The following is a 72089-nucleotide window of genomic DNA, read 5'->3' as shown; positions in this document are numbered from 1 at the left end:
ACTCGATCCGGGACCCCCAAAAACAGGTGTCTCAACTTGGCACTCGACTGCTGTCCTTCCATGGTCCAGCTTCCCTGGGTGGGACACACCTGATTCAGACAATCAGCTCATCAGCCAGCATTTGAATGATCCTGATTGTTTGAATCAGATGTGTTCATCCTGGGACAGCAAGAAAACAGACAGGACAGTGGCCATTGAGGGGCAAGCTTTGACATTCCCTGGTTTCGCGGATTACGAGATCGGTGGCGTTACTACCCACCTATTTAAAATTGCATTCTGTGTAGCTCTCTTGTTACCATTTATAATTGTATTTTACGTATTGATTTATTATAGAACCTATGCTTGTCTGTGACTGTAGTGTCCTTGAGAGCTTTGAAAGCCGCTTAAAATAAAATCTATTACTACTCATTCATCAGAAAGAGGTGCACACCACCAACCAAGTACACTTTCTGTCGCCGGCAGGCATGTTGTTCAGCATTCCGTCAATCTCAAAGCTGCCCATCTGAACACCTGCGCTGGGGGAGGCATAAACAAACATTCATGATGATTGAATGCACAATGAATTATACTGACCTGCGCTGAATATTGGGAGCTCACATCACCCCAGCAATGGGTCAAACGTGCCGTATGCCTGCAGCCAGCATTAATGTGCTCCTGGAACATCAAGAAAACAAAAAGGACGGCGGTCATTGAGGATCAGGTTTGGACATGGAACCCCTGGTTTCAGGGGTTCACAGATTAAGAGTTAGGTGGCGTTACACATTCATCAGGAAGAGTTCCACACCGCCAACTACGTTCACTTTCTGTCGCCGGCAGGAATCTTGTTCAGCATTCTGTCAGTCTTGATGAAGCTGCCCATCTGACCACTAGCGCTGGAGGAGGCATATACAGACGTGTTCATGATGATTGAATGAAAAATGAATTATTTATTCTTGGGTTATACAGACCTGCATTGAATATTGGGAACTCCCCTCACCCCAGCAATGGGTCAAACGTGCCATATGGATTAGGCAGCCGGTGTGTGTCAACAAATCAGAGAGGTGCCTTCCAAGTGGTGAAGCTCCGCGGCAAAAAAAGGACCTTCAGGGTGGAGAGGCTGCTGCGCTTCAATGCACAGACAGCCTGGTAACAAAATATATGTATGTATATAAATATACATACATGTTTCCAAAACTACTTTTAAGAGTAGAGAGAAAATAAGAGAGGAGTTACTTGCGTTTGACATCCCCAGGAAACCGCTGATACCTGAGCGAAGAAGCATCAGCCATGTTCTCGCCTCACATTGAAAAAGACAAAGGAGTAAAGCAAGAAAACAAAGAGACGTCATTTGAACATCATTGAGTCGTCTGACAATGTGAATGCAGCGCCTTGAGACAGGCCCGCCTATAGGAAACGCCGGTGCTTTGACACGCACACCGAACCAGTGATAACTAATATCCAAGCATATAACCAGACGGGACTTACTTTAGTTTGACGTCCCAAGAAAATCACAAATAATCAAAGTCACCTGAAAAGAAGAGTACAAAGTGTCACGCAAACCATAAGTACAAATCTGCATGCAAGATGAAACGTACCTAACGGGGTGCGGCAAGCCCAACAAGCCGACGTCGACCAGTGTGCTAGGAGCCCTTTTAACTGCCACTGATTGAAACGACCTACACCTGTGCAGCTGCAGACGGGGTGGACAGCGTCACCCATTGGTCGCCAACCACAGCGTGACAGTCTGCCACTGATTGAAATGACCTCCACCTGTGCAGCAGCAGGCAGGGACGACGGCGTCACCCATTGGTCGCCAACCACAATGTGACAACTGGCCGTATAGTTAGAACTCGTCTTAATTTGACTGCAATATGATGTTTTGTTCATTGTAAAAGAATAGTTTAATGATTAATTTAATAATAAAGAACTGTGACAAAAGTAGCCTTTTATTTAGGTTCAAGAGCCTTGAGTCATAAATTCGGACCTAAATATTCAGGATTGAGTATAATCAGAATCAGAATCATCTTTATTGCCAAGTACGTAGAATACACAACAACTTTGTTTCTGGTAGAACACACTGTACTAGTCTCATCATCAAAAAAATTGCAAAGAGGCACTGTACACTTCTATTTGGGTTACTGTTGAAAGAGTTAGTGGCTTGGGGAAATAACAATAATGCATCATAATTTAAAAATTAAAAATAACACCAATGGGGCGAAAATGTTTTGTAAAAACTCTGCCGTCGCAATTGTGCACAGCTGCAGATGATGTTCATGGCCCAGTTTGCATGCCGTTATGTTGTCTTGTGAATAATGTGGTTGAGTGTTACCTCTAATCTGGTTCTGTCCAGCATTTCGTACAGGTAGACCTTGGCGCAAGAACAAGTCGTTTTGATCAGTAGGATGCAAAATATAGACATCAACATTTGGAGTGAAAGTGATCACCCCCAAAAAAGTACAATCAAATAAAATGTAACACACGAGTGCACGCTTTGTGTTTGCAAACAAGACCAGTCTCTGTCCATTGGTGCAAACGGATGCAGGCTGTCGTGGAGGAGCTAGGCCAGGGGTGGGCCAACTTTTTGACTCGCGGACCTCAATGGGTTCAAACATTTGACAGAGGGGCCGGGCCAGGAGCATTTGGAGAGAGTGTTTGGGCCAGAAATACTAAACCTAAAGAATTAAAGGACAACCGACACCTCTGGACAAGTTATGTCCATAATTTATAAAATCACTTCAAATGATTTAGACTGAGCGTATTTTACAAAGATTCCACAGCATATAGCTATAGTTTCCGTTTTAAGACTTGCGCTGAATATTCATGAAGTCTTGTTTTCGAGTTGATGACGATCCCCATGTGACGTCACGTTTGGACCGCCCCTGACCGAGAAAGCGACACACAATGCATTTTGGGTACTTTGTTTGGTCTGAAAACTCCGTGTTGATCCGTGTTGGTGGCAAAATTAGAAGGAAAACACATAAATAACGCCATGGTGAATCGTTGTGTGTTGCACCAAGACAACTATTTCATATTCGCTGACACAAATTCCCAGCGGACAAATCAGCCCATTTCCAACGGAGCTTGGGCGCAATCTTCTGCATTTTCTGGGTGCTACATTGCTGTCATTGATGGCTCGAATTGATATGGGAGGACTCCTTGAATCATTTGTAAACATTTATGCTTTCCTCTTCAGAACTATTTGAATCATATTCATAACTGGATGAGTAACAAGAAAACATCTTCTCCGAATCTGAAGCCATTGTTTTGATTCTCGAACAAGGCAAGACGTCTTGGCGTGACGTCACGAACAAGGGGGTGGGACCTTCTGAAACTGGCTATTTCCAGATTCATTTTAAAGTCATTTTTATTTGTGTTTTTCATTTAACTAAAAATATCAGCCTGCCTGATTTGGGTATTTTAGATGCTATAAAACGTTTTTCTGATGTCAGTGGGAAACACAAAAAAATGGTGCCGGTTGTCCTTTAAATGTAGTGTGTACAAACCTCATAGCACAGTAAGAACACTACAACCCAATTTATTAAAAGTCTTTCAAATGTGAAAAATATCCCTGATCAGTTAATAAACTTGTCTCAAGGAATATGGCGTTTACATACTATTTCGCAGATACTTGGAGGAGGAAATGGAAATAGATTAAAATAACATATGCACTGTGATTTTCAAGATTGCATCTGTTTTTAAAAAGTTTTCATTGAAGGGGCAAAGTTAAAGAAATCAACATTTATTGAAAAATGGAATCACTTTCAACATTCAAAACATATTATTACACAACGAAATATTCAAGCTCAATAATACCTACTTGTGTTAAATTCCGCCAAATCATAGATGGTTTGTCCTGACCGCAAACTCTCCACTGACGCCCTCACCTTCACGCGCAAACAATACACGTGTACATCGGCTACCTGCAGTTGAAATTTGCATACTCGGCACGGCAACCAGTCAGGAGCCTGCTTCTCTCTTCCGGACTTTCGCAAGCGTTATAAAGTCGTGCAATTGCATGTCATTTTCCAAAATCGATGCACAGAACCTCAGCCCAGAAGAAAGATTCAAAAGAAGCTAACAACATATGTGACGCTACAAAACGTAAATTTACATTAAACCGTGACTGTAAAGTGTACGTGAGACTTATGAAAGGGGCTTAGTGGCTCGTAGGAAGCAATACTAACGTTGCATTGTGCGCCACAATGACAATCGACTACTGCAGCAAACTCTACAGCCATGCACATTTATTGTAAATTAAGCAAGGTAGCATTTGTAGTAGGTACAGTTTTGATTTAAAAAGAACTTTATACTTTGTGACAATTTTTTTAATGTGATTAGTTGTCTCATTGTGCTTCAAGTTGTGAAAAATGGGGCAGTCAACTTTTCAGTTATCTGCCCTGTTGTCCGCTAACTTTTTGTCGTGAGTTTCAGACACTGTTTTTACTATAATTTAGGCAAATTCGGCGGGCCGGATTAAAAAGCCTAACGGGCCGTAGTTTGCCCATGACTGGTCTAGAGTTATATAAGCTTGAAATGAGGGCCAAAATATAACGCAATACATCCATATTGATTTATATAGCACTTTAACAGCTGCTGAGGCTGGAACAAAGCGCTAACATGGCAAAAAGGGAAATGCTGCCCCCTTGTGGAAAGGAAAAAAACCCGTTGCCAGAGGCCATGGCTGTATCGGCACCCAATCATGAAAAAACAAAACCCCAACAAATTCGGGAATGGCGCTCGACGTCATATTTTCAATTTGGAAAGCCAGTGAATGAGTTCATCACAATTATTGTTTGTTGATGACATGTATTTTCTTTTACCCGATCAATTGGTGATGTCAGGATCTTGCAGTGGGACACAGACCCCTCCACGTTGGAGCTTCAGTCAGATTCCGAGCTCGGCTATGTCCCTTAAAAACGAAACAAAAAAAAGACTCGCATGCAATTCGATTTGCCGGTCATGAAATCTGTTTTGAGTGTCTCGGTAATTTGAAGAAAGGCAACTCTTATGGTGATCCAGGAGGAGGATGCAGACGTCGGGGGCCTCCAAGATCACACAAGTTGACTTCCAAGCCAAAGAGTTGGTCTTGTACAGCAAGGAGAGCCAAACGCCGCACACCGCCCATCTATCTGAAGGTGAACGTGCTTCACGCTAAACAATTTTTTTTTCTCACAGACTTACAAGTTTTAGGTTCATTTTTTTCATGGGTGCAAGTTTCACGTTGCAATAAACTGTCGAATTTTGGGCGGTTGAATTCGATACTTCTATTGGTTAGCCAAGTTTATAGATGGTAAACCTGGAGTGACTTAAAGATCTTACAAAAAAACAGAGAGGACAATGTCTGCCTGTCAATTGTTGTGTCTTCAAACATAGCATGGAATGGGTCTGACTCCTGGTCCTAAGTAGAACCAGAATGATCGGTTAAAAACAGACCCAAAAAAGGATTCCCGATGGAATTTCAGAGCGCTTTAGTGTTATGTGTGTGTTGCAGGCAAAACGACAAAGTACATTTCTATAACAGTGTTTACATTTTCATCGAGGCGTGCAAGGTTTAATGTGTGCCGGCACGCCAGAAACGTGTGCACAGTGCAGTCTAAACATCCATGTGGTCAATACCACGGATTGATGTTGCACAAGATTTTGCAAAGTGAGCGCAGGAGAAGTCCATTAACTTATTTTACAACCAGATTTTTGAAAACTTCAATAATATAATGAAGTGATGGGACAAAATACATATACAATACATGACCCTACGCCTTATATGCGCCTCATATGTGAAGTCATATTGAGCCACAACAGGTCTGGCAATGATTGACGGCAGCCACTGACTCCATATCCCCCAGTAGCAGAAGTAGTGTGTCACGCCAGCTTCTGCTGTAGCGCCTCATGACGTGGTGTGCCTTATACTGTATTTGGAAAACGTTTATATATTTATATCGATTATATTTGAAAAACTATTTTCATTCATTAAAAGTGCACCTTATATATGGAAAAAGTTTGAAAAGACACCATTCATTGGGGCGTGCGCCTTATACTCCGATGCACCTTATACACCAGAAAATACGGGACTGCCCAAGTACGGTTCAGTTGTGTTGAACTTTCCAGAATCTCATTTGTTAGTTTAGCTCCAATTTTTATTTAAGTGCGAACAAAACATTCACTGCAGACGACATGAAAAAATAAATAATACATTTAATTTCAAGCGCCTTTCAAAACACCCAAGGACACTTTACAATAAAAACAATAAAACAAAGCACATAACAATAGAACCATAAGTAAAATGATACATAATAAAATAGCAGATTGAACTAGACAAAATGTGTCCAATCCAGTGCCAGGGTTTTTGTCATTTTTACTTGAATTGCAGGACCCACAGAAGATTGAGTTTTAAGCACGTTGTATTCACGTTATTTAGTGCCTCTGCATGTGGCGATGATCTATTCCTAGATCTATCAAGGAAATGGGAGGGGCAAAAGCGTGAGGTTGATGAGGACGGACCTGCATGTGTGTGTGTGTGTGTGTGTGTGTGTGTGTGTGTGTGTGTGTGTGTGTGTGTGTGTGTGTGTGTGCGTGTGCTTGGTGGTTGCTGATAGTGGGTGGTAGGGGGGGCACTGGAATCCCCACCAAACCATCTATTATAATGACAGGAAGCAGGAAGTACAACCCCTACAGTCACATGGCCGCCAGCTGCTTAGCAACTCGAGGGAGGAAGATAGAGATGATATGGAGTGACCGTGTGTGTGTGTGAACATCTGGGAGCCAGAGCTGGGCCGTGCTGGTCTACGGTGTTTTGACCCCGGCCTTAGAAGACCTTCCTTTGCAGATTATAACAAAGGGGGTGTGTTTGTGTGTGTGTGTGTGTGTGTGTGTGTGTGTGTGTGTGTGTGTGTGTGTGTGTGTGTGTGTGTGTGTGTGTGTGTGTGTGTGTGTGTTGTGCGGAGAAAAGATGAAAAACCAATGTTGCCACCTGGCTGTATGTTTGTTGTAGTTGATTACACTGTAGTGACCTCATATCACAAAACGATACAGTCAGACAACACAATACCCCCCTCACTCCCCTATATTGCATATGATGCCAGTTGGATGTAGAGATTTTGATAATGCCAGACTTAGGTCAGTAGCGGCACTCATCTGTCCTTTAAAATATGGCGGAATGATAATGTTGGAGAGTGTATGTATGTATTGCATTATATTTTGAACAGCTGCCCTCATTTCAAGCTCATATAACTCCAGACCCATATAATTTAGGAATTTACTCTTTTGAATGTTTATATAGTCCTAAAAGTCAATATTCTGTGGGTCCTGCAATTTGCGTGACAATGACAAAAACCCCGGCACTGGAACGGACACATTTTTGCACGTCTGGCAGTGAATAAGAGTCTCATGAACTTTTGACCTCTTCCACAAGTCCCCTGTGTCTGTTTGAGTGGTGCAAGTTTACGTTTGCGCTTAAATGCCTCAATGCATGTTCATGTACGGCAACAATATGTATCGGGAATTTGTCAAGTGTGCGCACGAGACTTTCTCTGAAGCCATTGAGACATGACTTCCGAGACTAATTCTCTATAATCATGATGATTGGCCGCCTATGTGCGGTCCTTTCCCCAAGAGCCGCTTAGCCATCGGTCTGTCCCGAGTGTCCATTGTGTTGGTCAATAGGATTAGCCCCAGTCACGGTTAGCTACGCTTATTTACAGTTTTCTTAATGGATTTCAATGGGCAGTCTTGTCGTCAAGGAAGGGCAATCGCCTCGGGCCAGGCAGGAAAATCAAGCGGGCGTGATCGTAACCTAATATAGTGAGTGAGGTCGAACAAAGTGTGAGTGAATGGCCGCCTGTCCGTCCTGAAAGTGTTTTTTTTGAATTGGTATGCTTTTCCCCCATAAGCACACAATGTGTTTGATATGGTCTTGTTCATTGTGTCATGGCTGTATTTGAATTCCAAACACAATATATGACAGGGTCATACCTTATGACTCCTCCTCATGAAGGACAAAAAGGCAAATGACACTTCCAAAGTGGAAATCCCCAGAATCTGGAAAGCTGGAAAAAAGATGTCAAGTTTGTTTGTTATTTTTGTCTCACGCAAAAGAGTTACCAGAATAATAAGCCATGATTCTTACGTTGTTACCAGCAGGTTGTTGGCATCTTCTTATTGTCACACCTCAAACAGAGCGCAGAAAATAAAGACCACCACCTGAATTTAAAAAAAGTGCCGTCATTAACTCATTCACTGCCAAACGTGTAAAAATATGTCCACTCCATTGCCAGGGTTTTTGTCATTGTCACTTGAATTCCAGGATCCTCAGAATATTGAGTTGTAGGACTACATACATTTACATTCAATACAGAGTTAGAAACCTTAGATTCTCTTCTTTCATCAGACAAAAACGAGTTAATTCCTAAATGACATGGGTCTGGAGTTATATGAGCTTGAAATGAGGGCAGCTGTTCAAAATATAATGCAATACATACTTATTTGTGTCGAGAGCGCTTTAACAACAGCTGAAGCTGTAACAAAGCGCTAACGTGGAAAAAAGGGAAATGTTGCCCCATTGTGGAAAAGAAAAAAAACATTGCCAGAGGCCATGGCTAGCGCTTTATCGGCACCTAAGCATGAAAAAATAAAACCCGAACAAATTCTGGAATGGCACTCTACATCATATTTTTAATTCCCGAATAAATTCGTGAATGGCAGTGAAGGAGTTAAAACACAACGTGGCCAACTTTTCAATCTAACCAAAACTTGTCCCCCACCCCCTAAATCCTTCTTTGGACCAGCCAGCCCCCACTTGGCCATAACCACGGTTTCATGCCACAACCTCAAATGAAGCGATCCCACTATCTTGCTCGGGTGCTCCGAGTTGGGGAAGTTGGCAGCATGATGGAAAGGTCAAGGAAATTGAAGGCTGCTTGCCAATGCAGTCGCGCACGTATCCGCGTGGGTGGGGTGTGAACATAGCCGATGGGAATTGCTTGTGCTCAGTGGTGCAAAAAAAGACCCGCAGGTAGCCACATTGGTGGCCACGAAAAGAAGGAGAACAAGCAAATGTTCAAGTCTGGGGGGAAAAAAATGGCTGATGAACATTCTATGAACAATACAAAAGCAGTTCTAGGTGAAACAGGACAGGATCAAAGCGTCCTTTTCACCAGTGGATCAGGGACGTCATGGTGAAATGTGCACATCTGCTACAAGCTAAATGATAAAAGCAAAAATGAAGCTGTAGCATCCGTTAACGAAAAGAGACTGTCTAGCATCTCCTGTCCCAAGTAAATCCGATTCAATTCCAAGCCGCGACAGTTCCACATACGCATGCGCAATACAATACATATGGATATCTACAGCTGAAGCTGTAGCAAAGTGCTGAACTTTGACAACTATTCTATACAGGAAGAGATAAGAGAAACCTGGACTGATAATGTCGTCCCACTATCGTTGCAACTGCCGTATTTTCCAGGATATAAGGCACACTCAAAAGCCTTGACTTTCTACGCATGTGAGCCTTACTGTCAAGTCATGTTGGGCCACAACAGGTCTTTCAAAGCCTTGACTTTCTACGCATGTGAGCCTTATATGTCAAGTCACGTTGAGCCACAACAGGTCTTGCAAAGCCTTGACTTTCTAGGCAGATGGGCCTTATATATCAAGTCATGTTGGGCCACATCATGTCTTGTAAAGACTGTCAGCAGCCATCGACTCCATTTCCCCCTGTAGAAGAAGTGATGCATAACCCAAGCCTCTACTATAGCGCTTTATAACTGAGATATTTGTCAAACTTTTTTTATTCATTGAAGGTGCGCCTTATAGTCCAGTGCGCCTCTTATATGGAACAAGTTCTAAAAGACACCATTCATCGGGGGCGCGCCTTATACACGGGAAAATACGGTAGATGGAAGAAAATTGCAACATGGACTCCCTGAAAGGCAAACAAACAGCTGGGCCGAGCTCGGACGACCAGCGTCCTTTTCAATACAGTGGCGGAAAGCCCGACTTCTGATTCCATCAGTAATTGTTTGCAGTGAAGCACGGGCGAGCCCATCAGCAAAATGGCTCTCTGTGTGTGCTCTAATGCGATATTGCACATTTGGAAAATCCCTCGTTGGGTTAAAAGTTCACAGGGTCTGCAGACATGTTTTTGGATCTGTCTATGCGACTCTCTCTTATCGTGTTTTTTTCTGGACCATTACTTTTCACGGTCTGTACAACTTGGGTGTATAGTTGGTGGGTCATTCCCTCCTTAATGTACATTCGGTGGAAATGGCCATTTTCCCCAACAAGGCGGGCAAAGAGTGTTTCTGATACCAAGCCTGTATGGACACGCGTTTGACTTTGAACTCATTCACTGCCATCCCTCAATTTATTTGGGAATTGACATGGCGCGCTATTTCCGAATTTTTCCGTATTTTTTCTTCATGCTTGGGTGCTAGTAAAGCGTTGGCCATGGCCTCTGGATTTGTTTCCCTTTCTGCAAGGGGGCAGCATTTGCTTTTTTCCATGTGAGCGCTTTGTTCCAGGTTCAGCTGTTGTTAAAGTGTCATATAAACCAATATGTATGTCTTGCATTGTATTTTGGACAGCTGACCTCATTTCAAGCTCAGATAACTCCAGATCCATATAATTTGGGAATTAACTCTTTTTTTACGATGAAAGAAGATAGGTTTCTAATGTTGCACTGATGTTGATGTTGTCCTAAAACTCAATATTTTGTGGGTCCTGGAATTTCAGTGAAAATCACAAAAACCGTGGCACTGGAGTGGACACATTCTTGTCTGGCAGTAAATGAGTTAAGAGTGATTCCAAACATTGGCAGCTGATGACAATGTCTTCCCTTGTTTGTTTGTTTTTTTGGAACAGTTTACCACCATTTACAGTGAAACTGCATGTAAGTATTGGTAGTTTGGAACATTTTTCACCCCTCGAAAGTGAACTGCTACTTTATGTTGACAGTTGCAAACGGCGTTGTTGACATCACATCAATTCTTTTCATGGACTTGCATCTCCTTCTATCATCCAAGACACGATCTATCGGGAAAGTCTGATTTATGCCAAACCTTCACAAGACTGCCGCGCTGTATACACCCACCGTGTCCGGTGAAACCGACGATGCGTTGAAATCAAAGTGAATGTAACACATGCGCTCCCCTTCAATATGAAACAGACGTGTGCTTTTGCGGCCACTTTTCAAGGTTGTGCAAAGACGAGTGCGGTTTCATGACTTTTTGTGTATGGTTAGGTCGTTACTGTAGATGTTTCGGTATCTGGGTGTATGCAGCCACATATGGAAGCAGTTCTCCCTTACATTGTTGTTTTTCCAGCCAGGCGGCTACAACAGGCCGCCTGCTTGTACGTGCGTGCGTGTACTTGTGTGTGTGTGTGTGTGTGTGTGTGTGTGTGTGTGTGTGTGTGTGTGTGTGTGTGTGTGTGTGTGTGTGTGTGTGTGTGTGTGTGTGTGTGTGTGTGTGTGTGTGTGTGTGTGGTTTTTTTAGGCAAAATTCACATCGAGGGTAACCGCAGTGAGCGTACCCAGAGGAAACTGAACAAAATGTCCTCTGTTGTTTGACTACAAATTCACTCAATGGAGGAAAGCACATGTAGCCAATGTCACATTTGGATTGCCGGATTTTCGGGGGACTGCGTCCTAGAGCAGTGTTTCTTCCTCCACAACAAATTACCTTGAATTTAACTCATTCACTTCCAGACATGTCGAGTGTTAAGTGGAAAAAGACTTATTTATCAAACCCATTGGAGCTCTGCTGGAAATATGTGCTTTGTAGATTGGCCAAGAACATCTTTGTCCTTTTAAAATGACATTTTGCAATTTACTTCAGAGAGAACAGTAGCAATTATCATTTTCACGAGTTCACATCAACATGATACTTCCAGGTTGAGTGAACGCGGGTGCGTGTGGCTCCGCTGCTCACCCGCAGGAAAAATATGCTGTGACTGTAAAGTGACCTTGAAAGTTTTGAAAGGCGTTTAGAAATGAAATGTATTATTATTATTATTATTATTATTATTATTATTATTATTATTATTAATTATTAAAAAAGTGTCTACTCAAGTGCCAGGGTTTTTGTCATTGTCACTTGAATTCCAGGACCCGAAGAATATTGAGTTTTAGTACTACATCAACATTCAATGCAGCGTAAGAAACCTGAGACTCATGCTTTCATGACAAAAAAAAAGTTAATTCCTAAATTATATGGGTCTGGAGTTATATGAGCTTGAAATGTGGGCATGTGTACAACATACAATACGATACATATGTATTGGTTGATATAGCGCTTTAACAACAGCTGAAGCTGTAACAAAGCGCTAACATGGACAAAAGGCAAATACTGCCCCCTCGTGGAAAAGAAAAAACATGGCCAGAGGCCATGACCAGCGCTTTATCGGCACCCAAGTACGAAAAAACAAAAACGAAACAAATTTGGGAACGGCGCTCTACGTCATATTTTCAATTCCCGAATAAATGTGTGAATGGCAGTGAATAAGTTCATTGTTCATATCTATTTGTGTGTAGAACAATAGTGGGCCCAGGATATGTCCCTGGGTGGTCGAAATTGCTCTACAAGTTCTCCAGAGGTTTATTTGGATACTTTTTTTGCTGAGGAAATGGATTAGGGAATTGTTTATAATTGATCATGCTAATCATAATAAAATAATAGCTTTTAAGCACCAATGCTGGCAGCCATAAACAACATGCCTGTGGTTTCCTTTGAAAAAAAACATGAGGAATCTCATATGCACTGAAATGAAGTGTTCTGCCTCCGACGGATCAACGGGATTCATTTCTAAATCTTCCTCATGGTTTCTAGCCTTGCCACTTGAGTGCAAAGAATTGTGATGACGATGCTTCAGGACAAGAACAGAACCTACCTAAAGTATCCAGTAGGGGACACTCTAGTCTTATAACTCCAAAATCCCCATTGCATAGTCAAGTGTCCAAGGTTTTGACAAACACGATTACATCTAACCACTCGTTTATAATTAAAAATGTGGTTTGACACTCAATTGTTAGAAGGTATAAACACATTCATACAGAATGTTTTGACTGTTTATGTGATGAGATTGTAAATTGCACACCAAGTATGCCATCTTTGGCTCAGCTTGCAGATCGGTCGCTCGGCATGAAGATCTCACCCGAGATGCACAAAGATGCAAATGAGTGTATTTCTGGGTCACACAAAGTGCCTACCTGGCATTGAGTCAATGCCAGGGCTGTAAGGCATTTTTCTTGCTTGCGCCTTCTCTGCCGTTCTCTGGTTCTCGCCCTATTTTGACAGTTTGGAAAGTTTGAAGTCATGGCTTTTCATAAAGACCTTGCGGCGGGGCTCTGTGCACGCCGTCGTGTGATGGCTCAGTTTGGAAATGTGGGTCTGGGTCCGGGCCAAGCTTGGGCGCCCCTGCTTGGGAGAGAGAGAGGGGGGCATCATGGGGCAGACAAAGAAAGAAGAAAAAGATATGAGAAAAAAATCAGTGGGCTCCCACAGCAGCGTCATCCGCATACCACCAAGGGGCTGAATCGACTGCTTTCATGGAACTTGATGTGCGAGCGTGCACGTACGCACGCCACGTCGAGACGCACAAACTTTTTCAATCAGGTTCAATTGCTCATGACTGGATGTTAGGAAACACATTTTTCGATGATGCTCTTGCAAGACTGACTTGATCTGCACCACTCAGCCAAGCACTACTCTCCACATACGCAATACGTAATTGAGAGTAAACACAACCTTAGTGATTAAGTGCGCGGACAATATACAGTATGGAGAGAGAGAGAGAGAGAGAGAGAGAGAGAGAGAGAGAGAGAGAGAGAGAGAGAGAGAGAGAGAGAGAGAGAGAGAGAGAGAGAGAGAGAGAGAGAGAGAGAGAGAGAGAGAGAGAGAGAGAGAGAGAGAGAGAGAGAGAGAGAGAGAGAGAGAGAGAGATAGCCTCTCTATTTCTTCAATTATTTCTATTTCTGTGTCAGATCACATTGCCATATCTCACAATGGTTCTTGAAGATAGGAAAACCCAATTGACATTACTTAAAATCTCCACATTTGGGAAATCTGTGTGGACGACATTTGAGTGATGGCATCATGAATTTCGTGTAACATTTGTGGAGTCGGTACTTGTGGTACAAGGATTAAATTGAACGAATAAAAAAATCTAACAATCACCCTGTTGCAAAGGGTTTGGAAGTAACACGTGCTCCGCTGCATGTGTGTCTCTTCAACAATAAGACTTGTTCTGGTTGAGGTTCTTGTGTGTGCGTTTGTGGTGCCGCGGCCACATGACACAAAGCCTTTCAAGTGGCAGTGGCTACCTCCGACTCCTCCGCGTACTGCTTGTGTTGTGGTCTGTTGAGCAGCCAACTGGTGATGTGAACGTGCCTTGATCAATGCATTTATGATCTTCTTAAGATCTCCTCAAAAATCCATCTGCCCTATTTGTGCCATCCCATGAAGGCATTTGAGGGGTCTGCAGAATCCCAGTTAGTCCAATTGTCGCCTCGGCGGTGACACACCGTTGCTTCTGTTACACTGACTTCACGAGCACTTAGTGGACTTTAGCTCATTCACTGCCAGACGGTGTGCAAAAATGTGTCCACTCCAGTACCAGGGTTTTTGTCATTGTCACTCAAATTTCAAGAGCCACAGAATATTGAGTTTGAGGACTATAACAACAGTCAATACAGAGTTAGAAACCTTAGACTCTCTTTTTTTCATCAGGAAAAAACAATGTATTCCAAGGTTATATGGGTCTGGAGTTATGTGAGCTTGAAATGAGGGTGGCTGTCCAAAAAAACAATGCGATACATACAGTATTGGATTATATAGCGCTTTAACAACAGCTGAAGCTGGAACAAAGCATTAACATGGAAAAAAGGCAAATGATGCCCCCTTGTGGAAAGAAGAAACATTGCCAGAGGCCATGGCCAGCGCTTCATCGGCAGCCAAGAACGGGAGAAAAAAAAAAACGAACAAATTGGGGAATGGCGCTCCACGTCATGCTTTTCAATTCCCGAGTAATTTGGGAATAGAAGTGAATGAGTTCAAGTATTTGCTCTGCATCCATCTTTCAAATATCCATCCATACAATTGTAGAGACTGATCACTAACCTGAGTGTCTTTGTCCATGATTTCCATTTGACAGAAGGCTGGCTGGTCTTAGATCATCCATAACATGTGGTATGAGAAGTTACCTTCAAAATAAAAGGATAGGAGTGAATTTCACATCTAGAAATTTTTGAAAATGCCCGTACACTACAGTGTATGAGTAAATATGACCAGAAATCGAGTAGACGGTGGTGGGCGTCTTGCTTGTGGAGGAAGTTTTTTGAAGTTGATCGATCTAACACGATTCCGTCAAAGCCTAAATGTCGTTCCTACTCCCCTGACTTTCATCAGCAACAAGGACGTGCAGTATTTCTCAGGGTCACTCGTCACACTTGGGCACGCATGAACGTATGTTTCCATCCAAACGAAATAGCTGAGCTATTTTGGGTGCATGGTTGTCACTTGATGGATGGCCAATGGCAGCAACGTCAACAATTCCTTCATGGGAGAACTGGAGCATCCGCGAGGCCATGAATCACGCCGCCTTGCACACGAGGCCTGTGGTTCCTGAGCTTTGACGCTTTGATCGCCCCTCAATGTGGTCGCTCGCTCTCTCTTCTCTTTTCGCTCCTCCCCATCTTGCACATTACAAACCACTGGCCTGGACATGACAGGATCAAGAATATAGGCCAGACAGAACACAAGAAGGAGCGGGGATACCACAAAAGGGACTTTGCTTCCATGACTTTCCACAGCCGGTGAAACTCGTGAAGCTTGCAACTTAGTCACTGACCAATGCAAAGTCGCTCATTGGCAGTGGAGAGCGCATTTAGAACATCTTACTCATCGCTTGAGCGCACACCGAATGGAAATTGGATCTCAAGTAAAGTGGAACCTGGAGTCGCAAACCTCCCATTTATCTCATTCACTGCCATTCCCAAATGTACTTGGGAATTGAAAAGATGACATGGAGCGCCATTCCCAAATTTGTTCGGGTTTTGGGTTTTCTTGCTTGGGTGCCGATAAGGTGTTGGTCAGACCTCTGGCAATGTTTTTTGCCTTCCACAAGGAGGCAGCATTTGCCTTTTGTCCATGTTAGTGCTTTGTTCCAGTTTCAGCTGTTGTACAAGCGCAATATAAATCAATATGTCTGTATTGTATTGTATTTTGGACACCCGCCCCGGTTTCAAGCTCAGATAACTCCAGACGCATATAACTTAGAAATTAACTTTTTTCTGAAGAAAGAAGAGAGTCTAAGATTTCTTACACAGTATCAAATGTTCATGTAGTCTTCAAACTCAATATTCTGTGGGTCCTGGAATTTGCGTGACATATGACAAAAACCCTGGCACTGGAGTGGACACATTTTTGCACATCGTCTGGCAGTGAACGAGTTAATGAGCAATTTGAGTTATGCAGAATTTATTTATCTTTTTTGGAGGGGGGGAATGACCAAATGAAAATAATTTCTTTGGATAAAAAAAAGGACTGATGATTTTGTTTAGAAGCTGAAACAGATCAAATCCATTTCCATTTATTTCAATGGGAAACATGACCTTGATTTTTCAATGTTACAAGTTAGCGTATTTTCCAGTGTATAAGGCACACCAGATTATAAGGCACACACCAAATGAATTATCTGTTTTCACGTTTTTTCCACAAATAAGGCGCACCTTAAATGAATGACAAAAGTTCCCCAAATATAATATCTAAATATATCAAAGTTTTCCAAATATAAGGCACACTACATTATATGAGGCTGCGGTGACCCACTACTTCTTCGACAGCTGGAAATGGAGTTAGAGGATGCTGACAGTCGTTGCGAGACCTGTTGAGACCTGTATGACTTCACATATAAGGTGCAGGCTCATTTTTTGAAGTGCGTCTTTGACAGTCCATGAAAGCAAAACGTATTGGAATACAAAGCAATGGAGTTTCTACCTCGAGATTTCCAAACTTTTGTTCAGAGTTGATTTAAAGAAGAAATGTCAACACTTTTTTTTTTACATCAAATTGCGAATGAGATTTGTTGCTTTGGCTAGCAACCCCAGAAAGGTCATTCACACCTTAGTCATGTCCAAGTGCTTCATGCACAGTTCATCATCAGCAGGAGCGAGCTTGAAGTGAGTGCTTAAACATTGCCCCGGGCCGGACTCCAGCTGAGTCAAACATACCCTGACATTGGATGGAGGAAGCATCTCACATCTGAGAGTGTGATGTAGTCACTTCCTTCCCACTGGACTAAGCGCCTGTTGTCAGTTTGACCTAGCACCAGTTAACCCCTCACCACCCTTGGCACTGTGGGCAAGGGGCATGAGCTCGGAGACCCCCCCCCCCCACCCCAGCATCTGTTTCAAGAGAAAAGAGGAGGGGAAGTTGGCAAGGGTTACCAATACACGGCCAGGGGGGGGGGGGGGGGGTCAGTAGCTAACAAGCAGGTGTCTGTGTTGACAGTAACCTTTCACGCTTGAACTCCCACCCCCCACTTCCAAACACACACGCTGAAACAGAAATCCTGGAGAGTCAAGTGTGATTGCCGAGGCTGATTGGAGGGAATCCCCCTTTTACACATACATACCATTTCTAGGGGTCAAAGGTGATGAGAAAGCCGGGACGAGGGAGTTGACATCACTATTTTTGATTTCCTGCTGTGGGTGTGTGTGGGTTGTATGTTCATATGTGGGCATATAATAAACAAATTCCTCTCAATATGTTTCATGAACAAAAGGGAAAATAAGTCATTCTTTTCATGAGTCGCATCTGTTTGTAAATGAACCGTTTGGACTTTTTTGGGGGAAAGTCAGGTGTATCGTACATGTCTGGCAATGATTATTTTTGTAAGAAGGAGGTGCACAGTGGGAGGTCAGAGAAAATTGGAACAGCTGTTGATGAACACAAGTTTCTCTCTCTCCATTTTTTTCACTCTGTCCCAGTGGAAGAGGAGGATGAAGAGCTGATGGAAAAGAAGCCCAAGCCTGAGTTGCAATCGAAAGATGAAGATAACAAGGAAAATAAAGGTCAAAAAAATTGCTGCCTGCATCATCAAGCAGTGGTTTTGGATTGGATTAGCAGAAAAGTCATGAAAGGAAGAGGAACGGAAAGGAAGAAGTAGAAAAACAAAATACAGGAGCTGGTGTCAAAGCAGCGATTCTCGCGGCGCCATCTTGAAGTCAAAACAACAAAAAATCTAAAAGAATTTGATCGGGGTTTGAGTGACTTCATGTTATAGTTCAGGTTAACAGTGCTGCATGTCCTTTTCTCCAATTGTCATATTGTGTCAGAATCAGAATCATTTTTATTGGCCAAATATGTCGAACACAAGGAGTGTGTCTCCGGATTTGGTGCACATTGATCGGTAGCGCCTGCCTGAATAGCTGGAAAAGGTGGTGGGCAGGGTGCGGAGGGTCCAATAGGATTTTTGCGGTGTGCAAATTCCTCGGTTGGGGGGGGGGGGGGGGGGGAATTGTTTTTGTGTGCCGTCCTAACTGTCCATTGAAGTCGTATTTTGTCCATTTTTGTGGACAAAAGCATGCAGTTGACCAACTTGAATTGAGCCATTTTTCAAGTTTTGAGTCAGAATTACCAAGGAACTTGCAAATGTGATGTCTGTTCAAGGATTTTGTTTTTTTCTAAATGCTGACATTTTGACTTGCGGTTAATTTGTTCAAAAACGAGATGATCCATGTCGAAGATAACAAAAGGGAAATTATTCCTACCAGCAGGTTCATCCCTGCAGTACGGGAGCTGACGGAGGAGGAGAGGCAGCAAATCCTCCACTCGAATTTCTTGGACCGCAGCATGCGGGTGATGGAGATAGCTCTGGGGGAAAGCGGAGACATCTTCTTCCACGACGGCGGTCCAGGGCTGGAGGACAAAGAACAGTGAGCATTGATGACTTTGAATTTGTTCTGATTGACTTTCATGCTGTTGGCTCCCAGCAACCCGGCCGGCGGTTTCTGTTTGTCCTTCACTCGACTTTTCTATGATGATCATTGGTCAAAACATGGCGTTGTTACCTGTCTCGACTGGTCTCCTCAGGTGAGCCCTTCAGCTTTTTCTCTTCTTATTTTCAACTCAAACATCGACTTTTTTTTCATCTCAGTATCCCGAGTTGCTTGTTGCCTCCTACAACAACAATGAAGATGCTCCACACCAACCAGATGGGGTCGCCCTGCTATGGAACATCCAATTTAACTGGATGATCTATGTCGCTTCAAATTGTCAAATGATGTCCTTTGTTCTTTCGAACTAGCAACGATGTGATGAGAGTGAAAGCGGAAAAAAAATACAATCAAAACAAAAAACACAATGAGGGTATGTTAACTCATACACTGCAATTGACAAATGTATTCAGGAATTGAAAATATGATGTCAAGCGTCATTTCCGAATTTGTTCGGGTTTTGGGTTTTCTTGTTAGTGTGCCGATAAAGCGCTAGACGGCCTCTTGCATGTTTTTTTCTTTTCCCCAGGGAGGCAGCATTTCCCATTTTCCATGTTAGCATTTTGTTCCAGTTTCAGCTGTTGTTAAAGCCCTACATAAACCAATATGTACGTATTGTTTTATTTTTGGACAAGCGCCCTCATTTCAAGCTCAGATAACTCCAGACCCATATAATTTAGGAATTAACTATGTAAATTTTCTCATGAAAAAAGAGAATTTAAGTTTTTTTGAATGTTGATGTAGTCCTAAAACTCAATATTCTGTGGGTCCTGGAATTCAAGTGACAATAACAAAAACCCTGGCTCCGGAGTGGATGAGTTAATGATATTGTTAGATTATTATTCCAAAGAAAATGATTATCACGGGATAAACAAGTTACACATTTAGAAATGGATCATTTGGTTGCATTTTGTGGCATGATGTTATGCGCCTTATAATGTGGTGTGCATTATATTTGGAAAACTTTGATACTTTGATATATTTTTTTGATATATTTGATCCTCTCCTCTTTCATCTAGAACTGCTTCATGTCATCACAAAGAGGGTACAGCAAGTCCTGAAGAATGAATGTCTCTCTGTGTCTTTGTTTTGTCATATTGTCTCGATGCTGTCATATTATTTGTTATTTAGTTTTTTTTTTTTGTTCTTTTGACTTCAAGACGGCGCCCCGAGAGTGGCTGCCTTTCCAGCAGCTCATGTATTTTGTTTTTCTACTTTCATTCCTTTCATCACTTTGCTGCTGTGAAATGTAAATTTCTCCACTGTGAGACTAATAAAGGCAAATCCAATCCAATATATTTGGAAAACTTGTATTCATTCATTGAAGGTGGGCCTTATAATCCGCTGCGCCTTATGTATGGGAAAAGTTTGAAAATGCACCATTCATTGGGGGTGTGCCTTATACTCTGGAAAAATACAATAGAATGATTTTAATTTTAATCATTACCAGTTGGCTATCAATAAAAACCAGCGTCTTGAACAGGTCAAGTACAGACAAACTCCAGCGGAGGGCAAGCCTCATCCATTTTAGAATTTGGCCCCCTTTTCACAAGACACAAGTTGGCCAACTGGCCCCCTTTTTAAATTTCCCAGATGCATCCCTGTGAGTGAAATGCAGTTGGGGGGGGGGGGGGGTAATAAGACAGTAGATGGATCCACACCTCGCTTCTTACCACACTCATCTGGTTCCCACTTTGTGTTATCAGGACCAGATGGATACATCTTCTGAAATCCCACCGTCCTTCCTCGCCACCCCCTCCCCCGACTTTGCTAGTTTATGACACAGCACAGATTTTGTCACTCTGCGGTTTTCGCCAAGGAAAGAGAAAATAGCAAGCATGTTCCATTTCACCGGGAGGAAAATCCAAGCCGAAAGGGGGCTTCTCTCCAAGGGTTCCTTTGCCTCTTTCTGTTGCCACAAACTACGATATAATGGCACTGATTGGTGGCAATGTTATTATTTTTTTTAAATATTATCATCCACTTCCTCCCTTGCAGTCTCTTCACAAACAATAAGAATTATTTGTGGAGCAACATACTGGAACAAAAAAACCACCAAAAACATTTCTGGTTACCATTTGGCCAATTTCACAACAGTGACGTGCAATGACACCTGAAGCAATACAAAACAATTAGATGCTCTTCCAAAGAATGGAATAAGGTCAAATTAACCTGTGTGTAACCTGGAATCCGAGTGACAAAAACCCTGGTACTGGATTGAAGACATTTTTGCACATCGTCTGGCAGTGAATGAGTTCCTGATAATTGATCATTCTTTTTCCAAGATGATCATTTGTCATTATTTCATGTACAGATCAGATGCCTGTACTCCGTTGGCCTCCATCGGTCATGGCTGACCAAGGATGACTGTCCCGGTGGACAGTGTCCCTGGGCGGTGTGTCTTATGGAGAGCAGGTTGTCGCCTATGCAGCTTGCTCCCCCTCTCCATCATGCTGACTGGACCAAAGGAACAGCTGAGCTGATACAAGTTGGGGTCTGTATGGTCGCAGGAGCTGCCGGAAAGGTAGCGGAGTTCACCACCAGACCGCCTTAGGTGCGCCATTACCGGATTGATTTCGGGTTTACTCCCATAGGAGCTGCCGAAAAGGTGGCGGATCTCGCCACCAGACCGCCTTAGAGGCTCCGGAGACTCGTGGATGGCGGGGTCGTCTTTACACCCGTGTAGGTCTATAGGACCTACCCACTGCCAATGTACAGCACCTGGTATTCCCAGGCGGTCTCCCATCCAAGTACTAACCAGGCCCGACCCTGATTAGCTTCCGAGATCAGACGAGATCGAGCGTTCTCAGGGTAGTATGGCTGTACATGCCTGTACACAGTCTCCAAATATCTGTCAAACCGAAAAGGACTGGCAAAATGCACTGTTGATCCCTTCTAAAATACCAAAACACTTTGTATATAAATCTAAATGTAACAAGACGCAGTCCCGTAATCCGAGCGTAAAACCACAGATTAGAACAGCAAAAGAAGTGAAACAATGAAAGGGTACATGAGGGATGAGAGTCGACTGTGTAACTTGATTGTGAAAAACATGCACTAAGGGGAAAATGGAGACATACAACGGGAATACATGCGTGCATTTTGCAACATATTCCGAAGGAACGACATGGCCGGTGGTGACAATGATGTTTTGCCAGATGATTTCCATATTGCCGCCGCTGTCGTTAGGGCGAGCGTCATGATTGGGAAATACGCCGGCCGGCGCTCATGTGGTCCCATCGTCAGTGTGGGTGGGCCAACACTCACACATATGTGGCGGCGTGGGATTAGGAAGTGGTAGGCAACATCGTTTTACTACCGAGAACTTTGTAGAAGGTTTGGCTTGACTCTGGGGAGATGCAAAGCCCCCAGCCCTGCACCCCCAAAGCCACTCGTCACTCTTGTGTCTCCCGATTTCTCGCTGTCACTTGCTATTAGCATCATACCTGTCAATGATTTCTTGAACTAGATTGCCTTACTATACAAAACTGATTGAAATAAACCAAAATGCATTCATTAGAGCATGACATTTCTAAATTCCAAATGAAAAAACATTTGACTAAAATCTAGTTTTCTAAAATATCAACAACTTTAATTCAAGTCAAAGAATTTATTCATACACAAAATGAACAAACGTTCTTTAGTTAGAGCACAATATATCCTGTGGTATTTTGACAATTGACAGTATTCCAGAGCAGACAAAGAGAACAGACTGAGCACAACATTTCTTGCATCTCATTTCCAATGTTCTGCAACAGCTCTGACATCATTCCCATGAGCCACTAAATTCGAATCATTAATAGCAATTTGCTACAACAAATTGTCGCTACCCTCCGCAGACTTATTCCATTGTTTCTTAAAAAAGAGAATATGTTTTTAACTGCCTGTTTTTAATTTCTTTTAGAGTTTTACTCATATTCTAACGCTCCATATTGCAACTGTCCGCCATGTTCGATGTAAACGATGCAATGCACCATTGGAAAATGAATATTCGATTAGCTCTTTCGGCAGTTTCCGGCGGATCACGGAAAAGCCCGAGATACCCTCTACCATGACTTTGAAACCAATGCAAGGTGATTATGGCTACGATATCGGTCAGGCAAGATGGCAGACGACGAAAGTTGAGGCGCCTGTGAGCCCAAGTGGCAGATAGCCGACAATCTCTACGGTGGGTAGAACTTAAGTCACCAAGAGAAATTGGCAGTCTTCCAGTCAGATATTGACAATTCCTAGATTCAGTTTCATATCCATAGTCATGACTTTTGCTGCAACCCTACAACCTGTCAACCTCACCTTGCCCTTCACATCCGGTCTTGTCAGATGTTGATTTTGAATGAGTGTGTATTTTTTGGGGGTTGCTGCATGTGAGATGAGAATCACTCCTGAGGGCCACATGGCGGAGTCAGAAAAAAAATGTCAAGTCTGATTTGTCCATGCAATCACACGTGAGAGTTGTTAAGGTGTTATTTAGACAGATGTGCTCCTGGGGTGTCCAGATGTATGAATAGCAACGTACGGACCAGTCAATGTCAATGATTTGCTTATTTTAATACACACGGTAAAATACATAGATGCTAATCCATGCGAATAATTATTTTTAAAAAACGACGAGGGGGCCAAATTATCTGAAAATGAAAAGAAGTACAAGATGCCCGAATGATCCTTCTGATAAAAACGAGGAGAACCGATACAATAGTGAGTGGGATAGTGGTGCGTGAGATGAATCAACGGTACCTTTTAGCCGTGGAAACGGGTCACGGCCCTCAAACAAGAAGATGAATCAACGGCACCTTTTAGCCTTGGAAATGGGTCACGGCCCTCAAACAAGAAGATGATTGTTGCGGCGATGACTTTGTGACTTTTTCATGGAGTCTCTGCAGACATCAAAAAGCATCCAGTCAGACAACTGCAGCTGATCTGAAATCAGAATGCGATTGAACGTTAAGGAGGAAAGCGGACGAGGACGTCATACGGTAGACCAAGGTGGTGTCAAAGTCAAGGCCCCGGGGTCAAATCCGGCCCGCCACATCATTTTTTGCGGCCCGCGAAAGCAAATCAAACTTTTGAAATTCCATGATGCGTGCTAAAATCCTAACCAAATTTTTTGGATGTAACCACAATAACAGTCATTAATCTTGACTTCAGATTTGAAAATTAGTTATTCATGAATTTGTTGTGCACTCTATATGTAATATGTGGAGGGGATGAAACATTCTAATGGCTTCCCCAAATTCATAACGGCCCTCGAGAGGAAACCATAATACAAAAAAATGACTTTGACACCCCTGCCTTAGACTGTAAATGACCAATTCTTGGATTGGGGTTATACGGTTATCTTTTTCATTTGCTATGCAAAACCGTGACGTTAGCCGTAACTTTCATCACATTTCAATTTCAACAACGGCTGTGACTGGTTATACTCGTGTTGTACCGTCAATATAGCCTTATACCCTTCTTTTATTGAACTGTCCAAATAAACTTTTTTGGAGAGGGCCACCTCGCCGGCTTATAGGCAACTTTATTTTCACCACAGAAGTTGAGTTTATTTTGAGTCTTGACATCTGAAGCGACTCCCCGCACCATTCCTGTGGAAGCCAGGAACTCTTCAGAAGAAACCATCAGAAAAAAAGAAAACATAGAGAAAGACTGTTTGCTTTGGTTCTGGTTTCTTTTCCCAGTCTCCTTTACAAAATTGGGTTGGGTTTGGATTGACTTGGGTTTGGAGTCGGCTGGTTTGCACATGGCTCGGTGGTCAGGGTGCAGAGAGAGAGAGAGAGAGAGAGAGAGAGAGAGAGAGAGAGAGAGAGAGAGAGAGAGAGAGAGAGAGAGAGAGAGAGAGAGAGAGAGAGAGAGAGAGAGAGAGAGAGAGAGAGAGAGAGAGAGAGAGAGAGAGAGAGAGAGAGAGAGAGACAGAGAGAGACAGAGAGCGAGAGAAAGACAGGGTGGATCTCGTCAACATTTGAAGCTGTTTTAGGGTCTCAAATTTGAAGTTAACAAGAGAAAATGGGATCAACATCATTCTGTGTTCAAGACAATTCCATTGAGGGGATATCATATGACACATTTAAATATGGCTTGTTCATAGTCTTTCAGTCATCAATTTGTGGATTCAAGAGTGTCATGTCTTTGCATGGAATCCTTTCTATTTATTGCCAACTGATTTGTGAGTATATTCTGGTACTTCCAGTTTGTCAGGCTTTTTTTCTTCCCATGGATGTGCTGGATGACGGGATGGAGGGATGAATTCATATCCGTACGGTGCCACTTAGTTTTGTATTGTTTTTTTCCTCCTACAAAGTCCTAAGAATAGAAAGTAGAGTGGCTAAGGGTCAGGGAGTGCTGGCTCCAAGCCGAACGCAGTGAAGGGGAGAGAGAGTGTGCGCCTTTGAGGGAGCTCGGGGTTAAAGGCTGCGCTTGTCATGGAGGGCTACAGTGAGCCTCAAGTGGCTATTGGGGTTTTGATGCCGTAATGCGACACGGCTGAGGCGAAAGAAGGACTACAATTCCCCCCATTGTTCGATGTATCACCCTCCCCTTCGCTTCTCCTCGACGTACCCCGCCCTGCCTAAAACTCAGCATCTTCCTCTCCGGTTACACTTCTTGGGTTCATATCTGTCCTAATCGAGCTGACCAATCACCGCTCGGGCTTTCCTTGGTGGGACGCGAATGAATCACTGAAATGGGAAATGACAACATAGTCATATTTCAAGCAATGGCAAAATAAAAAGAAAGGGAGAATCAAATCAAACGGATCTCCTTTTGTCTCTCCACAGTCTCCAGTGGTGTGTGGGTTTCGCCAAGTTTCATTCCAATCTGGTGGTAAGGGGGGGGCTACTCGGGGCGGATCGTCCTTTGGGACAACCGCAATCACAGACGGACACCAGTCCAGAGGACTCCTCTGTCGGCTGCTGCGCACAGCATAAGCCTTATTCAGATTTTTTTGGGGGAAATAGATGTATCAGAGATTTCATCATGTGTTAGTCATTTTTTTTCAGCAACATTGAAGTAAAAACATTTCACACTACAAACAAAAATTCAGCCGTCAAATATATGACTGAACAGCGAATTCCATATATTCTGTGATATCCGAATCAGAATCATCTTTATTGGCCTAGTATGTAGAACACGCTGCACTAGTATCATCATAAATAAGACAAATAAGTATGGAGGACACTAACAACAACTAATCTAATCTAATTCCTTAATGTAAGTAGGTCATCTCAGGAACAACTGTGAGACAATGTGCAGACAGTGGTTCAAGTGAGTACAGATACAACGGAATGCTATGTAAAATTACAAAGAAGCACAAAAGTTCTATTTGGACGACTGTTTCGAGAGTTAACAGCGACAGGGAAAGAAGCTGTTTAAATATCGGCTGGATTTGGTGCGCATGGATCGGTAGCGCCTGCCTTAGGTGAGTTGCTGGAAAAGGTGGTGGGCAGGGTGCAGAGGGTTCAGTCGTTGAGCCTGAGCTCAGCCACATGCTATACTGTACACTTGCGTCATCATAACGACGAGAGTCATATATAAGCACAGCTATAGAGGCCACCACACTGCTGGCTTCAAGTGTCTGCCAAATAATGAGGCCTTGGCTCACCTCCTTTACATTGAGTGAGAGCGGGCAGCTTGGCACGGTGCCCATTGCTGAAAGGGTTCTTTGTGTGGCCCAGTACACAAATAAATTACTAGCCACGAATGACTTGATGGTTTCACGCACTCCCGTGGATTTGCACAGCAGCACGTGTAGCCAGATGTGGAGTCCAGTCAAAGCAACGCGAATGTCGTGAATGACGTGATGACGATCCAGGGCGACATTTTGAAACACGCAAGTAGCTTCTTAACTCATTCGATGCCATTCACAAATTTATTCGGGAATTGAAAAGAGCGCCATTCCCACATTTCTTCGGATTTTGGATATTCTTACAGGGATGCTAATAAAGCGCTGGTCAGAACTATGACATTTTTTACCACGTTAGCGCTTTGTTACATCTTCAGCTATTGTTAAAGCGCTACATAAATCAATATTTATGTATTGTATTTGGTACAGCCGCCCCATTTTAAGGTCACATAACTCCATCCCCATATAACGTATTCTTTTCAAAGGTTTCTTACACTGAATTGAATGTTTATATAGTCCTAAAAGTCAATCTTCTGTGGGTCCTGCAATTGGAGTGAAAATGACAATAACCCTGGCACTGGAGTGGACACATTTTTGCACATTATCTGGCAGTGAATGAGTTAAATAGAGAGACGGTAGATGACGGAGTGGCAGGTCATGATCATCATTTTGTGCAGCACCCCGTGTAGTGTGTCACCATGATGGGCACGCAAAATGCCAACAACCTGATCAGCGTGTCTACAGACGGAAGGATGTGCTCCTGGAGTCTGGACATGCTGTCTCAGCCTCAGGTGTCGCCACACGCCATCGCATATTAGCAAATATCACCGATAAGATGGAACGTCGCATACGTGCACGGAATATGTAGTTTCGCATTTTTTCAATGTGTTTTTCTAGGAAAGTATGGCACTGGTGTACAATAAATCCAAACCGGTGGCCGTCACCTACAGAAGATGTGAACAACTATGTGGTCGGTAGTGAGGGGGGCGCGAATTACACCGCATTCCGACACGGCAGGTTCGTGGATGGACTCAAGCTTTGGCCACAAATTTGATTTTAGCTACACCTGTCAATCACATTACGTCTACCTCCTGAGAAACAAGACAACATGGAGCATGTGAAATGAGAGAAGGTTTCAGGTTTGAAGAATTTCACAGGAATGCATTTTTTTGCCTCTTATCCCGATCCATATTTGTATGCGGGCATGCGGGACATAACGCTAAGTATGCGTGTATGTTTGTGTGCAAATAGATGCTTCGACATACCTCAAGCAGGCTGCTGCCGCTCACCTAGAAAGCCCCTTGGGGGTTTTACCTTCCGCCCACCAATCATAGCTTTCACAAAGTGGAGCACGAAAGGCAACCACACACTCGGGTCGACGTCTCCATGGGTCTCAAGTTCAAAAGGGTCTTGGAGAAAACGCTCCGCAAATGTTTCCACGTGACGCAGTTCCAATGCTGTGCTTAATATAAACATTGGGAGTTTGAAATAGTCACGGCAGCTGACTGGGAGCAAGGGTTGCGGCGTTACATCAACTCTTTTGGTCAACGTCTTCAGTGAGGAAAGGGATTGATGACATGCTCTTCTCTGGAACTTCCAATCATATGAGGTGATCTTGACCCAGCGTGGAAAATACATCAAAGTTGAAAAAAAAACAACAGGAAAGCTGATTTCTATTTCAAAGATTCACAATGACGTGGATTTTCCAAAACGCTTACCCCGTTCCAAGTTTGTGGGGAGACCGGAGCCCATCGAGGCTGACGGATAGTAAAAGGCAGACGATAACCAAAAACTGTTCATCTGTAAGTTGCAGGGCACAAACAGAGAGACAATCCGCCATTAAAACTGAACCACGACACCGCCGGTGACAAGGAAAGAGGACATGTTATCAAGAAAATTAAGCAAACAGATGGCTATTCTTGCTAACTCAGTTGAAATGGAATTTAGGGAATGTTTGTGCTTGTCAGTTCATATTTCACTGTGTTTTCCTGAAATGATGGATGCCATTTTTGGCACCAGAGAGGAAAATGGAAAGGAGGCCAAGTGACCACAGCTAAATCCAAGAATGTTGTATTTGTATATGCATTGCCTTTATTTTTTCTTTTTGTTCTTTTCATTCCTCGAATTAAAGTTTGAACATACACCATTCATTGGGGGTGCGCCTTAAACACCGGAAAATATGGTAATTTGATGATTAAAACCCATATTTGGCCTCCTGCAGACTCTGATATAGGAAGTATGTCAAATATTTTGCTTGGATCCGGAGCGTCTCAATTGTTTGGGAGCATTTGACGGGTTATGTGTTGCAGACAGCTGTTGTGCTGAGAAGACAGTCCACCTTGTGGAAGGGGGGGGGGCTCCCTTTCATCTCTGCCAGCGGTTTTATGGCACTGTGTGAATGTACAAGGCTTTTTAATTAGGCTGCGCACCCAGACAGGCCCCAAGGCTGAGGCAGCGCCACTCTGTCTGAAACTCCCTCTTGCGCTCCTTCTTTGAAAAAAAACTTTTTTTTTCTTTTTCGTCTCGACTCAAGTCAAAAGCTCTAACCCTGAACGCTCACTTTTTTTTTGTTTTTTTGCACCATCATAAACATCTTCTGACCTCTTTTCATCAAAACAAGCCTGTGTACTCTTTTGAGGTCAACGCCGACTACATTTATGATGTCATGTGGTCGCCCGTGCACCCTGCAATCTTTGCCTCGGTGGACGGCGTGGGCCGTCTCGACCTGTGGAACCTCAACAAGCACACCGAGGTGCGTGTGTCTGTGTGTGTTTTCCATGATGGATGGCCATCACGGGTGTGTTTTGGCTCTGTTGACGTGTGTCCTGAGGGCCCGTTGCTACGCCTCGACCTGAAGCGCACGACGCTCCCCCGCCCTCGCCACCCCTGTGGGCGTTTCCCCACAGTCTTTGCTTTAAATCACGCCGGGTGACATCCACTCAAGCCCGGCTGCCTCACAGCATTCCCACAAACGTCTGTACTATGTTCATGCAACTTCTTCCATCCATTTTTCATTCTCAGGTGAAGGCCAAAATGTAATCATAACAGAGTTCAGTCGATAACTAAAGTATCGGCAGGTGCTGTTGTCGCCATGTTCGGTCCTGCATGAGTTATGATTGATTAGCAGAAGAATAGCTAAAACTGCTCTGGACATAATTTAGCCTTCTCTAGTCCAGACGTGACACGACAGCAGATTTTTTTCTTCAATCATTTATTTAACAAAATATTAATACAAAGCTAGAAATAAATGGATAAGAGATCAATTCCACCAATGCACATTGTTGCTGTGAATGTTGCAATATGAATGAAGGTGCAATGTTGAAATTGAAGTTTGCATGCCAAATTATTATTGGATCAGCGGTTAGTGCTGATGCTATGGTAATACTAATCTTATTTCCTTATTTCATTCATCAAGCAGAAATGAGGGTGTGAATAATTGGATTGGATGAGCCTTTGTCTCGCAGTGGCAAACTTGACATTTCACAGCAGCAAAGTGATGAAAGGAAGAAGAAAGGAAAGGAAGAAGTAGAAAAAAACAGGAGCTACTGTAAAGGCAGGCACTCTCGTGGCTGCCATCTTCAAGTCAAAACAACAACAAAGCACTTTCTGCACCCTCTTTGTCGTATGAAGCAGTTCTAAAATGAAAGAGGAGAAAATGAAAGCGTCCCTTTCACAGCTGGATCAGGCATGTCATGGTGAAATGTGAACATCTGCTACAGGCTAAAAGTTGAAAGCAAACTGGAAGCTGTCGCATCCATTAACAAAAAGAGACATCTGCTGTTTCACATCTCCTGTCCCACGTAAAACTTATCCTGTGACTTTAAAGTGACCTTGAGAGTTTTGAAAGGCGCTTAGAAATGAAATGTATTATTATTATTATCATTATTATAAATCCACTTCAATTCCAAGCCGCGGCCGCTCCACCTTCCAAAAACAGCACTAACCTTTCTGCTGAATAAAGCGGGGCTGTGAAAATGCTGCCCATTAGAGTCATATTTCATTTTCAAAAGGAAAACCATCCTTTGTCATTGCAGTATGCTATGCTTCCTGTCTCTTGGTCCCCATAGAAACAACATCAGCACCATCCTCGACAACTTTTTACCGGCCCATTAGGAGGAAAAAAAACGGGGGTCCCCGTCTTGACACAAAGTGGGTACGCGCGATGATGTCATGACAATGGCCGGCCGCTGGTCTGCACAAGGCCCGCAGATGACAGCGTTCCCATGGTTCTCATGGTTCCCTCAACAGGGGCCTTTTCTTTGACAGAGGAAGACGCCCTAATTGGCCCAACAATGCGCTTTCTGAGAAACATTTGCCCGCCAACACACAAGCGGATATACAGAAGGTACATAAAAAAAAAAAAAAAGCTCGCGCGCACACGCACGCGCATTCTAAGAGCAACAGCCCACCATTGTTAGCATCGCATGAAAACACAGGCAGTCATAACAACATTAACGGAATTGTGCGGAGCGCCTGCTTCTCATTTCCAGGAGATATTCACACACTCTCACACGCACGTTTCTATACAGTCCATTGAAAATGTACTGTTCTGACCCGGTTGAGCGCAGTTGCGGATTCAAGCGGGGGGTAATGGCAGCCAGTCTGTGGTTAGCGGCGCTTTTAAATACTCGGCAAGCTGTGCGTGCGTGAGTGAGGTTACGTGATGCCAAAAGGCCTCCAACTCAGACTTGCCTGCCATAAGTCGGCGAGACGTGAAATGGAAAGAAAGCCTTCAGATGTCTTCCTGACATTTTCAATGAACGCATAAGCGCAATCCGTGGCCAAATAGCATTTGATGCCGTGCTGATAAGATGCAAAATGTTTGTTGAGGAGGTCCCAACGGTCAGCGTGACCATAGAAGGTGAGTCGGCACTGCTCATCCGGAGGGAAGGAAGTGGCTGTGGGTGACTCTGTGTGTGGCGCGACCATACTGGAGAGCTATTCCACCTGATATGTTCGATGCACACACTTTCTTATACATCTTTTCGCTTCTGTAGGAAGAGTTAATTTCCAGAAGAAAAACAACGTAACTCAAAGCAAAAATTGCGTCAAATGAGCGTATTTTCCGGTTTCCCCCAAGGAATGGTGTCTATTCAAACTTTTTCCATCTATAGTAAAAGGCACGACGGAATGGAAGGTGCAAATGGACATTTCATGAGCTCAGCCTTATTTTCCGTCAATTCCAACCAATCCAAATCTTCCCAGAAGAGGCGGCGCTGTTCTGGCCCTGTCGCCAGCTGTGACGTCCCAATTCTTTCTTCTTTCTAACTTTCAGCGGTGAAACTCCAAGTGAAATGATACGTCACCATGCCAACAGATGGTGAGACACAAAGTGGTCTCATTGGATGGAAGTGACTTCCTGACACTCTACTGGTGTAAGACACGCATCATCAACGACAAATATCAAGTACTTCATGCTACAGTGAAAAACCTCCAGAAACACCGCAAAGGCTCATTTTGCGTCTCTTAGCGCTGCGCGTTTGGCCAAATGTCACAACTGTTATGGATGAGTGTGTTTGATTCCCCCTTTTCCTTTTTTCTTCCTGTCCTCCATGTGACTCTGTAATTGGCACAAAGCGAGAAAGCACCCCCCACCTGAAATCCCTGCCGTGTTCGCAGGCAGGTATTCTCGCCTTAAGTCAATGTTGGCTTCACTAAGAGAGCCACATCCAAGCAAAACGGAGCCTCGGTGTGCTTATCTCAGTGTCAACTGTGGCATGTGCCTCTTACTCCAGTTTGTGTTGGTTCTCATCCTTTCTGTGCTCTTGTGTGTTCTGATTCTGCCGCTCCGGTACATGTAGGTGGACCGCGTCGTGTTACGTGTGACGGACCATTTCTAAAAATGCCCCCCCCCCCTTTAGCCTTACGATGCTTCTTCTTGAAATGCTTTGCACTGAAAAACTCAAGCAAGGATCTACAGACTGACTGTTTCCAAACGCCACTTTGGGCTACTCGCACGCATATTACAGAGACGACAATTTGTGGCCTTTTGCTCACAAGAAATGTTTGTACAATGAAAACTACTGAAATCAAGGCACAAGTTGATATTCCATGCACTGGTAAACTTGAACTCATTCACTGCCATTCCAGAATAGAAAATATGACACAGAGCGCCATTCCCGAATTTGTATGGGTTTTTCTTTTTCTTGTTTGGGTGCCGATAAAGCACTGGCCGGCCTCTTGCATGTTAGCGTTCAGTTCCAACTTCAGCTGTTGCTAAAGCACTATATAAACCAACATGCATTGCACTGCCTTTTGTATATCCGCCCCCATTTCAAGGTCATATAACTCCAGACCCATATAACTTGGGAATTAACTCTTATTTTTTTTCTGATGAAAGAAGAGAGTGCAAGGTTTCTTACGCTGTATTGAATGTTTATGTAGTCCTAAAAGTCAATATTGTGTGGGTCCTGGAATTTGAGTGGAAATGACAAGAATTTCCCACGCAGTCGACTGACAGCGCTTTGGCCTTCCAGCTTGAGGTCTGGACTGCACCGGGCCAGGATCACCGCAGCGCCCGCTGGCATCCCTGTGGAGACGCAATCAAGAGTGTCCTCAATACACTCGCACATGTTTCCAAAAGGATCACTTATTTCAAATCAGACTTGGCATCAGCGATCGAATGAAATCTTTTTTTTTTCCTTCCCGTTTGAAGAAGAGCCGTGGTCAAGGTGGTTCACGCTGAAGCGGGATGCGTGTCTGCATCACATGACCTCTAAAGTGACTTCGTTGGTTATTTCATCACTCGTTTTTTTTTTGTTCTCCTCCTTCTCAGACAATGGCCGGTAATGAGAGCAATGCACACTGTCAAAGGGAGCGCTAAAGCGGGGGCAGTGACGACACGGCAGCCGACCATCCACTTGTGCATGAATGGCCTCAATCATCCGCGGCGCCGTCATTACCATCAAGCGCACCTTTTGGCCGCTTTATTTCCTGGCGGGCTTTTAGGGCTTGGCGCCAACCAAATGAGAACTATTCAGGAGGTCAGCGGCAGCCAGCCAGGGAGAGCCTGACCACCTGCGCTAAAGCAGACAAATGACAAGCCCTGTGGCCTCGGCATGCATAACATTCGCACGGAAGCTTCATTCTGGGACTTTGCTCTTTTGTTGCACTTTGGTGACCCTGGATGTGAAAATGGCGGGAAGGAGATATGTAGGGAGATCTCACTGTGGCTTTTGGAGGCACGGCAGCCAAGCAATGGCGCCGACATGAGCATTGGGTCGTAAGGAAGGTTCATGGCCTCATGTTTGAATTGATGGTAAGATGCAAACATGTACAACATCAAAGCGATAGCATTTTGTTTTTGGCCAGACTCCAAATTGCCTTGACAATTTTGCGAGAGGGGGCAGAGACCGAACTGGGGAAGGGAATTTGGATTTGAGCGCTTTCGCCATTATTAGTCTCACAGTGGAGAAATTGACATTTCACAGCAGCAAAGTGATGGAAGGAAGAGGAAAGGAAAGGAAAACGTAGAAAAACAAAACAAAATAATATGACAACACAAAGACACAGGCATTCCATCTGAAGCATTTTCTGCACCCTCTTTGTGGTATGAAGCAGTTTTTGATGAAAGAGGAGAGGATCGAAGCATTCTTTTCACCAGTGGATCAGGGATGTCATGGTGAAATGTGCACGTGTGCTACGCGCTAAACGTTGAAAGCAAAACACGAAGCTGTAGCATCCATTGACGAAAAGAGATTGTCTCACATTTCCTGTCCCACGTACTGTAAATCCACTTCAATTCCAAGCCGCGAGAGTTCCACATAGGCATCGGTGCTCTGCGTTGACGCCCGTGAGAGCTCTTGCTCACGGCTGCCTGCTCGGGCGCCATTTTGGACTTGGAATCTTGCATGAATCTTCAAGGTGACATATTCCAGATTTAATTTGATCTTCTCAAAAACTCGCAGCCTGTCACTGGCTGACTACCAGTCCGAGTTGCAATATAAAAAAAGGATCTGATCACAGCCAAAAAAAAATCACTTCAAATGTCAAATGAAAGCGACATTTACTGTAAATTCATCTTCAATTGCCAAATGTGACATGTTTTTTTTGTGGGTTTTTTTACAGACACGAACGACTATGGTGAAATAATACTCGACCAAGCGAGCAAGTATTTCAATTTCCTGCGCGGACTGTGAAACATGAATTGGCAAAATACTGAAACCGCTGATCAATAAATTTGGAAAAACAGGGAGGATAAAAGTGTGGCAGTGACGAAAAGCAGACAGAAATCATAGCTCTCCCCACAGTCGTGTGGTGGGAGGGCAAGACAAAATGACCATTATGAATTATGATTTTTTTCCAACTAATGCTGCTGCGCCTTGACACCGAAGAAAGTGCCGCTGACATCAATGTTGAAACTAAACATGCAAATGTTTTCTCCAAAAGGCCTTTGATCATGTGACTGTGATGAGATGTCATTCATATTCATACAGTGACATGCGAAATATGAACATAAGGTACTCGAGATCTGATTTCCAATTAAATATGAAGAGTTTATAACGTCAGGGAATTGATCTATTTTAATAAAAGTAACTTTTGCCACCTCTGCTTGCTCACAACATGACACATGCAGACAAGCTTTCGCCACGTGTGCGTGTGTGCGTGCGTGAGTGCGTGCGTGCTGGTTGATGAACAACACATTACGGTTGCAAAAGGCACCCCACAGGCACTGTTGGCAGCCAATGGGAGTGGCTTCCCTGCCGCAGGGATGCAAAAGGCCAATCAGCCAGCAGCGCTCTAATTAGCAGCAACCGCCGTGGAGCCTGCGGTCAGAGGTTGCGCGACACCAACATGGAGCCCTCAAACAGTTAATCCGCCATGTATCCTACCAGTCCAAAAACGTTGTATCGGGGAGACATCATATCAAGCTGCAGCGTGAAAAATATTATACGGCAACAATAACTCAGACGAAAAATACAGAGTTTTTCATCTCATCTCATTTTCCGTACCGCTTATTCCTCATTAGGGTCGCGGGGGTTGCTGGAGCCTATCTCAGCTGTCTTCGGGCACGAGGCGGGGGACACCCTGAATTGGTTGCCAGCCAATCACAGGGCACACAAAGACATACAACAGCCACTCTCACACTCACACCTCGGGACAATTTGGAGTGGTCAATCTGCCTGCCATGCATGTTTTTGGAGTATGGGAGGAAACCGGAGGACCCGGAGAAAACCCACGCGGGCCCGAGGAGAACATGAACACTCCACACAGGGAGGCGGGACCGAGACCTCTGCACTGTGAAGCCGGTGTGCTAACCACTCGACTACCGGGCCGCCCATTTATTTTTCTTGTACTACTTTTTGTTCTTTTAAGCATTTGTGTGTTTTATGTTATCATATTTAACAAATAAATGAAAAGTATTATCACCGCAGTCACTGCCATTCCCGAATTTATTTGGGAATTGAAAATATGACAAAGAGAATTCGTTTGAGTTTTGTTTTTTCATGCTTGGGTGACGATAAAGCACTGGCCGTGGCCTCTTTTTTCCCTTCCACGAGGGGGCAGCATTTCCCTTCTTTCCAAGTTATAACTTTGTTCCAGCTTCAGCTGTTGCTAAAGCGCTATATAAACAAATCTGTATGTATTGCATTGTATTTTGGACAGCCGCTCTCATTGCAAGCTCATATATCTCCGGACCCATATCATTTAGGAAATAACTTTTTTTCTGATGAAAGGTTTCCTACACTGTATTGAATATTCATGTAGTCCTAAAACTCAACATTTTGTGGGTCCTGAAATTCAAGTGACAATGACAAAAACCCTGGCATTGGAGTGGACCCATTTCCGCACGTCTGGCAGTGTATTGTAAAACTTAGCTTGTAGCAGATGAGCACATTTCTCCATGACGTCCCTGATCCACTGGTGAAAAGGACGGCTCTCCTCTTTCATTTAGAACTGCTTCCTACGACAAAGAGAGTGCAAAAAGTGCTTAAGATTTTAGACTTTTATGTCTTTTATGTCGTGTCACATTATTTGTTATTGATTTTTTTGTTGTTTTTTGACTTCAAGATGGCGCAGCGAGAGTGGATGCCTTTACAGCAGCTCCCGTATTTTGTTTTTACTGCTGTGAAATGTCAATTTCGCCGCTGCGAGACAAATAAAGGCTCATCTAATGCAATCTAATCAAATCTAATAATTTGACTTACATTGGCTGGCAGGGCTGTGTGTTCAGGCCCCGGGCTCAGATGAGGTTGACATGGCAACACAGATGCTGAAACCTGACGAGACAAAATAATCAATAGAAGTGTTCTGAAAGCAGTATAGCCAATAAACAGTGCCAAAACAAAAGAATATACACTTCTTGGCATTGTCATTCACATTGTAAAATTAGGCCTCTGGTTTTTCAATGTGCCTTGTTACACTCGGGTATGATACTACAGACACAACGGCCAGCGGTGGCGCTAGAGCGCCTGCCAACACGGACGGATGCTCCAGTTCAAGAAGAGGCTGAGCGTTGGGACAATTATTCTGACAAAGGCCGCTCTGTGCTTGGGTGCTGCCCCAGCGCAGCCCAGCGCAGCCCCAGAGCACAGCCCAGCGCACAGCCCAGCGGAGCCAGGCCGTCTGGGGCTTGCTGGCCGTCTGGGGCTTGCAGGCTGGAGCTCGTCTGGTCCCCGCCTTCCCGTGCCGCTTTTTCAAGACACTTTGATGAGTGCCCGTACATGTACATACACACAATTGCTGAAGATGAGGTTAAATGTAGACAACACAGAGAAGTTTTGATGTCCTCCTTAAAAGGTGGCTCAGCGCATGCACACAAAACGATACTCCACCTCTTGCATTCTTGAGGCCCATTTGATATGCGGGACATCCGGCTTCTATCGGGAATTTCCCCAAAATGTGCAATGGGAAGGACTCCTCCACGTCAGGAAAAATGCCAAGTTGGCACTCAAGGAACAAATACTTGTCTTGAATCCACACTTTGTTACGTGATCTATCGTGTGGAGGATATTTGGAATTTCCCATCATGCCCTTTACATCCCTTGATACGCTTCAATCTGCAGAGGATCACAGATTGAATTGGTGAAGACATCGCTGGGTCGAAAAAAGACAGAGAACATGGTGGGTTAGTTTATGTAGGATGTCAGCAAAAATGGCGACCAGCTCCAGAGCAGCCAAATCTGACCTTCAATCCAATCAAGTGGGTCAAAATAATGACAACCCAAATTTGGGAAAAAAATGAGCGTATTTTCCGGTGGATGAAGTGCGCCGGAATATAAGGCGCATCCCCAATGAGTGGTGTATTTTCAAACATTTCCATATACTGGATAAGGCGCAGCGGACTATTAGGCACACTGTCAGTGAAAGATGTCAGTGAAGTTTTCCAAATATAATTTAAATATATCAAATTTTCCCCAAATATAAGGCACTACAGCAGAAGCGCGACTTCTTCTACAGGGGCAAATGGAGTCTGTGGTTGCTGACCGTCGTTGCCAGACCTGTTGTGGCTCAATATGACTTCATATCGAAGGCGCAGCAACCGGCATATAAGGCGCAGGGGCCCCATTTCAAGCTCAGATAACTCCAGACTCATATCATTTAGGAATTAACTCTTTTTTCTGATAAAAGAAGAGAGTCTAAGCTTTCTTATGCGTCATTGAATGTTGATGTAGTCCTAAAAGTCAATATTCTGTAGTTCCTGGAATTGGAACCCTGGAACTGGAGTGGACACTTGTGAAAGGCTTCTGAATTCAAATGACGACAAGAGATAACGGCTGTCAAAACACCATCAACATGTTTCAGACGAGCGCAATCATTCAACCAAATAGCAACAAAGGGTTCGTCCGTCATGTTTCCCAGGTAAATTGCCAAAATATGTCATCATATCTTCCTAGGTATGAAATATGATCAAAAGACTCAATCTTAGCCATCATTTATCCCGACGTGGCCACAGGCTCATTCGTTCAGCAACACGCAATTGACATTCAAAGCTGTTTTTAGGACTAATTGCAATAATGGCTATTTTTCAACCGTGCTGGAATTACAGTGTACTGTTTCAACTCCATTGTGGCCTGAATGATTATAATACCGTGTATGCAAAATATAGTACAATGTATAATTCCACCATCCATTTCATTTAAATATTATGAGCTGTTCGCAGGGGGTGGTTGAAGGGGGCAGGGAGGTGGCGGGAAATGCACTCTGGGTGACTTTATGATTTACATCACAACAGGCCATTAACTCATTCACTGCTAGATGATGTGCAAAAATATGTTCGCTCCAGTGCCCAGGTTTTTGTCATTTTCACTCCAATTGCAGGACCCACAGAATATTGACTTTTAGGACTATATAAACATTCAAATCAGTGTAAGAAACCTTCGACTCTCTTATTTCATTAGGAAAAAAAAAGAGTTCATTCCTAAGTTATATGGGTCTGGAGTTATCAGAGCTTGAAATGGGGGAAGGCATACAAATGACAATACATACAACTTTGTTTATATTGCGCTTTAACAACAGCTAAAGCTGGAACAAAGCGCTAACATGGAAAAAAATGGAAATGCTGCCCTCTCGTGGAAGGGAAAAAAACATTGCCAGAGGTCTGACCAGCGCTTTATCGGCACGCAAACAAGAAAAACCAAAATGCAAACACATTGGGGAATGGCGCTCTCACGTCATATGTTCAATTCCCGAATCAATTTGTGAATGGCAGTGAATGAGGAGTGATGGTCATGCAAATGTTGAAAATGCAGATTTGTAAACGTCCGCCATGAAAGAGCAAGCCATGTTGAAAAATTCTTTTCATCAAAAACATACAAGGGTGTACTTTAGTCAAAACAAGCCGTGTGAGCAACTGGTGGCGTGTCAGCTTATTTCCACCCCCAACGCCTCCCACCCCACCCCGCCACCCAATGAGCAAGACTTGGCTTCATTTTGGATGGATTTTACAAGGGAAGGAAACAACGTGTTGAGACTGGCTGGTTCTTCGTTGGCTTTGAGGGAACAGTGGGAGCTGCTGTTGTGATGAGACAATCATGTTTGCCGGGAATCCTTTCTGAGCTACTTTGTGTTTGTTTATTCCACTCCATTGCCGTCGCCGCTCATCTTCTTATTTTGCCCCCTCAGTTGCTAATGGTTACTGTCGCTATGAGCAAAAAAAATGCCACAGGACAGCAGACTATCAACATTAGCCTGGTTGCCTTGGCATGGTTTTGTCATTCACCTGTTTTCTGTCCTACCTGCATTGGCTTGATGGGAGATGCATTTATTTTCCCTTGTTTGGTTTTGGCTTAAAGCAACAATAACAAAGTTTCAGCATGAGGACATTTTGTACTTTTTGAGACACCACCGCGTCAGCTGTGGTGTCTCAATAGCACCCAAAGTTTGCTTCAACTTGTTTGTTTATTGACTTCCCTGCAAGCGGCTAGCAACCATTCACTCCCATTCAGTCATTTGAGTGCTTTTGGATTTGGTCAGGGATGTTGCTGGCATGAGTCTCATTTCCCATTTCACTCTACGGTTAAAAATCATGAAAGGGGGTAATGTGTTCATGTGATCTGGTAAAAAAGATAGTATTAGTACAGCTCACCTGGAAACCTAAAAAGTGCTACAGAAATTACATGGAAAATGGAGTCTCAAATTGCAGGACCCGCAGAAGATTCACTTTTAGGACGACATCAACAGTCAATGAAGCAGAAAAAACATTGGATTCTCGTCTTTCACCAGAAAAAAAAAAAAAAGTACATTACAAAGGTAGACGGGTCTGGGGTAATATGAGGTGGAAGCGGGGGCAGCTGTGTAAAAGGAAAATGCGGCCCCCTTGTAGAAGGGAAAAAACATTGACAGAGGTCTGACCAGCACTTTATCGGCACCCGATCAAGAAAATCCAAAACCCGAAAAAAAAATCGGGAATGGGGCTCCAGGTCATATTTTCAATTTGGGAAACCTTAGACTCTCTTCTTTAATCAGAAAAAAAGTTAATTCCTAAGTTATTTGGGTCTTTAGTTATCTGAGCTTGAAATGAGTGCAGCTGTACAAAGCACAATGCACAAAGCGCTTTAACAACAGCTAAAACTGGAACAAAGCGCGAACATGGAAAAAAGGAAAATGCTACCCCCTTGTGGAAAGAAAAAAAATATTGCCAGAGGCCTTGGCCAGTGCTTTATCGGCACCCAACGAAGAAGAAACAAAACTCAAAGAAATTGGGGAATGGCGCTCTTCGTCATATTTTCGGTTCCTGAATACATTTGTGAATGGCAGTAAATGAGTTAATTGCCTTTTAGCGTTTCCGATCCAAACATGACAATCTGACTCCCGATTTGCATTGACAGACTTGCTTGAAAGGCAAATCATCGTCTATTTTTTAGTGTGGTGGTACAAAACACTGCCATCAAAAACACCATCCTGGCCACTTTTTCACAGTAATTAGACTACACGCCAGGAAGTGGCGGAGAGCCGTGGCTTCGACACTGCGACTACTTTTCACGGCTAACTCTTTATGGTTGGTTTAATGGAAATACGCTGGCTGATTACATGTTAGCTAATAGCAAAAGAATGAAGATACTATTGCTGTTGGCCTCCAGCGGCGTTGGCCACTGGCGCTGGATACTAAATTGACAGGATAGCTTGTTGAGAATAAGCAAGATTATTTTGGAAGATGAGCGGATAAGACGCAACGGTTCATTAAGTCAAAGTCAAGTCAAAGTCAAAGTCAGCTTGCTTGTCAAATATGCTAAAATGCATGACATACAGCACAGATGAAATGAATGTCCTCTCGGACCCAGCGTGCAAGGATGTCATTTCTGAATGTAAAGTGAGGTAGTGTCGTATGTAAAGTGACGTAATGTAGTAAAGGAAAAACAAACGAGAAAGAACAAAAATAGAGTTCAGGATGATAGTACAGCGTGTAGCGTGTACTCAGAGTTTGGAAGTGCGGCAGTGGGAAGGGGCGGGGGCGCAGTGCTGGGAGGGAGTTGAGTGTCTGGACTGCCTGGTGGCAGAAACTGTCCTTGAGCATGCTGGTCTTGGCTCGGAGACTCCGCAGTCTCCTACCCAATGGCAGCAGGCTGATGAGGCTGTGGGAGGGGTGGGTGGGATCGCCGGCGATCCTGATGGCTCTGCGGGTGAGGCGGGTGTTGTAAATGTCCTGAAGGGGGGGTGGGGGGAGACACCGATGATCTTCTCATTAAAAAAATAAAACCAAGATGATTTTCCAACTAGTTTCTCTGGAGCGTGACTGGAGAAATATCAGGCAACAGGAAAGAGACGTCGCTGAGATCACCGAGATGACTCCAGTTATTTTATATTGAAAGTGCCACTGGCTCCTAATCTGACATTGTGGTCCAAGCCCTTTTGCGGCTACCGAAGAACACAAACGGAGTTCACGTGCAGCAGCTTCACACTGCTGTGTGTGTGCGTGCGTGCGTGCGTGTGTGTGTGTGTATGTCAGGTTTTGTGGCAGGCAGACAAGCAGTGGCAGCACTAACACGAGGCCCTCGGCCAGGATGAAAGGAGCTGTCATGACATCGCACGGGGGGCTAGAACAAAAATCTATCTCTCGAAACTCTTCTACATTTGCACTCTCTCTCCTGCTACCGTTCTGGTTCCGACCCAAAATGAGATGTCTCATCATGACGTGTTTTCCCTCGCTGAGCAGAAAAAAAATTTCATCTATTTTGACACTGACGTGGTATTCGGGAATAAGATTGTGGATGTTTTGAGAAAGGAAAAAATTGCTTTGGTGGTCGCCATCAAAAGGGATTTGACTCAAAGGCCTTCATTCATTTGCTTTGGCTGAAGCGTCGCACGCACGCACGCACGCACGCACGCCTGTTTCTGTGTGATTGACTAAATGTGAGATTCATTCATGCGTCGATGGAACTTGAAAAAGTGAGCAGATGCTTTTCATTTTTTTTAACTCTGGGAGAGGAATAAATGAAGTGTGCAAGCCGTTGTGTGTATTTGTGTTGGGGGTGGACATTGACAGGTCAGTGATCAAAAACGATGATGGAAGCGAGAGAACGCTGTGACTGGTCTGTAGAAGCCGCTCCGCATTTGGCACGTGAAAATGCACTGGCTTTGCAGCTGCTCACTTCTTTTTATCCGCAATCTCTCCATCCGTCAATAAACACAGGCACAACTGCTCAGTCTGCATGCGCGCACTTGGCTGTCAAAAGAGGCGTCACTTTGAAAGCAGGTTTGGCCTGGAGATTTAGACCTGCACCCTGCAGTGATGTCTCTCCATGGATCACCCGAAGATATTTGCATGCGTTCTTACGCCATCAACACAACGGTGGTCGCAAATGGAAGAAGCGACTGGAAGTTTGTCTGCCAGATGGTGGAGACGTACGTGATATGATGTCTCGGCGCTCATACGGTGCCTGACTGCTAACTTTACGACTTGCTCGGGCGTCACACCCAGTAGCTGTGGCACCAGCCCTATCATTAAGAGAAATGGCGACGAGATGATTAGGAAGAAAAAAAGAGAAAAAAGAACACTGTGGTCCACCCCTACCCTGCCCCACTCCCACTTTGAGGTAGCACTTCTCCAGACTCCGCAGGAAACTGTGTGCGCTCAAACCAGCAAGGCGCTGATGTAGTCGATTGATGTGGAGCGAGGCAACATCAGAACAGAGTCAAAAGGTGTAAAATGAAAGACAAGGGGGTGGTTGAGTCCGAGAATAGGAAGGGGGGAAAAAAGTACAGTCACAAAAAGTTGATACTAACCTTAATTACAAGCAAGTCAAAGCCGGATGCAAATAAACAAAATAATGACAAGAGAATACAAATAAATCCCCCTTAAATAACAAACACAAGGTGAAGGCCTATCTATTCAAAACAGCATGCTATCATGTGATAAATGCTGCCCACTTGCAAGCCAACGTTGGAATACTGCCGCTGGACACTAATATCAGAATGACCTATCTTCATCAAATATTGGCTTGTGGCTGCAAAAATAACAATTAGCAATGTGTTACCGGTGCCCAAAAGAGGATGTACTTCCTGATGCTGCTCAAGATGCGAGGCCTGCCACAGGAGGTTCTACCACAGTTCTACACGGCAGTCCACCACGATTTGGTTCGGGACCGCCACAAAAATAGACAAAAGCCGACTTCAACAGTCAGTTAGGACAGCGGAAAAAAAATCATTGGCACCACCCTACCCATTCTCGAGGACTTGCACACTGCAAGAACCAAGACAAGGACGTGTGAAATCCGACTGGACCCTCCACACTCTGCCCACCACCTTCTCCAGCTACTGAAATCCGGTTCTAATCATTATAGCGCCAGCTCTGTACTCACTTGAACCACTGTTACTGCAACAACAGACACTTTGAGGCGCTCAAGGTCAGCTGCAGAACTGCACACACGTTGTACTACAACTATAGCGACTGATCACTTTCAAATGGTTCATTGATTTTTCTGCACCAAAGTGATATTGTAAAGTTGAGTCTCCTCATGTGATTTTACACGGGGTACTCTGTGGGTGTGCAAAATTTACAAGACATTTATTTCTTTTGAGTTGAGACTGCGAGTACTATGCCACCTCTGATCAAGGACGTGTTGGTAATTGCTTGTTTTGACAGCACGCAGAGAATGCATCGTACTATTTTCTTCATCAGGCTGCATTGATATAAGCTCTTGAAAACTTAGTGACTATTTAGGGACGGCATATGCGCATTCTTTCTTCTTTCTGACAGCCGGGGCGTTCCGACTTGTGTTACATAACTGGAGTTTAGCACTCAAGCGACCAGTATGGCCATCTCCGTGGAGCCAACCCCCCCCCCCTCCCAGCCCCCCACCCCCGTTTCACTGTGGCCTTTCTAGTCTGCGTGCCCTTTTGTGTTTCCGACAGAAACTCAAGCATTCAACCTTTCCTCCTGAGAGCTCAGCACTGTCAATCAAAACAGATTTTTTTCTTTCTTTCATTCTTTGTTTTTTTTCAAGGATTCACAAGAGCTGCTCTTTCAGTTCTCCGGAACAATCAAGACCCACACACACGCACAAAACACCCATTCTAGAATAGCAGGCAGGTAGTCATTAGGGATTTTGTGGTATGTGTCTACCTGCAAAGCCAAAGTAGCCGGCCGCATAGTTGTGTCTGCTCAAAGTCTGCGTGTGTGTGTGTGTGACACAGGCCCAAAAGCATGAGATCTTTATTGTCCTGTGCACAAAGTCCTCAAGTAATCGCTTCAAAAGGAATCGGGTCAGAGCAGAGGTGAAGTCACCCCCTCCACCCTACCTGAGACTTTTCTTCAAATCCCTCCTCCCTACCTTCTCTTCTTTAGGTCTTAGATATTTGAGGAGCTGGTTTTGGTTTGAGGTTTGTTTTTTGGGGTCAGACTTTAAATTTTGTTGTACCGCATTGTTGTGTTTCTGTGTACCTGCACTAGGTTCCGGCATCAAAGCATCGCCGCTGGAACGTTGACGTGGAATATCATCAGGTATCTTGGACCAGTGACTGGAATCCTTCCATTAATCAAGACTCAGATATCTAGAAGTGTTTCAAGGCCAATTAGAGTTGTAATCATAAAATTTTGTGAACCACGTTATCCAAGAACAGTTAACTGCAATGATGAAATTCAAGTTTTAAATTTGATCGAGCGTTTGAAAAAGTAAGAAAAAGTTGCAAACTATTTTTTTCTGTAAGATCCTTTCATTGTGTTTATCTCAGTCAAAGCCGCTGGTCCAACATCTAATCTGTCATTTCGTTCTCCGGGCCAAAAATGTCTTCAGCTGTGGTTCTTCACAGTTTATTTTCCAATTCCTCTGCAGGAGTAAAGTGACCCTTTTGAGTCGATGGATATCGGTACGGGATTATGCTAAGAAAGATGTCAAAAAACTGTTTTTAGCCGTCAAACGGACACAAACATGAAGCGACTCAAGGCGACTGACTTAATTAGAGAGAGAAGGGATGGCAAAACCATACCTTCTTATTATACTGTCTCCATTGAGAATGAAGGATGCGAAAAGGGGGGGGGTGGAGGAAGAAAGTATAAGGAATCCAACAAAAGGTGAGGGAACCACCTTTTACCCCATGCGGTTCTTTTCTCCCACGTCTGATGACTCAAACAGGTAGACACCAGTCTTTACGTGGCACCCAAAGAGCCAAGAAAGAGAGGAAAGAAAATAATAGAGAGCAGGAACAAGAACGAGATTAAGAGCTTGGGAGAGGGCAATTGTCTTCCAACTCCCTGAATTTTTCTCATGACGGACAGGTAGGCTGTTGGGCTCAAGGTGTTCAACAAAGCAATGGGCCATGACCTTTCGCTTCTTTCAATGAGACAATACCGAGGCCCCCGCGACATAATGAGCGGCCCAGGAACAGAGTTTGGGGAATGACAGCATCAGACCAAATCCTATACATGATATGGAAAGCCCTGCAAAGAGTACGCAGATGTGAGCACTCCCCTACCTGACTCACTCTAGGCTACTGGGGCAAAGATGCAAGCCTACTTTGTTGCCTAAACACAGTACGCCACAACACAGATGATTGCCTCACAATAAAAATGGCTTTTTTTGCATTCTAAAGTCCGCAGTCTGTATCTCCGGGTGAGATGTAAGTTTTTGGCAAATAGGATATCAGGTTTTTGATTGTAAAACGTGTATTGCAAGACTTGACTTCACTGCCACCCCTCCACCTGCGGTGTGGTACCTGCCTGGTCCCCCTAGCCCCGACCTATTCACCCAGAGGGAGCAACAGGGCGGGTTTCTGTGCGCGTTAAGTCCATCTGTCAGGATTAATGCCGAGCCCCCCACCCCCCTGCACTTCGGTCTTTTCAAATCACTCCCACCTCAACAAGCATGTCGCTTAATGACAGATAATTTTCTCAGCAAGGAGCATCACGAGAGGTCAAATACAAAGTCAAAATGTTTTTTCAAGGGAGCAGAATGTTTGGGAGAAATAAGGGTGGGGACCACGAGAACAGGCAAAAGATGGGAGGAAGCTGCAGCTAGCTGGCAGACAGCCTCTGAGTCCTAACCACGAGGGCCTTAAAGTGGCTCATTGTGGTGGGACTGGCGTCTGCGTAGACTTGGGTCCCTTTACTTTCTCCCCTTTGGCCAAAGACTGATCCGCTATGTCCAGGCCAGGCCCTCACTGGAGAGTTGGAAGCCACCAGGGAACTTAGCTCAGCCCGCAAAAGAAACCTTTCCTGCAGTCCTTTGGCCGCCCATATATTCCCCCCTTCATCATCTTTGTATGGATTTCGGTCTTTTCCTTCAGACAGAACACTTGCCAAAAAGAGGATTTGCTGCTTGTCATGTTAGTTGGACACGAGGCACATTTTTTAAAATCGTGGATGAGGGGGACTGCAGTCAAATGTTAACTGACAAAGACGATGTTTAACAGTGAAAGAAAAAAAATGTCATTTGGTCCATTGGTATTTGTTTAACTATAACAGAGTAAAAAACATTTCAACCAAATGGACGAGAAGGAATCACGTATGCTTCCAGTGTCTGTGAAATTAAATTCAATATAGTCGACATACCTTTTCTTTTTTTTTTTTTTAACTGGTCATGCATCCCAAACCACAGACTGAATTGCTGTTCTGTATTGATTTGTGTTAGGGACATGTGAACAGTAACATTTTTAGTTGTGAATGTTGGGTTTGGCAAGAAACAAGGAATTAAATGAGGTTGGAGGGGGGGTTAAGGATAGAATAGCAGGCTGAAGACATCCAAAAAAGTGTCTGTCAAAAACAGATCTCCCTACCCCCCCTAAAAAATATCTTCTACATCAGAGAAAGTCAACGATGTCACGCACTAACCTCTCTAACATTTCTGTTCGGTAAGCTATCCAAGAACAGCTCATCAATCTGAGGATTCTTTGCGATTAAAGCCACTTTGGCAAAATGATACCAGTTTTCGTCTAGACTCAGAGTGCCAACTGATGTAACTTCTTCTCCAAGAAAAACAAAGATATCCAATGCCTGGAATGGGAACTGTAGTGTGTTTCTGAATCTTTTCATCGTCTCAGTGACGGTCCTTGTCTTGCCATACTGAGGGAATGGGCAACACTTGCCCCTTGCCATTTTTGCTTCACTGAACGTTGGGGCTATTATCTCTCACAGCGTCAATGGAGGGCAGCAGAGGCTATTAAAGTATCCCCTTGCCCAGGAATAACATTCTGAGGATTGGGGCTAGAAAGTATGGGGCGCACTCATCACAAGTCTTGAGGAAGGGCGAGACGGCTTGAGTTCTATTTTAATAGTCAATGCGCCGTGACTGCCATATGCTCCTGAGAGGGAAGCTCAGATTGATTCATGACGTTGGCTCAATTTACGTGGGGAAGTGCATTGAAATTATATTAATATCGAGATCGGTGGCAAGAAAACAGTTTCCAAATTCTACATGTTGTGGCATTTAACACCAACTTCCCAATCTTTTGGTTGCCCTATGTCACTAGGGTCCACATGACGTGTTTATGTGCTCTTCAGAGTCTAGACCAAATCCACATCAGCTATCGTGCCTGTGTGACATTGCCATGTCAGTCTGTACCATATTTTCTGGTGGATAAAGCTCACCCAAAAGCCTTAATTTTCACAAAAAGATGACCCTGCGCCTTGAAGTGATGTTACATTTACCTACTATACACCATGTACAGTATGTTTGTAGGAAATGTGCAGTATGTGAAAACCAATTGGATGGATGATATGATTGAGCTTTGAAGGGCCTGCTTTGCAACAACCCGGACAGGGTTTCTTGAAACTGTGCAGGTATAATGAACACTCAAGACTTGAAAGGCATTTTGAACAAAATGTGCTGGCCTAGACTCAGCCAGAACTTACAGTTCCTCAAATGGCAAAACCACATAAAAAACATTTTAAAATGGCTAGGAAAAAAATCAATGCGCTATTCTGAAGTAGCTTTCTCAGAGCCGTGATGTAAATGATCATCTTTGGAAATGGAATTAGAACGTGCGTTCTTGGAGAAGGAACCCTTCAAATCCGAAATAGCTGAAGAAGTTTGCGATGGTGGAGTAGGCCGGAAATACCAGTCGACAGGTGCACAAGGCTCATTGAGAGTGACTGAAATTGCTGATTGCAGTGATTGCCGCAAAGAAAAAAAAATCTGAGGGCAGCTACAAGTCTCACAAAAAGTTGTGAGTTCTTTATTTTTCTGATGAATATTATATAGTTTGTCAGTCTAAAAGCTATGTGGTATTGTTTTGGATTTCCCTCAAAGGTGTAAATGTTCCCTGACAAGAGAATTTCCCCAGTGTGGGACTATCAAAGGCTGAATTTTGATGAGACTTACAATTCATCGCGTTCTGGTTTTATTTACATTTTTTTTTGTGTGTGCGAGTGGGTTATATCGTAAGCCCTAATCTAATTTGTTACAATAAATACAAAGCACCACTTGCATTGCGATGTCGCCCCCAATAACACACACTCATGGCCTGACAGTGCACAAAGCGAATATCTCCACGTGGTACTCACAATCCCCAAGGGCCTTGGTGTGCCTGCTCCAAGTGGGACCAGTCTGGGGAGTGTGGAGGCCCTCGGTCTGGGTATTTTCCACACCCTCGATAAGGCTTCAGATAGCATCAGGAGACCATGCTTGTCGCTCGGGGCCATGAGTAGCCAAGACCAATTGCTTGATGAAAAATGTTTCGTTCCCCCCACCCCAAATATAATTAACCATCATTTCATCAAGCTAAAACATCGCTATGGATAAAATGGGCTCATCAGATCGCTGCCATCGGTGAGTGCGGATGGAATACGTGAGCTGGGTCAGATCCAGCAAGGCCATTTAAATGCCCCCACAGAAAGCAAAGAAAAACAAGTTGCCGCCCTGTTTTCCAGAAAAAAATGCATCATCTACATGGAGAGACTGCGGTATGTGCATTAGTGTGGAATTCTAAGATTTTTTTGATGGATTTCGAAGAGGATTATACAAAATGCGTGCATGAATAATATGCTAAAATCAGGCACACGGCGACTTACTTCTAACGGCGAACCAAATTATTTGTTTCCACCAACAAAAAAATAGTCTCGTTTCCTCAATGAAGTGTCTTTATGAGGTGAGGGAAGCTGTAAACACATTAAAAAATAGAGAGGGGGAATGGGGGCGGGAATTGAAAATAAAACGCCAAGAGCATTCCGGACTAACCACAAATTGTTGAGTCTGAGAGTTCAAATGTCACGTCTTATTAAATCAGCTTGTGAATCGTCTGACATTGAAAATATACTGCAAATACACATTTTCTGCATCTATTTTGGAGAAGACGTGGTCATCTTCAATGCGTTTGATGCGGAGAGAGCAGCAAGTGGAATCCTTTCACTAGATGGCACTCTTTGCTTTGCAGAGGAACGGCTGCTAGTGGATGGTTAAAAAGACAAAAAAAGCTTCAAATCTCTTCCAAACAAGAGAAACGCTATTTGTTGATGTCTTGTCTCCAAACGGAATGAGCTCCCAATACAAGAAAACAACGTGTTCGCAGCAGGGGGAAGTCAAATATTTGCGTATGACGCTTATCAATGATGTTTTGGTGAAAGAATTAAAGGGTGGCGTTTTACACTGTTATGACGTTCTCCAACGCGTTTTGTGTTTGTGTGCCTTTTTCAACTGTTTGTCTGTGCGTGCAAGGGGTTCATGCGCACCAAGATGACTGGCCGGTGATGTAAACACAGCGGAGAAAATGACAGGGTCAACAAGGTGTTTAAGAAATGGGGATGGGTGGGGAAATCGGGGCGGGGGACACAGATACGAACGACCGCACGAAATGCACACACCAAAAAAAAAAAGAACTAAGAGGATAGACTGCAAAGCGCCCGCACACCCCCCCGCCCCCACCTCCATCTATCTATCTCCCTCTCTATGGGCCCATTTAGCTGCTCTGCTTGGCTTTGACGCTGCCACAGAGGTTAGACTTAATGACACGTTGGGAAAGAGACGGGACGTGACGGGAGGGAGCCAGCCAGCCAGCCAGCCAGCCAGCCAGCGCAAGAGGGGCAAGCTGAAAGGAAAGAAACGGGAGAGAAAAGAGATGTGAGGTGCATGGAAGAAGGGATAGATGAGGAAAGACACAAATACGTGTGGCTGCCGCTGCTCACCCGCAGAATAAATATCCTGTGTCCTTGAGAGTTTTCAAAGGCGCTTACAAATGAAATGTATTATTATTATAACATCCTGGCTGACATGGAGAAGAAAAGAAAGTCGACGCGATCCCAATCAAAGCTCACCAATGTGAAGCATTCCTCCACAGTCGCCGATGAGCGTCCATCTGATGTTCATCTGACCGTCCATCTGATGTCCTCCCCAGGCGCCAATGACGAACTGGATGGGAGTTGGCTGCATGTTCAAGATGCACTCTCCTGTCAAACCAACAGCCATCAGAAATGCCACGGTTTTTTGGACGTCGTCCCGGGGAAAAGGTTAACTGGGATTTCAGAACAGGCGCTCATCTTTGTTTACTGCCCGTTTTGACTGTCTTTTATAGTTTGAATCAACGCTCCATATCGCAACTAAATGCCATGTTCGATGCAAGTACTGCAATGCACCATGGGTAAATGAATATTTGATCATTTCTTTCGGCAGTTTCCGGCGGCTAACGACGAAAGTTAAAATCTCTGTAAGAAAATAAATTGCTGTTTAACTCATTTTGTGTCTTTAGCTATTTTAACTGTATCTCCTATGTGGCGCAGATTATGTAGCAATATGCGCTAATCGTATTGCGGTGACGGCGGCGTGCAGTTACAAAGTTGCACCAGCGGTCGTCAAAATGCATCCATGGCCCAGATTTCACTGTCTTTTACCTTTTCATAGTGAATCACTGTATCATAGCCCCGCATGTCATTTTGGTAGATGAACGCTGACATTTTGGTGCAGTCCAGAAGCCCTAATGGGAGGGGTTGGCTGGAAGCGGTATACAAGACAAAAACATCTGCCCACTAAACTACCTTGTTTCCCGTTCCAGTATGTCATTTTGCAGTTTCCTCACGTTGGCTTATTAAAAGAGTCGTCGAAGCGATTTCTTTGGACGACACAAAACAGGAGTGACTTAGCTTGTCAAAGGCATTCTTGACATGCATCACATATTTACTGCCCTTTGAAAAGATGAATGATGCGCTTATAATACCAGTTATATTGTTATTTATTTGCATTATGATTGATATTTGCCAATCTGTACTCAGCAGGATTCCGACTTGATCTTGGTTGTACTCCCTGGTGCTTTCTAATATCTTTGTGACTGCTTTATTTCCTGTATATAATAATTGTCCATGTTAAGCGCTTGTTACGGCTCTTGTTAAAGCACTATATAAATCAATATGTATGTAATATACATCTTTTTTTAATAAATTGGAAAGCAAAAGCAATAGCAAAAAAATGCTAAAAATATATGGGATTTGGTGAAATGAAAATCTCATCAAGACCAATCTAAAAATGTGCATTTCCAAGTCATCGGATGCACGCGCATAATTGGCATCACGTTTGCCATTGATCTCATTAGATTTGTGCAGGTGCACCTAATGATGAATGTCATTCAATTAAAGGCACATTATTTCACTCACATGTGCAACTTTTAAATCCCAGGCGCTGTCGAAGCAGATGTTAAAGTGGCGTGCCGTCCCTCGGCGACAGGATGCCTTTGTGGGACAGCAATTTCACTCCCTCCTTCATTAAAGTCACTAGAGGAGCCGATCTACACACACACACACACACACACACACACACACGCACGCACACACACACACACACACACACACACACACACACACACACACACACACACACACACACACACACACACACACACACACACACACACACACACACACACACACACACACACACACACACACACACACACACACACACACACGCGTGGACAGAAAGACAGACATGCATGCACAGGCAAGACGGCACATCACTGAACTGCTCACTTTTGTCATTTAGCCACTCAAACAAACAAATAAACGTCAGCTGGAATTAGTCGCCATTATCGGAACCTGCAAGTCTGCAAAGAGACGCCGTAAACAAACCAGCGGCCCCATGGCTCTAACTTCAACTGAAATAGCATGAAGAAATTGCAAAATAGCTGAAGACAAAAAAATGCTTACGTTTCTCATAAGCAAGCCATGACATTTACTGGATTTCCTGCACTATAAGGCGCACCTAAAAGATTGTTTTTTTTTTTTCAAAAGCTGACCATGCACCTCATAATGCGGTGCGCCTTAAAACGTTTTAAAATATGTCCTTCTTTGAAGGTGCCCCTTATAATGCGGTGCACCTTATGTATTGATTTTTTTTTTAATATGTCATTCGTTGAAGGTACGCCTTATATTAAAGAAAATAGGGTAATTAAAGCACCGAGTCTCCAGAATGAGATGCACAGTTGAGTGCTTTTCATCTCTGTGTTAATTTGATGCTAAGAGTGAAGCCCCATCACTCATTTCAATTGGCCAACTCGTGGGCACATTTGAAAAAGTGAAGCCCAACAAGCCCACTTGGAAATGTCGCTGGAAGCTGATTGGTGGTCATCAGGAGTGGCTGGCATTCATGTCCTTTTCTAACCCCAATCATTCAATCTTTAATCAAGCCAATCATCAGCTGTGAGAGGCTATTATATACAAATAATAATTTAAACGGGGGCTATGTTAAATAAAAAATATAATAGGGGAAAATGTGGCCATTTTTTTCTTCCCAATGTAATGAAATGAATGTCAATGAATTTTCATTTAAAACGCATTCTTTTCTTACAGACAGTGTATTTTAGGTGTTCAATTAGCTGAATCTGTTTAAATTAGATATCAAGTAGACAGGATGAACTTAATACAACTATTACACGTAACTGAATGTAAATGAAGTCATGAATTCCCATTGATAGATTCAACATGCAAATTGGATTGTTTTTCGCATTCCGCTCCCTGTTTTTTTTTTTAATGGCGACACAAATCAAAGTTTTTTTTTCTATTTATGGTGACACAAATCAAAGTTTTTTTCTATTTATGGCGGCACATGCTTTGTTACCGACTGCTCATCCCATTTCAAGGTCGATGACACGTGTCACAAGTGTCGCTTATTCCCTGTGTTGAAATAAATAAATACATAAATTTAAAAAAGGGATCGGCTGCGCACCTTTGGAGAATAGAGTTCAGCCGGCCGTAGTTTGGACGTGACGCCGAGAAAGTTGGGTGAGCGCCGGGAATTCCGATGGAAGTTTCTCAAGGATGGCGAAATGTGCTTGAAGCCATCTTCACACTGAGGAAAGGACAAGAAATAAGAACGATTGACATCATTGGCCAAATCAAGACAGTATCTCCACAACTCCAGAAGAGGATTAGGGCACTGAAGAAAGACAAAAGCAACTTTCTCACGGCAAGATTCTCACTTTCATCTCAGACATCTCACTTGAAAGTCAGAATTCCCAAATTCCACTTAGAATACTGGCAAGAAAGACAGAATTCTGAGAATAAAGTCAAAATTCTCATTTGAAAGTCAAGTCAGAATTCTGAGATTAAAGTGAGAATTTTGAGAATAACGTCCGAATTCTCACTTTAAAGTCAGAATCCTGACTTTAACTTGACTTTTTGTGCGTCATGTGAAACGGATTCGGATTGGTTTTCAGCATTCATTAAGGAGGAGACTCTGCTGAACGGTTGCGCCTTTTGGGCAGCACAGTTTTTGATTTGGGATGAATGTCGGTGCCATTTGAATGTCAGGGCTGGACAGCTCTGAGCGATTGTGCTCTTTTTGCGCTTGTCACGTGCAGCACTTTTCACAGTCCTGCTTTGTTCAGCAAAAAGGTCGGTGCTGTTGGACAGTCTGGCTTTCTCTCATGACACAACATCAACTCTGCTTTGGATCGTTGTCAAATTGTGTCTTTCTGCTCACTAATTAAACAAGATCTGTGAGCGGATTCGTCATAAATAGCATGTGGCTTCCAATTAGCGTGTAGTAGATGAGCACATTTCACCATGACGACCCTGATCCACTGCCGAAAAGGATGCTTTGATCCTCTGCTCTTTCAACGAGAACTGCTTCATGTCACAAAGAGGGTACAGCAAGTGTTGAAGAATGACTGACTCTGTCTTTGTGAGAACAATCAGACCGTGATTGAGAGGGACGGAGCTTCCCCTTGAACGATACATGGCCAGCTTTGCGTTGGCGTCTCTTCTCACTTTAAGCCCGCGCAGGCCGCTGGAGTGCGTCGACACTGAACAGGAGTCCCAAATGACAGCCTTACTAAAGAAAGAAAAACAAAGCCAATAGAGCGAGCGAGCGAGCGAGCCACCTGTTTCTTATAACCAAACAAGCAGGGCTGAACGGAGTGGAAGAAAGCAACTTTTTGGGGGATCTTTACCTTCAGAAGGAGACCAACACCGTTGATGTAGCTAGAATTACGTCTTTATTTTTATTCCACTTGATTGAGGCAATAAATATCCAGCTTTTAACTCGTGAAAGGAAAGGCCTGTCATTTATGTCTTGGGCTTTTACAGACCTGTCAGCACCCTGAATAGTTGTGTTTTTGGGTTGGTTTTTTTTTGCTTTCTGGCTTGAGCGCAACGACATTTCACCAAGCGCGTGACGTTGCAAATTTTATGAACGAGTGCTAAGGGGGGGAAAAATGAACATGCACAATGGCGACACGTGACCGGAATTACAGAGCCGTCAAACGGAATCCGAATTGTGAGTAGAGATGAAAACAAACATGGCTTCTGTGCAACATCATATCAGTGATGCTTCCAAGTCATAAAAAGCGCACTTCTTTATATCTCCTTGGTGACTCAAAAGAAAATGTTGTAAAAAATGGAGTGGCTTAAGGGGACAGAATTCTGTCATATGTCAGAATAAAGCAACTTTGACAAGTGTCATCTCGCTCAGAGGTTATTTACGTGACGAAAAGAAAAAACGCTAGCCCGCTAAGTGGCGTACACTACATTCAGTGTTAGCGCATTTTGTTTTTTAAGCAATTTAGCATTTGTACGCAAGCATATCTCACAGGCATCGGGGTTTTCATTAACCTTTCAAACGGCACACCGCCAAGATAACCTCACTCTAATTGATCCTTTTAAAGATGACAATTTACATATGTGCATAAATGATCGTCGGCAACAATTATTGACTTGACTGGTCCCTGTTTTGGAGAGCAGGCACAGCCAATCTTCTGGTGGCTCGCACGCGAGAGAGACTAGCGGCCATTGGAGGACTTGAAATCAATCAGCTAAATAGCAAATAAAGAGCGCTTGCAAAGGTCTTGACTTTTCTGCTGCAAGCAAGCTTCTTGGCGAAGATTGAAAATTGCTGCGTGCACCCGAAGCGATCATGACAATTTGTCTCCGTTTCACAGAAAGAAGAAAAATATGGTCATTTTGACCCTAAGATAAAGTTAAAACATGATCAGGATGAACCTGCCACTTTTTTTTTTCTCGCAATCCAATAGCTCCACAACGTAGTAAGAAAGAAATGATCAATGTACCACTCAACGTAGCGCTCCTATTTGCTGATTTTAATTAAGAAAATGATAAAAAGCTCCATCAAATGGAACCAGTGGAGCAAAAACGTGGTTGTGGCAAAATAATTCCCACTTGTTAGCCTTCTACTTGAAACTAAGTGCTTGAAATGAAACAGCGCTTTGGCTCTTCTAATTTACTCGAAGAGCTTTGACACCCTTGCTTTGGTTTGGTTTTACCTTTCGGCTTATCGTGAACGTCGGCTGTGGAAGCAAAACTTTTTTCCTAAGCCGCAGAGGAAGGCGAACGTTTGGCGCACACACACACACACACACACACACACACACACACGCACACACACACACACACACACACACACACACACACACACACACACACACACACACACACACACACACACACACACACACACACACACACACACACACACACACATCGCTGCATTAAGCCAAGTTAGGTAAAAAAAAACAATTGTCTCAAACTGCCATTTGGCTGAAAACGACATTTCCAATCATGTGATCCGTTGTAACAGGATCAAGTAAGATTTCAATCAATCACTGCCATTTTTCTTAGGCTGAATTGAATGTTTATGTAGTCCTAAAAGTCAATATTCTGTGGGTCCGGCAATTGGAGTGAAAATGACAAAAGCCCTGGCACATTTTGGCACACTGTCTGGCAGTGAATTAGTGAATGTTGACACAAGGATTTCCCCACAGTAAAAATGGAAAAAAAATGACAACCTGATCTTGACAACTTTCACATGTTCTTGTGCAAAATCTCTGTAAAAGCGCATCAAACAAATGGTTTCAACGCAGCATCGAATTCCGACATGCGTCCGGCAAAGCAATCAATCAAATGTCAAATGACATGTTCCGGCTCGGACTTGACAACTGGCCGGTACAGTAATTGGGCAAATTTACACCTGCGGAAAAGGGATGGAATATCAAAATTGATATTTCAGTTGATGTCATAAGTCACGTTGGTAGCTGGTGCGACGCAATTGGACGGAGTGCGGCCTTAATACCTTTTGAGTTTGACTGGGAAATCCAGAGAAAATTGGGCCATTTGAAAAGAGTCTTGTCGCTGTTGTCATGCAATGCAGTTCCTCTCCTGCCTCGCCATGGCAACATAAATGGCCACATTGCACCATCAAGGGAAGGAGAAAAAAAACATCCACCTCCCTGTTGAGTGAAGCCAATGAGGGCCCCCTTGGGAGCAGTCTGGCCCGTATCATTGAATTCATGACTTTCACAAATGGATCTTTTCATGACAGGACGGCTCACAGTGCGAAGAAGTGAGCCTTGAAAATTCATCCATCAACCCTTTTTCTTCCCATTTCCAGGGACTACTTTGAAAACGACGGTCTTTTCTATGCTGGCAATTAACGGAGTTGCCGATTATGTTGGTACAAAAATCAATTGAAAGGATTAAAGCGAGACCTCGGTGGGAAATGAAAGTGCACGTTGGTTAAAAATCCCTTTTTTTTTAAAGGCTCCCGTGGTTTACATTGTACGACAGTGATCATATTTAATGACTTTTTAATTGTGCTGCCTTAACTCCAGTCTAGTCTCGTTATTAAGCAAGCAGGTCATTCTCGACGAGGTTTGATGTAGCTTTGATGGCAAGTAGGTGGAAAGGGGAACAAAAGCTCGCTGCCGCCATTGTGGATTCACTTTGCGAGAAAAAAACAAACAAACAAAGGCAATACTTTGGCGTGTAACGCTGCTGGAATACCATCAAACAAGTGGCAATGATTAATTGTCGTCGGCACGTGTAAAGTACGCTCATGTTTGATACTTTGGAAAGCTTAACAAAGTGCTTGACGCAGCATCGGCTTTACCGGGCTTCAATTGAAATTGAAAAGGAGGATTTTTGTTGTTGTTGCTGCTGCTGCTTTTTCTCCGCTGACGTGACCGGTGTATACGGCGCACCCAAAAGCCTTGATTTTCTTCCAAAGATGACACTGCGCCTTGTACGCAGGTGCGCCTTATATATGAAGTCATATTAAGCCACAACAGGTCACGCAACGACTGTCAGTAGAAGAAGTCGTGCGTCTCCCCCCCCCCCCCCCCCCCCCCCCCAGCCTTAAAATGTAGTGTGCCTTCTATTTGGAAAACTCTTAATTCTTTCCATATTATATTTGGAAAATGTTTTTTCATTCATTGAAGGTGCGCCTTACTGTATACTCCGGTGCGTCTTAAACTGTATATGGAAAAAGTTTGAAAATACACCATTCTTTGGGGGTGCACCTTATACACCGGAAAAGACTGTATTTTATGTGCCCCGTGTGTGGTTTTAGCCAGACGAACATAATCAGCATATTAGTGTAAGTGAGTAGGCTGCTGATGAAAATGTAGAGTCCGGACGAGATCCAGGGGGGGGGGATGTCTACCCCCCCGGGTCAGCTGCAAAGCACAACATGGGAGCCAAGATGATGATGGTTGATTAGCAGCGGCAAACTAATGGTCTGGGGCCTTACTTGCGTCTATGGACAGCAGAGCCAAAATCAAGCCACAGCCTCTCCCAACCATCAAGTGCCATGGCGGGAGTCCAGCTCCCTTAGTGCTCCCACGTTCGTGCCGATGTTTGACTGGATTCCTGGCATTTGCGCAGGGGAGCCTGTTTGAAGGAACCAATGCATTCTTGCGGTATCAAATGTGGGGAAAAAAGCAAAGGAAAAGATGGCAAAGGTAACAATGCAGCCGGCTAACAAAAGCGAGCCTCTTCCAGGTTTCACAGCAGGTACCTGCGCCGCGGTTTTTTTCTCGGTCTGCTTCATCTGACCCCGCCAAAAAGTTCCAGCTTTGTCCTCATCTGTCCCAGAAGCTTGACTAGAAATTCAATTGTCCATCTATTCACGCTAGTTGTGTGAGCACTGTGGGTCTTTCCTTCCTGGTTATTTGTATTTCTCGGTTGGGCACCAAAAGAAATCTTGCCATGGCTGAGATTGCTTTTGCAAAGACTCGATTGGAGGAAGGTGACATTTTCACCTTGTGTTCAGTGTGAAATGTTGGGGTCGTGACTCACAGTTCAGTTTTCACGATTATTGATCCACTGGAAAGGGACTTGACACTTTGGTGCTGGTGCGCTTCAATTCAGCTTCTTTGATTTGAGGCACCTGGCTAAAATCGAAGCTGTCCTTTCTCATGAGGACCTTGAAGCAGTCATTCGTGCCTTTGTCACATCTCGGCTTGACGAATGTCACGCGCTTTACATTGGAGTCAGCCAATCCTCCATGAGGCGTCTCAAGCTGGTCCAGAAAGTTGCCGCTCGCCTCTCGACTGGTGCTCGTAAGAGGGAGCACAGAACTCCCTTCACTGGCTCCCCTTTCATTTGAGACTTCCTTTCAAGATCTTTTTGGTTGTCAAATCTAGAACTGGCCTGGCTCCACCTTAGCTCTCCGAGCTCATCCTTGCACACCTACAAACCTTCCCGGCGCCTCAGGTCTGCTGAACAGACATGATTAGACGTGCCAAAAACTAAACGGAAGCTCATATGGGATGGTTGCAGGCCCCGCTCTCGATGAACCGCCTCTGAACATTGGGCAAACCCCCTCGCTGCCCAACTGTAAAACTTTAACTCTTTGGCATTTGACTCAGCATGATTCAGACTTGATTTTCGTCTTATTCCCTGGTGCTTTCTACTATCTTTTTGACTGCTTTATTTCCTGTATATGATCGTTGTCCATGTTCAGCGCTTTGTTACAACTTCAGCTGTTGTTAAAGCGCAATATCAATCAAAACCGATGCTCACACCCTCTGTCTGTACAGATGATAGTTGACTGCGGTCTGAATGAATCTATGACATCCATATCACGCCAGACTTGGAGGGGAAAAGCAAAATCAACAATGAACCAAATGTTAACAGTTCCCTAGATTGTCATTTTGGGATAAACAGGCAAGAAAACTGATCTCGAGCGTCCAACAAACTATGTTGTCCAGTCAGTATATTCCATTTTATTTGAAGCGTGTCTGATCCTGGTCACCTGGCTGTTTTCCCTTCCCTGCGGCTCAATAACGACACTGCTCGCAACCCGAATTGAGGATGGCAACCTTGTTTCCAAGTAAGGTAAATGCATGGTGTTGGAAGAAAGACAGCTCTCCTCTGCTGATAGTAGTGGCAAAGAGGAGCAATAATCCCCCGGAGCAGCCATCTTGATATTATTCCTGACAGTTTTCCACCCACCTAGAGTGCGCTTGCAAACGGACACACCCCTAAAGCAACACACACGCGCACGCACACATTTCAAGGTGAGCGCTGGCAGTGGGTATCTGTTTGGTGTTTGGAAGACGACACCCGCCAATCTGAGTGCAAAATGCGGCTGGCAGAATGCTATTTTCCCAGCATGCTCCCTTAACAAAGTTGTTAGTTTTTTTTTTTTAAGGCTGCGGGAAATAGAAAAAGCGGCAAGCTGAGTGAGCAGAAGGAATTAAAGATTGACAAAGACCAACATTTCAATCTATGGTCGAGATTCCTCCACAAAAGAGAGCACTTGATCAAAATCTCTCACCGGGAGCACACAGAAGAAGAAAAGTCATTTGCACATCATAGTTGGGGCTCAACACGGCTGCCAAATGTTGCTTCCGTGGCACTTGCTGGCCTGGGAGTCAAAATCATCTCCCAAAAAGAAAGGAAAACGCGTGCAAACAGCTTGCCGCGCCACCCCCTGCCGAATGAATCATTTGCTTGAAACGCCACTTCCACCGGCGGCCGACTACTCGCCACGTACTCACGTACGAACCTTTTTCAGACAGATTTGCACAAAGATTGTGGAAAGCTGAAAATGCAGACAGATAACGGGCTTACTTTTCATTTGGCGTGGAGAGATGTGGCCAACTCTTGGGGAGACTGTCACAAAAGAACAACGAGATCAAAATAGGTTTGATTTTGACATCAGGCACTTTTGGACTGACATTGCTAAACAAGCAGTCATTCGAAAAAACTATTGAGATTCAGGCCCGGTTTTTAACTCATTCACTGCCATTAGCCAATTCATTCGGGAATTGAAAATATGACGTCGAGCGCCATTCCCTTTCCCTTGATTTGTTTGGGTTTTGTGTTTTCATGCTTGGGTGGCGATAAAGCGTTGTCCGTGGCCCCTGGCAATGGTTTTGCTTTTCCACAAGGGGGCAACATTTCCATTTTTTCTATGTTAGCGCTTTGTTCCAGCTTCGGCTGTTGATAAAGCGCTATATCAACCAATATGGATGTATTGCAATGTATTTTGGACAGCTGCCCTCATTTCAAGCTCATCTAACTCCAGGCCCATGTCATTTAGGACTTCACTCTTTTATGCTGATTAAATAAGAGAATCTAGTTACGCAATACGCTGTATTGAATGTTTATGTAGTCCTAAAAATCAAATATCTTTGGGTCCTGGCACCGGCGTGGACACATTTTTGCACATCGTCTGGCATTGAATGAGTGAATTTCCTAATAGCAAACATGGCTCCTTTCTTTCCAAACATAATGTGAAACATTTCCTTCATCAATTATTTGAATTTTCCTGTTCCAAAAAAAATAAAAGAATAAGACTTGGAGACAGAAGCGAGGCCATAGGTTCCTAATAGGTTTATCCTGATGCTAAGTAAGACCAGCATTTATCTTGTTCCAAAGGAACACAATGCGGCCGAGTGCTCCTGAATAGCATGGCCAATTACACGGCATGTGTGTGTTTGTGTCGACACGTTTTTCTCAACTCTGCAATAGACCATCTCTCCCTCTCGCTCTCTTTCTACGCACTACCCCCCCCCCTCTCCCCCACTATGTAATAGCTAGCAACGAGCCAGCCACGTGCCCTTTGCTCTTTGTACAAGCCCAGGTGGTTACCATGGCGATTTTAAGACTTATCCTAACATTTTATTACCCATCATTATGTGTCATTAAATACATACATATTAATGCCAAAAAACAGCATTGGTAAGGGTTGGGGGGGACAGGCGGGGAATGACTGGAGGCGAAGGGGGTGCTTCTACAAAGATGGAAAGACCTGAAAGCGGCTTTTAGCTGTTTTGATGTCGCCTGAACATATGATCAACCTTAGGTGCACACCAAAACAAAGGGATGCATGACATGATGACGGCCTTGACGTGATGTATAGCGTAGCCGTGAGCTTAGCTAGCCATCATCACGTTCTTGTGCAGGATCCCAGTGAAATGAGAGGAACGTTCAATGTTCCATTCACAATTCCATTTTTGAACTCATTGGCTGCCATTCCCAAATGTATTCGGGAATTGAAAAGTGTGACGTTGAGTGGCATTTCCACATTTGTTCGGGTTTTGGTTTTACTTGCGGGGATGCCGATAAAACTCTGGTCAGACCTCTGGCCATAGTTTTTTTCCTTTCTACAAGGGGCCAGCATTTGCCTTTTGGCCATGTTTGCGCTTTGTTGCAGCTTCAGCGCCATATCAATCAAGATCTGTTTTCTATTGCATTTTGTACAACCGCCCACAATTCAAGCTCAAATAACTCCAGAAGTATATAACTTGGGAATTAACTCTTGTTTTCCAATGGAAGAAGAAAGTCTAGGGTTTCTAACTTTGTATTGAATGTGTATGTTGTCCTAAAAATCAATATTCTGTGGGCCTTGCAACTTGAGTGAAAATGACAAAAGCCCTAGCACTGGAGTAGACACATTTTTGCACATCGTCTGGCAGTGAATGAGTTATTCAAAAAATGCCTGAAAGTATCTTCCAAAATCATGTATTTTCTCCAACGAGTCAGGTAGTAATCTGGTCAAGGTCTTTGATTTGGATGGTGCTGCTCACACACGCTGGCGCTGGCGGTGTGAATGCCTTTAATCAGCTCTCCTGCCATTGCCAGTATGATCATCAGCCCGCCATTAAATGATTAGCTGATCAACTTCAAGCTAAACTGCAGTGATTCCGATCATCAATTAGCCTTATTATGATTAGGCTACATTATGGCTAAAGCCGTTCAAGCACGCTTGACAGTCGAAACAAGACCGCTTGACAAAAAGTGAAGTGCGGGTCATTTTTCCTACTTTCAATGGCTCCTCTGGTATGCGAGTGGGGCTTTTGCCGCTTGAATACATTTATTTCACATTACTTGATTATTTTCCATGGATGGAGTTCATTTATTCCGCAAATTCCATCATGGTCAATATTGTTCGATAGTCCGCAGGGATTTTGCAATCTCATTGAAAGGAATCTCATTTGAACTTTGCTGCTTTTGGGTTCTGAGGGCAAACATGAGGAAATGCTCCTCTGGCTGAAAGGACTGAACATTTTTCTACCTGCTTCCTCATTGATTATTCTTACATTCTTGGCAGGCGAGATTCTAAATCTATCACCGCACCCTAGTTACCTATTTTCACTCAAGCTAGGACACAGCTAGCCTGATAGCGTTTAGAAATGAAGGAAAAGGGGTGCCCATTTCAAGGTACGATCAGAGCATTGTCATGAAATGGTGAGTAGTTTGACTTTATTTGAATGCTATCGTGCCCATGACCATTTTAGATTTCAGTTAGTGGTGGACACTGACCCGCAGGAAAAAAAATTAAGTTCTTCTCCTGTGCCTGTAAAACGTCCTTGAGCGTTTTGAAAGGCGCTTACAAATACAATTTTACATTACTATGATTAATGATTGGAGTCAATGGTTCCTGTATTTAGTTAGCGCATCTCCAGTCCTTGTGTTATTATTTTAATTTTCTGGAGGGGAAAGTGCAAAGAAAATATGATGAGTACAAAAGCAAAGGTTAACATGACTCACGGCATCAAAACAATTTAAAATGGGAGCAGAACGCTTTTCAAAGAACATGTATTTTGAGCTGAAAATAATTGATGTTGTCGTTTTTGTTTGTTTGTTTTTTTTGCGGCAGTGGATTTTCAGCTTCCCGGAGGCCCAGCATGAGATGCTGCATTTTTCCCAGCGGGCTCCTTTCAAAACGGCCTTGGCCAGGGTGCACCTCATAGCCAGGGTGCACGTCACATCTCCTTCCAAATATTGACAGCGGCGAGCGAGCGAGCGAGGACATGAGGGCTGATTGCAAAAACGGCCTCAAGTAGTGTTTTATCCGCCAATGCAATCTTCTCCTGTCACGTGACAATATTTTATATATACGACGAATGAATCATTCGGTCCCCTGACATTTCATTTCCCGTCACTGTCAATGTGCAACAAGTTAGCCAAGTTACTTGCAGGGCGTTGAAGTGTAGCAAGTGTTGCACAAAGGAATTACATCCCCTCATGTTTTATTCACGAGACGGAAAGAGTGCTCAAGTCTGCGCTACTTGTCGCTTTGATTTCAATGAAAATGCGATTTTCGGATATTCCGACTCCACACTTAGCAATCAAACATCCGCGTTTGTGCCAACGTCTGAGTGGCTAATAATGATACGGCGCGTGACCTTTGAACTTTCACGGCCGAGGGGTCTCCCTGCCGGCGTCCCCAAGGGCCCACGCGTCGTGACAGCGTGAGCGATGAGCAGCGGTGACGGCTGTCTCGCTCGGCTATATTTAGCCCGGCGCTAAACAGGGAAGCTCCAAAATAGAGCCCAAGCCCCAAACAAATGATTACGAGGCCACCTCGGGTCTGCCCCCGTTGACCAGTAAAGGAGCCCGCCCCGCCCCCCGCCTCCCCCGGGGTAGAAAGCTTTAAAGACCCTTTCAGAAAAGGCAGGCAGAGATGTTGGACATGCTGGAGAAAAAGAGAGCAAGTCGTGTCTTACTTTGAAATTGCTGACAAGTTAATCATCCCCCTGTGAAAAGGCCCCGTCGCAGCTCAAATGGCCGGCGTCTTCTTACTTTTATTGCTATCATCTGTCAGTCACTCACAACCTGCTTTCTTATGTGAACTAAAGCAGCTATAGAGTCATGTTCAGGATTTGTTTTTGCATTTGATCTGCCTCATTGCAAATTGTTCTTGTAGGGAGGAAAAAAACAGACCCATTTGTGGCATTTAAATGCATCAGACATTTGGGATGTGTAAAAGCTTCTTGAAATCATCCGTTTGTGGTTCTGGCTTTGTTCTTGAGCATCGTGGTTCTCACAAGCTCTCTCTTATGGTGTTGTTGTCACTCAAAATTGTGGATTGGATCGAACATTTGGAATCCTAGCAATTCAAATCATCTGTCAGACGCCACAAAAAAAAAAACACACACACACGATTGTCACACTATGAAATGAGTCACTTGTTTAAGAGTGTTGAAGAACTCAATTGCAAGGATATATATTTCATTCATGCGCACGCACACCCACATATACACACAATGTATCACTATTATGGGAATTTGGATTATTTTTGGAGAACCGCTTATATTATGTTAAGGGGTCTTTGCAATCTCATGTTAATGAATCGCATTTGAACTTTGCTGCTTTTGGGTTCTGAGGGCAAACATGAGGAAATGCTCCTCTGGCAGAAGGTACTGAACATTTTTCCGCCTGGTTTGATTATTCTTAAAGTCTTGGCCCGCCAGAATCAAAATCTATCGCCGCATCCGAGTTACCTATTTTCACACAAGTTAGGACACAGCTACCCTGCTAGCATTTAGAAATGACAGAAAAAGGATGTCTATTTCAAGGTAAGATCAGAGCATTGTCGTGAAATGCTGAGTAGTTTGACTTTATTTGAATGTTATCGTGCCGATGACCATTTTAGATTTCAGTTAGTGGTGTACACTGACGCGCAGGAAAAAAAAAGTTCTTATCCTGTGCCTGTAAAGTGTCCTTGAGAGTCGCTTATAAATACAATGTTATGATTATATTTTATAATATATCACTATGATTAATGACTGGAGTCAATTTCATCCGTTTCCATTTTTTTGTGTTGACTAAAGCACTGGACATCCTTTCATTTTCTTTCAAATCTCTTTTTAAAGTATGTTGATAACATCTCACACCTTGCTGATGTCACCTATGATTTGACGGTTTTGTGCGGATTTTTACATCCGGGTAAAAATGACCCACAAGATAATCAAGGTGATTTTTTTTCTACATAATACGAGGGTTAAGGCACAGATCCGTTACTGAAATTAATTGACTACCAAATTATGCACCGAATGAATTACAAAATAAAAATGAAAAGACTCACTCTGTCTCTTTAAATGTGTCCAGTGCTAACTTTGTTTGTTTTTTCCTTCTTCCTTTTGTTTTCCTCTTGGCTGTTGATTTTGGCATTGTGTTGTTCCTCCATGGCTCCAGTTTCCGAGCTGACAGTGCTGCATGTCGCTCACTTCCATCTTCCCCCTGGACACTCAAATGCTGCTGCACATCTTGGCCAATCCCATGTGGCTCTACTAGAGAAAAAGGAGAGGAAAAAACAACAAGAAAAACAAATGTCCATTTCAAGGAAGGAAACGTTCACGCCATGAGATACACTTGCACAATGTGCACATGTGTGACCTGACATTCAAGAGCAAAACTGTCACACATTTGGCCTTCAAAAAGAAATTCCAATTCTCCAATAGGCTTATTTTGACTTCTCTGAAGGGGTAAATATCAAGCTAAGCATCGTTCGCTTGCACAGGCGAAAATAAATCAACTTTTCATTTCAATTCATTTACTGCCATTCACAAATGTATTCAGGAATATGAGGTCGAGCCCCGTTCCCCAATTTGTTTGCGTTTTGCCTTTTCCTGCTTGGGTGCCGATAAAGTGCCGGTCAGACGTCTGGCAATGTTGGGGCAGCGTTTCCCTTTTTTCCACGTTAGCGCTTTGTTCCAGCTTAAAGCGCTCTATATATGGATGGATTGCATTTTGGACAGCCGCCCCCGTTTCAAGCTCATATCACTCTGGACCCATCTCATTTAGCAATTAACTGAGGAAAAAAGAGAATCCGACGCTGCATTGAATGTTTATGTGGTCCAAAAAGACAATCTTCTGCGGGTCCTGCAATTTGAGTGAAAAGGACAACAACTGGCGTGGCGTGGACACATTTTTGCACCTCAAATGATCATTTTGAGTGACAAAGTAGGATAAGATCCAATGAAATTGGAAGAATGCAAGGCTTCCCTCATTTCCGATTGGATGTGTGATGTCTGTTTCGATGCGATGCTTTTTTCTTTCTTTTTGAAAGAGCGCTTGCATTGCACGCAAAGTGAATTGCACGTCTGGTGCTCGTGAGCTAAATACCGCAACAAGGTCCAAGGCGGGCGGTCCTGTTGTCATTTCAGACATCCTCCCTTCTCGTCGTCTTCCTTGTAAACAGTGTTCTGCGTAATCCCGAGTGACAGGCGGCCTTTGTTTCACGAGGTTTCACTTCTTCCAACAGTAGTTCTCAATGACTTGAAGTGCGCCGTGCGGCCGGCTCTGCTTCCATTCAGCGGCGCGGCGCCATAACCCGGATTGACGTCCAGCTTGGATTGGATTGCGGATGACTCCAAACATTGGCTTTGGCCACATTTCTCACTTCCTGACCACATTTCATCCGTCCACGGCACAGGTGTCAAAGTCAAGGCCCGCGGGCCAAATCCGGCCCGCCACATCATTTTTTTTCGGCCCGCGAAAGCAAATCAAACTTGTTAAATTGCTAAAATCTGAGCCAAAATTTCATATTTTTGGATGTCAACCACAATAAAAGTCATTATTCTTGGCTTCAGATTTGAAAACGACTTATTCCTTAATTTGCTGTGTGCTCTATGTGTAATATTTGAAGGGATTTAAACATTCTAATGGGTTCCCCAAATTCATAACGGCCCTCGAGAGGAAACCATAACTACAATGTGGCAAAAAATGACTTTGACAGCCCTGGTCCACGGCTTGTCTCCATATGCAAATGCGGACGCGGGCATTCATAAACAGGAGATATTTGAAAGGCCCACCTGCAGGACGTACGACTGTCTCTGACGGGATGAATCTGGTTAGCATCTTTGGATTGCGATGAGGCAAAGACTAAGCATGCCTTTGGGGCGTCTGGGGCGGTGGAGGGTGAAGGCTCTGAGATGGCCAGACAGGCATCGGGGGGTCTGGCTCAAGCGCTTCCCTTTCACCAAAAACAAGGAGCTCACAATGACGCCCGCTCAGAGCCTGCAACCCGAGAGGGCAGAGGGCTCCTCGGGACGGCATAAGCGAAGCCAGATGGGAGCGCCGTGAGGGAATGAGCAAGTGTGGTGGAGGGTCAGGGAGTGCTTGGTAGGGGAAAAGGAACTTTCAACCTCCTCCCTCACATTCTGCTAAGCGCCCGTCACAGATGCCTCGGTGAGCGACGTGCATTGTGGGAAATGATCACAGGGGCCTTTGCCTTTGAAGGCGAATGAGTGCAAGCAGCAGCAGAAGCAGCAAATGTTGCTCTTTTCCTGTTCCTCTTCCCGCCATGCTGCACCTGGGCTGAAAGCAAAAGCCAATAGCGTGATTGAGCGCGCGCATACTTGCGTTTGTCTTAATGGCTTGATTGAAGATCCCGGTGATGCACCGACTTTTAGATTGCCACGTGAATAGGGTGACTATAGATGTTGATTTGTTTTGTTTGTTTAACGGATGTAAGATAGCCATTCATCTAAACAGTAGATGATGCTTAGCTGCCATGGCAAAACTGCGACAAAAGTCCTACCTGCATGCTTGGAAAAGAGCGCTCACTTTTCAAGCAACCGCTTTCACTCGTCAAAGACTGAAATGACATTTTGGCTCACTTGACTTCTATTGGATCCATCGTCTCGGTAACGCAACAAATGGCGGCATGCTGCAACCGTCAAAATCTCACATTGCACCTCAAATTGAGGCGTATGTTTTCATTCTTGACACGCTTAGGAGAACGTTCATCAAATTATGAGAAATAGCAAACATTTGTCTGCAATTCAGTCTGCGGCTGGATGGATGCATGGTTTGAGGAGCCCGCGAACCACAGCGCCAACGCGTATGTAGAACGGTCGTGGCTTGGAAATGAAGCGGATTGACAGGAGATGTGAGACAAGCTCTATTTGTCAACGGATGCTACAGGTTGGGGTTTGCTTTCAACATTTAGCTTGACGTCCATGAGCCACTGGTGAAAAGGATGCTCCTCTCCTCTTTCATACAACAAAGAGAGTGCAAAAAGTGCCTCAGATTGAATGACTGTCTGTGGCTTTTGGGTTGTGTCATATCATTTGTTATTTTTGTTAGTTTTCCTTTTGACTTCAAGACAGAGTGGCTGCCTTGACAGCAGGTCCTGCATTTTGTTTGTCTACTTCTTCTTTTTTCTTTCCTCTTCCTTTCATAACTTTGCTGCTAGTGAAAAGTAAATGTCTCCACTGCGAGACGAATAAAGGCTAAGCCAATCCAATCCATTTGAATACAGGACATTTTGCTGCGGTAGCGCTTCAATACGTTTTTCACCAGGGACGTCCGGCACTGACTTGTCACCTCCAATCCGCCACTCTCCTTGTGATGCCATCCAGATGCCGCCGCCCGACTGCCAAACACAGCGGCCTCTCTGTCTCATTCAGGCTTGAGAAGACTTCTGGTTCAAAAGCAACAGATGGACTCCTGCAAACATATCAGTCATTGTGAAAAGAGAGACATTCGCCCACTTTTTCAACACAAGTGTGTAGACTTTCTATGTCCACCGTCACCGAGAAAACTCTCCAGACAAGCGAGCACCTGTTGTCTGACTAGATGCCACCTGAATGGCGTTGACGTGCATCTCGCCACCTCAACCGAGCATCTGCGAAGGCATTTTCCTCCTGGCTAGTTTGCATGCCTCCGTTGGCTACTTGTCCAGTCCGGACAGGAAGATAAAGAGCTGAATGTTGTTGCTGTCCAGAGAGCAGACCCTCACACATGATGAATTGTTTCCTGGTTGCGACTCCGACTGGCTCGAGGCCTTCCGCACCCTTGCTTTCAAGACGTGTTTGTGTGAGAAAGTGACGAAAAACAAAAGAAGAAGAATGCAACGTCTTTTCACTCAGATCCAGTTTCAAAGGCTCAAGCGCTGACGTTTTGATTGGAAGTGTTGACAATAAATCCATCCATGCTATCACTTTCTCGCAGCAAATGTTTCATGTTAACGTGAAGAAGACAACGCAATGTTTGTGTTTGAAATAATCTGGCTGCCTTCATGTGGTGATGATGATGCAATTAATCAATCATGTGTTCATGACTCGGTCCAAATGACCGAAGAAGTGGTCGTACGAACAGTGGCTGCACACTCTTCCTTTTGGTCTTAATGTCAAAGCAAAATGCACCAGGCGAGTGTTAAAAATGAAACATACCCATCTGGGTGCCAACATGTCAGATCAGGTAAAAAGTCCGGACAGGCGTAAGTGACACGCGACACCTCTTCCATGATTTGGGGTCATTTTCACACGGATGGGCCCTGTGGCTGAAGCGCCATGACTCTGCGGGGGTATCATCAGAGGAAAAGTCTTTTCATGTGCACCTTTCCTTTAAGTCAGTGCTGTCAAAGTCATTTTTTTTTTTGCCACGGGCCACATTGCAGTGACGGTTTCCTCTGCAGGGCCGTTATGGACTTGGGGAAGCCATTAGAATGTTTCATCCTCTCCACATAAAACATACAGAGCGCGCAACAAATTGGGAAATCACCACTTTTCAAATCTCAAGTCAAGAATAATGACTGGTATTGTGGTTGACATGGGACAATTTGAAATTTGGCATGGGACTTTGCCTTTGCGGGCCGAATAAAATGATGGGGCGGGCCCCCGAGCCTCGACTTTGACACCTGTGCTTGAAATGTACGATTGCTATGGTCAAAGTAAAATATTTGCCATAAAAGGGCAAATGACAAAGCCATAAATTCATTTGCATTATTGTTGGGATCGCTCAACTGTAAAGATTTGATGAGCTGGATTGCATGGAGTATACTTGTCCAGTGTTCTACTCGCTCTCGACGTTTTCACCTTTTTCGCTTGATGGACACTGGATGGATTGTTTTGATGATGAAGAAAGTAGCCAGTGGTCAGTTGAGCCTGCTTGATTGAGGCAGTTGAGACTTCAAAGCGACATTGAGGACCATCCTATAAGAAGACCCTCAATGGGAGCCCCCCCCACCCACAATAAACAGGCAGGCCTTTGTCACCAGGAGTAGGTGTGGCCTGAGGGCTTGCTTGCTCCTCATTATGATTTTCTAAAGTAATGACACCTTATTAGCTGTGTTTGTTTTAGCGTGCAGGTGTGGGCCATTGGGTGGCGGATCGGCAGACGTGCTGCTGCTGCTGCATTTACTCCTGAGAGTCTTTTTTCATTCTTATTATTATAATAAACTCTCTCTCCTCATCTTTACTTTTAGGGGGTTGTTCGACGTGGTATTGTAGCCCTGTTGCCAATTTCAGCCCGATAAAAGAAACGTGCAATTAGGGCCATTATAGCAGCAGCTGTGTGCTTCCGAGCCACGCATAGACACCGCCGTTTTCTCCCCGGGTCTGAGATATATATATATATATATATTTTATTTTTTTTGGTGGGGTAAAAGCAGAGCCATCATGGCGTGCGGCAAGCACGGAGCGGAGGTCAAAGTGGCCTACAGAGTATGCAGGAAAGACAAGAAAAGTTGTTGTTGTTCTGCAGTGAAAGCAGCAGGGAAGCTCGCCCACAGACTCGCCGGCCTGGAGAACAATGGAGCTGCCATCTCCCAACGTCAAGTGTTATGAAAAAGGGCTCGCCGCCGCAGCTTGGCGGCTGGCCCGCATGCGCTTCGCCGCCGCGTGGGCGCAAGGACATTTGCAAGTAGGGAAATGCTCTTTTGAACTGGCGGGAGAAAAGACACCCCCCATTCAGCAAGGCTGACGATTGCACACAGCTTCACGAACTGCCGTGCGGATTCACCATTCCAAAGTAACCTTGCTGTTCCTGCGACAATAGAAACTAATTGCAAAATGATGAATGAAGGAATGACTTGTTTCCACGCTGTGGAAAAGCCAAAAGGACTCAGAGTGTCTGACTCTGTTTTCCTGGTGAATATTCTACTCCGATGCCCCCTTTTAAATAAGCAGACAAAAACAAAACAAAAAAAAACACCCCTGCTCTCTGTGACGTCCACGCACGCGTTGCGGCCGGCTAATTATCATCCTTTCATCAGTCAACATCAGCCTGCGCTTTCATGTCGAATGGCGGGGCTCACAAAGAAACAACAAAATGCCGGTGAGGAATTAAAGAGCTGATTACGTTGGATCAAAGACGAAGCAGCGCGGCGACGCAGCAAGAGCCCGCAGAGCGGCGCGGGCTTGAATCCCGCCGTGGGCCCGCCGAGGCCACGAGGGAAC

At 44.1% G+C, this 72089-nt stretch overlaps 2 long non-coding RNA genes and 1 other non-coding gene across 3 annotated transcripts in view; all 3 read right to left on the bottom strand.

Moving 5' to 3' along the window:
* The window catches only part of LOC148883336 (uncharacterized), a 6428-nt gene extending 5018 nt beyond the window's left edge, over positions 1 to 1410 (bottom strand). Inside the window, exons 1-5 of the long non-coding RNA XR_016118617.1 lie at positions 1217 to 1410; positions 948 to 1122; positions 760 to 872; positions 598 to 654; positions 1 to 515 (exon numbers count right to left, since the gene is read on the bottom strand). The exon at positions 1 to 515 is cut by the window's left edge and continues 256 nt beyond it. This is a non-coding gene — a long non-coding RNA (uncharacterized LOC148883336). The remainder of the gene's footprint in view (positions 516 to 597; positions 655 to 759; positions 873 to 947; positions 1123 to 1216) is intronic.
* A 20263-nt stretch (positions 1411 to 21673) lies between these two features.
* LOC148883335 (5S ribosomal RNA) lies at positions 21674 to 21792 on the bottom strand. Its single transcript, XR_016113489.1, has one exon. It is a non-coding gene; the product is annotated as a 5S ribosomal RNA (ribosomal RNA).
* Positions 21793 to 35204: 13412 nt separating this feature from the next.
* On the bottom strand, positions 35205 to 66025 carry LOC148883334 (uncharacterized). The gene is made up of 7 exons (XR_016118618.1): positions 65990 to 66025; positions 60745 to 60786; positions 53603 to 53725; positions 52036 to 52166; positions 50707 to 50838; positions 36731 to 36802; positions 35205 to 36486 (listed from the first exon to the last, which is right to left on the bottom strand). It is a non-coding gene; the product is annotated as an uncharacterized LOC148883334 (long non-coding RNA).
* Between the last annotated feature and the right edge of the window lie 6064 nt (positions 66026 to 72089).

This window comes from Hippocampus bargibanti, linkage group LG20 (genome assembly GCF_051943395.1).
Source record: "Hippocampus bargibanti isolate YZ-2025 linkage group LG20, ASM5194339v1, whole genome shotgun sequence".
Classification (NCBI taxonomy): domain Eukaryota; kingdom Metazoa; phylum Chordata; class Actinopteri; order Syngnathiformes; family Syngnathidae; genus Hippocampus; species Hippocampus bargibanti.
Note: the sequence above shows the minus strand (reverse complement) of the source record. Positions and strands in the feature narration are given on the sequence as shown.